Source organism: Lepidothrix coronata, unplaced genomic scaffold (assembly GCF_001604755.1).
Source record: "Lepidothrix coronata isolate B3197 unplaced genomic scaffold, Lepidothrix_coronata-1.0 Scaffold48, whole genome shotgun sequence".
Lineage (NCBI taxonomy): Eukaryota > Metazoa > Chordata > Aves > Passeriformes > Pipridae > Lepidothrix > Lepidothrix coronata.
The window spans coordinates 2,221,609-2,293,697 of NW_016690228.1; the positions used below are offsets into that span (position 1 = coordinate 2,221,609).

The following is a 72,089-nucleotide window of genomic DNA, read 5'->3' on the forward strand; positions in this document are numbered from 1 at the left end:
GAGGCAAGTAACAGGTGCAAATCCTGCCCCCAACCCTGCCAGCAGTTGAGTTAAAAAATATTGTTTTATTGTGGGGGATTTTAATGGTGCTGTATATGGGCTGGTGCTGTAAATAGGCCTCTCGTTCTGGGTGGGGTCACATTGAAGCCAGTGGAATTTTATATATTCATGAAAGTTTCAGTAATGTGAAAAGGCACTGAGAGGCCAGGGTGGAGGGCAGATGAGGAAGTATGGAGAGAAAGCTAATCTGGGGCCAAGGTTTATTAACTGGGGCAAGCACTGCCACAGAACAACTGGGACCCCCAGACCCTGTGTCCTTCTCTGTCAGCAGGCAGCTGCAAGGCCTGCCAGTAAACAGCAATTCTCTTCTCCCCTGATTAGAGAAAGCACTAGATGAACAACAACATCCCTGAGTGTTCTGGTATTTACTCTGATTATCTTTTACCTTTCACAACAAGTATATTCCTGAGAAATGTATACTTATTAAAAAAAAAAAAGGCAAGAAACTCATTAGTCAGTGTTTCTTTGAATTGTGGTTTAAATAAGCAACTCAACATTATGAGATTTGTGATAAAGCAATAAGATTTGGCAACTCTGACAAGAAGAAAACTCTGCCAACGGGAGTTATTTAAAGTTCATTGGATATTGGTTATAGGAGGTTCCTGTAGGCTTATCTTTCCTTCTTCTTGTGCCCAGGAGCTTGTTCCCTCCAATCAGGCCAATACCACCAGTCTTTCACTGGAGCAGCCACCCTTCTCTCCCAACTTCTCAATTTTCTGCCCCTTTTCCAGGCAACATGTTCATCTGCCTGCTTTCTACTGCCCAGTCCTTCCCTTCTCCTTGTCCTGGGGATGTAGCTATGGCTGGGAAGTGCAGGGGTATAGGCAGAGACTTAATTGTGCTTGTGCCCCTGTGTGGGAGAATAGGGTGAGACCAGAGGCATCAGGGAATGCCTGCCTGTGCCAAGACATAGAAAGTCATTCAGACTATGTCAGAGGGGTCATCTGCTTTAGGGCAAAGGGAAAGGCTGAGTGAAATGGGCTCATGCCCCAAACTTGCCTGATGGGCTGATTGCTTTAAGACTGAGTAGATAATTTGCTGAATAGACTTCTGGAACACTTGCCCATATAAAACAAGAGAGCCTCTGTTTCTCCAGTGTTGGTTCCTCTGTTTCCTCAGTTCTTTAGTGCTTTTGGCCTTCTTTCCCCTGAGTAAACTTTTTTTCATTGTTGTGTTGTTTTTGAGCCAAATCTGCTTCTTTAAAGATCATGCCCCTCCTGAATAACTAAGCATTGTTCCTAATTTTTTTCAGTAGTCTGAGAACATTTTAGATTATGTGGTCAGAAATGTATCTTTCCATCCACAGTGAGATTATTAGACATTTCAGAGCTCTTTCATTTCACATCGTCTTTTCAGTGGTATACTAAATGTATTGTTAAGAACCTGCTAGCACAAGCAAAAATAGCTTATTTTATCCTGTTCAGTTAAGTCTTGTCTCTTCCGGAATGGGCCTTGAAGTGATGATCTCCTCTAGACAGATCCACGAGCAGCTGAGCTGATCTAATAGTTCACCAATGCCGAGAAGCTGAGATGTTGCTGACTCCTCATCTCCCAACCACAGATTTTCACTGTCTCTTAGCCCCTTGGCGTTTGCCATATGCTTCCATGAGCCACGTCAACTCAATAACAAGACTGAGGAATATTTAATTTGGGAGAGGGTGTTCATTTCCTTCTGGGTTAGTGAGTGAACTCGAACCTCATCATATAGAACCATGCCTTCAGGGTGCAGTTTTAGTTACAACTAATTTAGTATGACTGTGGGCTAGTGCTGAAAAGTGCAGTCTTCCCCATCTCTCTTCAGCCATGCTCCCCCCTTTCATGAGGTCCAATGACTGTGAGACTGCAGAATGAATCAAGTGAGCAAATGTGTTCAGTGGAAATCCATCGTTTTTCTGGTGGATTTGTTTTCTGTCAGATGAGCATGTTGAAGTCACTGAGTTCAGGGCTGGCCATTGCTAGGTCACTAGATATAAGGGAGTATGTGGCCAGGGGAGCAATGAGCGATGCTACTCTTACTAAAAATGAAGTGCAATTCAGACCTAGGTTTCCTCTGGTGCAAAGCCTTTTCTTCCAACATACTGTTGTGATTTCTTAACTCCTGGTGTTCCTACCTTACTTTTCATGAACTAGAGGATCACTTTGGAACTTGGAAGTTGAGCTGTAGAGAGTCATCTAAGAAGCCCAAAGCAGATACGTGTTTCAGTTAGTCTGTATCTTTTCCATGCTATGGTGCTTTTCAGCTATCTTCTTATTTATACATTCCAGACACCAGACATCAAGTGTTCAGTTGGCAAGTGTTGGGTATAACATACCTTAAAATAATAAGGAAAAATACTGACTACAGAAGATACATAAGTCCCGAAAGCTCTCAGGACCGCGTGTAATAAAATAGTGCAATCACTACAAATAAAAAGGCAGGAGAATAAGCAAAGAGAGCAAGAAGGAAAAGGACATAACAAAGTCTCATTTCCACTTCCACTAAAAAATGTAAAAATAAAATCCTTTCTGTCAAATATTAACTAAAATAGAAATCAGACATCTTGAGCACTGCTTGGAAGGATTCCACAGCTGTACTTTGGTCTGTGGAGATGAGAATAATCATCCCTTATTTGTCAAGCTGTCTTTACACAATTAATAGTTTGAAATGCCTCTGATAAATCATCCATTTCTTATTGCTATTTAAAAAGAAATTTTTATTTCCTTGCTCACTTATGTTAGATAGTGATTTTAGAATGAGATGAGAAAGGAAAATAAAAAAATAAAAAAGTAGCTTTGCTTAGCCAGTGTAATTCTAGAACACACTAAAGATGAGGTAAAAATATATAATACTGTGAGCCAAAGCTTATTTTCTGGGGGGGAAGGAGTATGAAACACTAGTACATATGGCCAAAACTAGCGTGTGGTGCACCATTCCAGACTGTTCCAGAACAGAATTAACTCTGCTTTGAGCTATATTAAAACTGAGTTACACTGATTTCTGCTGGTGTAAATTTGGGCACAGAGCCCTCAAGACAGGAAGTCACCCAGGCAGAAAGCAGTCCAGGCCTTCAGTCTGCTGGAGGGCTTGTGGGGACCAGTACTGCCTATGAAGCAGGAGGCGTTGAGTGGGAAAGAGAATCAAAACTGGCCCTGCATAGTGAGGGGAGGGAAAAAGGGAAAAAAAAATAATGTCCTTTGAAAAGGGAAAGCTTTTTTGACAATTTGGCCACTAGAGATATTCACAGTCCTGCCAAGTGTTCCCAGGAATAAAGGAAAATTTGGGGGCAATTAAATATGAGATCTTTTCCCTCATCAAGCTAAAAGTTAATGCTGACTACTTCATGAAATAAAACATCCAATTAGGGATAATGAGACTCCTGGGGTAACCCCCCAACACATATTAATTTTGAGTCTTCATTAAGTTAAATGTGTTTATTTGGAAAAAAAATCTCATTTTCCTTGCGGCTCCTGCTGCAACCTGTTTACCAAAAACTACTGGGACACCCACACAAGCTTCTGTAGAAGCCAGGCTGAAATTTAGAGTTGTTTACTTCCCCTCACAAAAAAATCCAAGGGCAGTGATGACAGCAGCAGTCCCTGCTCTCCCACATGCTGAATTCCAGCTAGGCTGATAGGAGTGGTAATCTACTTAGAATTAATCTCTTCCCACATCTCACTCACCCTTTTATTGTGCCCCGTTTCCTGCTAAAGATAAAGCTGTCATCTGTCTTTTATCTGGGTGAGTTCATCTTCTGATCTCCAAGATGCTACTCCGACTTTCACCTGCTTCACAGTAATGCAAGTTCCAGACAGGTTTTCAAATACCTGCAACTGACATCAGCTTCTGCCTTGAGATCCAGAAAGAGCAGAACACCAGCCAGAAAGGGAGGTAGCTGGCTTAAATGAGTTTTAAGGACTGAGTTCTAGGGTGAAGATAAAATGTAGGATTTATTTTGAAACCTCCAAGAGCAAAAATGGAGAAAAAAAGTGGTTTTTTTTTTCCTAACAGTTGGAGATGGGCAGAGGTAAAACTCCTTATGAAAGATGAGTCTTGGGAGAACTGAGGCAAGTTTTTGTTGGCAGCTGAGAAAACAGTATGATACACTATTCCAAAAGCAATTACAGAATTGTACTCAGCAGCCAAGCTGGATCCCATGGGAGATTCTGCAATCTAACAAACTACTAACAGTGTTGATTCCATGTGAATTGAGGGGAGAGTTCATAGCTATTAAGCCTGGGAAAGACTATTACAATCAGTAGTAGCCTGTCCTGTGTGAAGCAGGCCTTTCATGGTTCTCTGCTTCAGGACTGTGCTGTTTATCTGGATACTAGCATATAATGTAGAAAGAAACTCCACTCTCATTTAAATACTGGCAGATTTATTATGCCTGTAAATGAGTTGTTCAAGGGTTAGTGGTTGGGCCAAGTGAAGAGTTGTTTCCATAGTTTTGATCATCCACAAGCATAGATACTGAAAGCACATTGGACACACATTCTTCATTAGTGACTTACCTGGATGCTTTCAGGCCAAGAGAGCTCATTAGAGAGTCACGTTATCTGCTTCCGAAAGGGATGAAGCCATTCAGCAGCACTGCCATTCCAGAATCAGAGACCATATCTCAAAGGCCAGGTTGGGTGGGACCCTGAGCCACCTGATCCAGTGGAAGATGTCATTGACCATGGCAGGGGCGTTAGAACTAGATGGTCTTTAAGGTCCATAACAGTCCAAACCATTCTGATTTCTATGATGATTTCTGTGATTACTGTGATAAATTCACACCAAACATCTCTCCAGTAGACAAATCCTAACTATAGTTCATGTTTACTCATGTAATTTCTCCTTTTTAGCCCAAACTGCAACACAGTACTGACATGAGATCACTAAAAGCCATGCAGTCTTACCATGCCACCTTGTGCTAGATAGGTGGCAGTCAATGAAAGTAATCTGCCAAGAGTTCATACATGATTAAAATAAATGTATCACTGATATCCAATGTATTTTGAAATCATCCTGGGGGTTTTGTCTGTTTAATGTAAACTTCTTGTGTCAGGACTCATCTCTTGTGCCTTGTAAGGACACAGAACCTTGCTCAGCTCCAAACTGCTTGTCAAAATTTCGTATGTTATACATATGGCAACACTAGCACTGGAAAATGCTTCGTTAAGAGCCACTTTATAGGCATGAACTTGGGCACATAAGGCATATATGCAAAATGCACTCTGGAATACAGAATATGAAAAGCAACGAGCACAATCTGTCACATCTTTACAGACCTTGAAAAGTGCCATGACAGGAGAATAATTTACATGTTGTCATTTCTCTTAACCTCACTGAATTCCTTTCATAATCCCTACCCTGTCCCCATCCCAATAAGAGGTATGTCATCACTACAGTAGGAGGGAATGTGGCCAGGCTGGCATCCTATGTAATTCTTGTCTCCAGGTGCTTCATAAATCACACTTAGATTATCTGGTAATAAAATTGGCAATTAAAAGAATGTCATAGCAGTGAGTTATAAGCATGTGCAGGTACTGTGGTGAGGAGTTCACCCCAGGGAACCCTCTTACTCAGTTGTCTGCTTCTTCCCCCACAGTATCCCTTGTGCTTTCTAATTCTCACTTGTCTCTGATTTTGTTCTGATTGCTCAGGGCCTGAGTCATACACCTTGAAATAAGTCACCCTCATTTCCAAATTCAAGCCTCAAAGACACATCAACAATTATGGTACTTCACGAAATTAAGGTTCAGTTTTGCTAAGGATTGCCCTTGTGAAGTGCTGAGGGCTTTTTCCCTCAGTTCAATAGCATGCCTCTCCCTGTGTTTAACTTTGGGCTTTGGACTCATTGCTTGCAATTAAGAACATATTTAAGCTGTTTGGCAGATTGTGGCCTGAGTATACACTACCTGGAAGATTCCAGTCTTGCAGAGCAGAGTACTCAGGGACACATTTGTGCTAGGACTGCATAAGTACATTTATTCTAAGTGCTGATAACGGCCAAGTGCTTCTATATTCCCTGCCTTCCAACCTGTGACACTTTATATTTATACACTTTTATTATATTTAAAATATAATATAGTTCTGTTGTTCCTTAAGCATTTCCATAAGGATGGAGTTGCATCCAACATGGATGCAGGCAGGATGCTTGTAGATTTGTAGGCAGTTGTATAAACTAGTTGAGTTGCTTCTGATAGGACCATTCCACTGTCACAGAAGAGTGTCCTTCCACATTCATCCACGAGCTCAAACTCCCTGCATGACCAGTATAGATTAGAAGTTAGTGCTGGAGATGGCAATATGCTGTACTCTCCCTGCCAGCACTCACTATACCTTTCTGTTGTGTGCACCTGTAAGCAAAACCAAAGAATCTTATGGGATAAACTCTAGAACCCAGGAGTGCCTCCATGGTAGTCCCAAGTCCAAACACATGTCTCTGGTATACCAGGGTGAGCCTTGGGTGTGCACCAATCTATCCTTTTGCCTCACCCACTTCTTCTCACCTTTGATTCATGGGAAATAAACTCACACCAAAAGACAACCGTGACACATTCTTCCAGACTCCCGAGCAAGACACATAAAGTTGAGTATTCCAGACCTGCATTCTGCATGTAGCCACATGTCTTGTGTTGGTTTAGGTCTTCTTTCTCTGTTAATTCACATTACCTGTGTGGGAATATAAGTGTTAACATTTCTTTTTCAGGAAACAAGTATTTAATAAACATGTCTCTGTGAAAAGACTATCCTATCCCTATGGGATTTCTACTTCTCTCAGGCTATCAGTTGCCTTGCAAAATTGTCCCTTGCTTATTAGGCGCTCACATAAAACTCCTGCCTTGTGAATTCATATGTGCCATTTGTTCTGTCATCTTCCTAGACAAACGGTTGGCTCTCTCTCACCAAAACAGATAATCCAGGTACTAGGGTGCAGTCTTACAAGAGAAGACCATGCCAGATTCTGCAGAGATAAAATCCTAAATCCATAATCCTCCTTCTTACCCAGCTCCTCTTTCTGGCCTCCACATAGGTGCCAAGAAAGAAAAGAAATAAAGAATTAATTAGTAGCCTAATACTATAGAGTTTTGAGGAGGACTCAATATAGATTTTTAAGATTATTTATGCAAGGAAATAATATAGAAATTCTGTTCAGACATAAGCAGTTAGAAAACATTTCAGGCTTTGACAAAGTCTGCCCCTGAAACATAAAAATCTTTAAACCTTAAAACTTTTGCAGAGACTTTAGTTTTGCTTTTTTTACATGATTTTGGTGTCTGTTTGTTGCAGCCCTTATACAAGTATTTGGTATTAATCTCATGTGCCCAATTACCTCAAGGCTTGTTTTTATCAAAACAAAATGCTGTGGTTTGTTTCAACATCTGAACATCAGAGGTAGGTTAGCTGGAGAAGCCAAGCAATGTCCTTAGTTTCTGAGTGACCTCTGGCAGTCCTACCTCCTGGTGGAACAACAACATGTGTTCACTTCTAAACCTGACATGCACTAATTTTCTAGAAATAACAGTATGTGGGAAGGGAATCTAACTCTCAGTCAAACCCCATTTCCTCTATCTTTTGGAGAGATGACAAACTTCTATTAAAAGAAGGAGAATTGAAATAAGTCCTTTCCAAGTCAAAGTTTCACACATTTAGAGGAATATGCTAACCCAAGTTTGCTGAAAATAAAATGGAAAGTGATGCGGAAGCTGAAGTAACTGCACGTGCTATATTCAAAGCCAGACTGTGAATGGATTTCTTGAAATATCAAATTTTAACTGTAGAAAAGCTGTCAGAATGCATCACATATGAACACAGAAAGACATTACAGACTGCAGGCAGATGAATATCTGTGATGAAAAAAACAACCCAACTGCCATGTAGAGGAATGCTTGAAGCCTCTTTTGTTATGACTACAGTAAAAATACACATCTATTTTCCTAGAATAACAAAGCATTCATTCTCCCTCCTGCTTGGAGCTGTTGGGCAGTTACATCATGTTATTAGCAACTGTACAAATGTCTTGTGTTTTGAAAAATCAAAGAATTTAGTGAGTAAGGAGAATTAATACCTTCCCTATAGCCCTGCCCCTGGATTTGCTTATATGTTTTGCTTTAAGGAGTCATTGGATGAAAAAAATGTAATCTTTGCTGAAATCAAGGACTGGCACCCAAGACCTCCACCTCTCAGGGGAACACCTCTACAATTAAGGTACAGAGATGGGCTTCCTAGTATTGCTTGTGCTTTTCCTGGCTTTGTGATTCTTCATTGCTTTTTTTGTCCAGTGGTCTCTACTGTAGGAGGGAAGGGTCATGCAGCTTAGCCTCCTGGCTCTGGCATAAGAAGATCCCCTTTAAGATGGGAACTGCAAGTTTGAACACCATCCCTCTGAGAAAAACCCTGATCTCTTTTTTCTTTGGGTGGATATTAAAACCACTGCAGATTCTCCTTGGAGGCCACTTTTCAACAAGACACATCTGTTTCCCAGGGCAGAGCTAGTTACCTAAATCTAGAAATGAATGAAAGGAAGGAGGGATCAAAATACATTCCAGCCTGACACACGCAGAAGCCTAAATCTGAGAACAGGAAGAATCTCAGCTCTCCTCTGCCTTGTCTTTGCCTTTGGCTGATTTCAACAGATGCTGCTCTCCCTCATTCAGAGGTTTCATTGGTAGGAAAAGGATGCACCACTGTCTAACTCCCTCTGTTCCTGGAAGGGGAGAGAAATGCCTAAATCAAGGTCATGAGTTACAGCCCTTGAGTACCTGCCTTGACATAAAATACCTTGAGTCCCTTGTGAATCTTCCTCTTTTGTTCTTAGTGTCTAAGTGTGAAAACATGCCTATCACACATATTAAAAAAATAACAGGCTGTTTAAAAGGCAAAAGTATCCTTCTGTCCTTTGTTTATGCCATCAGATAAATATTTGTACCCTTTCCCTTGCATGAGATGGACTTATGTAGTGGTCTGATTCAGAAAATAGATTCCTGAGGGAAAAAACTCACTCAGGACAGGCTAGATTCTAGTTAGATCAGCTTCCTGAGCTTAGTTCATCTTCTGGTTCCCCTGGTGCCAATGCTATGCAAGACACAAGGCAAAACGTGTGAGAAAGAAAGAAATGTGTGAGGAAGAAGGGGAATCAGACAGCAGTAGCCCAAACTTAGAGCAGCTTATGCTGTGTTGGAATCATACTCCAAGGTATAGTTCGGGCTGTTATCTTCCCAGTGGGTTGCCATCATCCATACTTCCTGTAAAATAAATTTGTTTGAACTGCACACTGAGTTCCAAAATACATTACATATCACCCGTTGTAGGGTTTTGCAATTATAAAAAAAAAAAAAGAAGACTCAGCAATGAGCAAGGCCCATGGGTGGGGTTTCATGGGATGCTGAATGCAATTTAAAAGCTTGCTGCTGCTGGAAGGGGGGCTGCTCATCTTTTTTTCTCCTGCATTTCCTCCCACACAGGCACATGCCATTAATGCTTGCCTTGCACCAACTCCAGCATTCATCTTGCACTTAGAGTGGGTCAGTTTGTCTCACAAACCACATAAGAAAACATAGCCAGCAAAAAAGTGAATGGTCTACTGGGCTTAGAAGCTGAGCTCCTCTGATCATGCCAGGTGACCAAGAAAGCTGGTCACCTGGCATGATCGGAGGAGCACCACACCAAGCAATTCCAAGGAAGGAGCAGAAGATTCCTGTAGGAGTAGGATCACAGACTGTTGGGAACACCAAGCTGCTAGGTTGGCTCAGTTTCCTGCCAAATTGCAGCCCAGCTCTTCTTGGACTTTGCTATCCAAAGCACATTATTAAATACATGCAACTCCTCTGTCAGAGCCCTGCCAAACTTTTACTGCTATGCACTATGGGCCAAATGAGTTTGCAGATCCTTGTAGATCCAAGAACCAGCTTTCTCCTTGGCTCTTGCTGGCAGCTTGGGCAGGTTGTGGAACAGTGGTGCAATGTGCTTCCCCTTCAGGAAATTCTGCTTACTAAGGCAGCAATCTAATTATGGGCTTGAAGCTTTTGGAGAATCTGTATCACCAGCCCCTGGAGAGGAGCAGCAGGAATCCAGATGCTAGGCAAAAATAGTAGGAAATGCTGTGATGAAGCCTGCATTCAGTAGAGAAGAATGTCACTTAAATGACAAAATACCTACTTGACAACTTCCTCTCTTTGAGCATCAGTCTAGCAATTCCTTTGTTAAGAAGACTTGACATTTTGTTTGGTGTCAGGTCACAGGTTTTACAGGCAGCTGTCGTAATGGGCCCAGCCTCTCTCTGCTGGAATTTATAAGCCAAGAGATTCACAAATCTGTTTCATAGGTCATAGCTCTGACCCTTTTCTGTTCCCCAAAACAAAGTGATTTCAGTTGGCCAATAGTCAAGCAGAAGGGAGAGCTCATTCACCCCTGAGGAGCAGCAGGATACAGTTTGAGTGATTACAATCTACAAAGTCACCCACACTCTTTGGACAGCAAAACAAGTAACTCTGTCCCTGAACCCCAGACACCCAGGCATTAGGATCCACTCAGAGCAGTTTAGATGCACTGTGATTTTGTAGAAGCTGTGGCAGAGACCTGGGAACCTTTTTTTCCCTCCCACACAATGAACAACATGAGCTTTCCAACCTCCTTCAAAGTGAAGTCGACTCGCTTCAGTGAAAATTCCTCTGTGCGGTACATACACCGAGTTCCTATCAACAGCATCTGCTGCTGAGCTATTGTTGAGTATGTAATGGAGCCATAGGAACCCTAGACTCCAGATTATTCCTCACAGAATCATTTGATTTATGCTGCCAAGACCTGGAAATAGGATGCGTGCACTTTCTGACAGAATTTGGGAAGTGCAGGTATTGCAGTAACGTGGTCAGGGATTTCTGAAGAGGAGGCATCCTGAATTTCTTGGTGGGGCTGAAAGAAGCAGATCTGAATCACAGGAGGTGCAGCAGAGCTTCCATATCTTCATTTGTGATGGTGGCTGCATTTTCTTCTTTCCAAACTAATGCCACAGTGTGCATGGTCTTTGCACCCTGTTTCAAGATCTAGTTGTGCAAAGGATGATTTGTTGTGGCTGCGTTCAATGCCTGGTGTGGAGCCTACTTTCTGAGGACACACTTGCCTTAGGCTTGTAGCATGAGTGGTCAGATATGCTTAGCATTAAAATGTGGTTAACTCAGTTTCTAGCCCAGCTGAACTTTTACAATTAAGGAAGACATTGTGCAGCAAAATCAGACTTCTGTGTTTATTTATTTTTAGCTTCTGTGGAAATTGCAATGATGCAGTCTTGCTCTGAGCATATGTGTGCTCTTGTGTGTCTGTCTGTCCTCCACTTGCAAACAACCCCTGGCCATTCTGAGCCCAGTTTTACTCAAAGACAGCAGTTTCAAACATACTGGGTCCCTACATGTATCATGAAAACAGACAGTTGAATATACCAGAGGGAAAGCCTACAGCCTTATACAGAAGAAAATGTATACCATCAACCCAAGCCATGTTAGGTAAGAGTAATCTACACAGGAGTGCAACCTTATATGTCCCAACCTCATAAAGAGTTTTAATCAGAAGTGGCACCACTATCAGATGGTGGAAGCTCCACCATCAGATGAAAATGAGTTAGAAACCAGGTTTCATTTGCTGTGTGGCATATGGAAATACTTGATTACTTAGGTGAGTAAAAAATAAATACTAATTTTGTCTCCCACTCTTTCCTGCTCTGTTGCTTTGCTTCTTTTGCTGCAGGCCTGTACTATAGAACCAGATCCTGTGTGGCAAGGAAGTGAGGGTTGATAACTATGCATAGAAGGCTTAATTTTAAGAGAATGTTCATGAAACTTATCCATTGAATTTGCATAAGGAAGATTTTACTCCTCATGGTCTTGTTCATCTTACCCTTAACCCACTATTGGTTAGGTCTTAGCAGGTCACTGCATGTTTGATATGTCCTTTGCAGAAACTATAAAATATATTATGCACATATTATTCCCCTTAGGTGAATTCAAAGGCTCTATTGGAGAAAAACACAATGAAACTGTTCTAGCTTTAAAATTCTGGTAGGGCTCCAGCTACTTTCAACAATTTATACATCTCCTACCTTGTGGTGAGAGCCTTACCTCCTCCAAAAACCAAATCATTCATATTACCAATTTTCTGAATCAGGACATAGTGAAGTACTAACAGAAATATAATATAAATTGCTGTTGCCAGAAGAAATAAACAACATGTTGTAATGTGCTTCCCCAAGGGTTTTACTGTCTGTCTTTGTCTCGACCACAGTATGTCAAACTCTTAAGTATGCAAGTAACTCTATGCATATAAATAGCCACCAGACCTTCTCAAGTATTCAGAGGTCTGTGGCTTCACAGAGCAAATACATATGAGTATGCAGAGACTGATGATGTAATAATTACTAATCATATTGTAGTTTTACATAAATCGTACAATGTACTAGATCTATGCCTTCATTATTATAAGTTATTCGATTGACTTCAGCTCATTTATTCATGTTAGACAAATGCACTGTTCTCCCTGCACCGGTGAAGGAAATAGTAAATGCCCCTCAGAACCAGAATTTGAGCATTCAGACTATTAAAGTGGAAGAAGGATCCCGGCAAGGGATCCTGTCAGAAGGATCTCCCAACACTTGAGCTAGGATGTGCACCCCCTCCCCACACAGTCCTGAATGCTCTGTGGTAATCAGTTATGGACCATTAGCAATATGCAGTTTGGATGCAGCCACCCTCTTCAGGGAGACAAGAGAGTTTAACAAAATGGGTAGTCTCAGTGGGATCATAAGTATATTTCATTTGCTAGCACAGGCATTGCCTTAACATCTTGCAGTTGCTGACATGGATACAGCTTATGTGAATTTGTGCATATAGAAAGAATCTCCTTTAAAGCCTGATTATTTGCTACTCTTGCCTATCCATTTTGTTCTTTTAAAGATGGTTTTAATGTCAGTTCCTTCTTCACCTTTGAGGCCTGACTGTCAGCATTTCCCGTTTCTACAGCTCACCCTTAAATTAAGGTAGACTCCTCATGCTCCCCTAAGCAGCAGTGGTGCCAGTAAGTATTGCAGAAGCAATGCAGAGCCAGAAAGAAAGACCTGAACTCATCTTTGGCAGATTTAAAAGCCTGTTATCTTTCAATGCAAGAACAAGCCTGTGTAAGGGAGGATTAGCTCAGAATGCATTTTACATTAAAATTCAAACACTGTCATAGGAGAAAGACACTCTTCTGCTGCTTTTTTTTCTTTTTCTCCCCCAAAGGAAAACATTCTAGTGCATATTTTGATTACTGTTCATTCTGCATCTGATAAAAGTCTATGGAGGAAGACTCAAAATAACAAAATGCTGTTTAAACAGGGCAAAAATTCAGTAATTAAGAAGTCAATATATGTGTTTTAATAGTCATAGATGTATATGTTTTAACCATGTTAAAACCTGCTGTTTAGTCCTCAATTACTTTTCATTCCTTTTCCTTATAGCTGCTTTTTAATATTGTCAAAGGATCTAGAGGCCCAGTCCTGGCTGAGGACTAAGGTCATCACTGTGCTCACACATTGAACTTATGCTTGATGGGTTTATCTTTCTTTCAAAATGTTTGCTCAACTATGGTTATCACTCAAATGATGCAATACTATGACTTTATACATAGGATTACCATAGACAGATGGTCTTGAATCAGTTCACTGTGTTTTGTTGTTTTAATAAATTACATGCTTTAATTAACTAAGATCTCAGCCAGGCGTTTCCCTATCAATTTTCCATAGGCTTCCTTTGCCTTTTTAATTGTAACAGCAGCCATTTCACATTCAGATATTCAGAATATATATATTAACACCGACTTTCATGGATAATTTTGAAGCCACCTGCAAATCAAGTTCTTATAGACAAATAACTATTCTCCCAGTTCACTTGTCTGATCATGAAAAAAAAACCTGACTTTGTCAGCATTCCTTGCTTTGCTATAAAGTATTATTCCTGTTTTACAGAGGAGGGCAGTAAGAAACACGGTTTAATCCCTAATTTCTGATATCTGATATTAGGAAATTTGAACGCTCTGGGTGCATCTAAAATTGTGGGACAAGAGACCTCAGTGCCCAAAATGTACCCTGGTCACGCTGTAACTACATATGAGGATAAGGTTCTAATGTACAATTTTCCCTCCTTCCTGTATTCTGTTTTTCACTGGAAGAAACTTCAGGTGTATAGGAAAAGACGGCTCTACAGTGTGTTCCAATTGCACTCCATCTGAACAGGCATAGGATCACAACAGCAGCAATGACAGGGAAAGGGAAGGACAGAGGAGGGACAAGCACTGAAACCCATACTACCCCACACATTGCCTGTTACCAATGAGGGTAGATACGTAGAGTGAAAAAATTCCATTAGCACTGGAGTCTAGATAAAGGAACTTGTTGGCAAATATGGAACTAGGCTACTTTTTTATTTATTTATTCAGGGTTATGGTCTTATTCCAGGATCATTCTTTCCCTCATTTATGTTTGAATGCTGCTACAGAATCACTCTGGATATTATGATATTACATATTCATATTACAGTTGCAAAATAATACTCTGTGCAATTTAAACTCTCATTTTTAGAAAGCACCTTGTGATAGTAAATCTGAGAAACTAACAATTTTTCTTCCTATGATCAGTTTATCTATAACCTCTCTCTAAAGCCACATTTTTCCGGTTCCTGAAACTCACCTATAGATCACTTTTTTTTCCCAGATCATATTTCATTATTACTCTTCATCTATGAGAAGTATTTCAGTTTCCCTGCAGCAGACTGGCATTTATTCTGGGATGTTTCAAGGGGAGCTAATTTGCATCAGGAAATTGCTTCAAGGTGATCTATCTGGGACAATCAAAAAGTCTGCATACTCTGTATGTGCTATGGAGACATATTTTGTTATTTCTTTTGTACTTCAAAACATGACCTCTGGCTCACAAGGATCTCACCACCATGACCAATCTTTGCCTTTTTCATAGTAGGTGGGCAATAAATGTGTAGTTGCCAATTGTGGCATCCAAGAAAACTAGGAGGGAAGAATCTGTCGAAACTTAATCAACAGCTGGAGAATAAAGGGGTCTTCCATGGGTCATGGCTGGCTTTCAGCCCTGAGGGAAAAAGTGCTAAGGGGCAAAACCGGGTCCCTTCTTTGCCTGGAGATATTGTGAAAGAACTGCTCAGAACATCCTTCCTTTCTGCACAAGATTAATTTTTTTTTTTTCTAAGTAGAAAACTTGTTTACTTTCTACCATGTCCCAAGTTGGAAATGCAAAATGCTTCATTTACCACAGAGCCACTCAGCATCAAGTCAAGGGGCTCCATACAAGAACTTGAAGTGGATTAAATAAAAGCAGTTCCAGTGGGGAACTTACTGACACATCCTATTTTGTTGACTGACACTATTCAGTTCCTCAGGTTCCCTCACGCCATGTGTATGTGCCTGGTCACAAGACAGGCAAGACATTTCATTTCTGCAAAAGTCTATTTCTCTCTCCCCATCCAGCCTTGATCTCAGCCAGAGAGGAATAAAACAGGATTGCATCTAAGTGGGGAGTAGTGTGTGCTTGCAATACGCTGCCACATTGCTACCCAGGCTATGGCATGGCTCTCATTACACAGCAGATGTGGCTTTTCTTCTTTCTCTTTCCTCTCTCTTCTCTCTATCCAATGACTTTTTTCATCATTTGAACTGATGAGGCCAACAAAAAGCCAGTTTAAGAGTTCTATGCAGCCATATTAAATGTACACACTGCATCTGCTAATGCTGTGGCTCAGTTAGACAGTGATCTTCAAGCTTTCTGCCTCCCACATCTCTCTCGCAGGAAGGCTTTCTCCAGAAACATCAGTAAGCTGGTTATCTTACACTGTCCCTCAAGTATTTAATTACACTTCTCAAAACTATCCTTTATGAGAAGAGTTGGTAACAGTGCAGAAACTGCCATGCAGGTCTGTCATGATTCCTGAGTTGTTTTCCTGGTTTGTCTGTTCTGCTCTGTTGTCTTCAGTTTTAAGCTTAACTCCTTGGTCCTGAGAGGTAGAGACCTTCTGTCCTGTGTATGTACAGCACACAGCACTATGGTGTCCTGTGTCCTTTGCCTCAGGTTTCTAAAAATGGATGCACTCTGATTGATCCTAATTGCTCTTCTCCATTTCTAATGGTTAATCATATTTTGTGTAAGCCTACTCTCCCTGCCTGAGTATGAAATTATACTCAGAGAAGTAAAATCTGCAGGGACAGAGAACAAAAAACTATTTCCTTGACTTCTCATTAACTTTTGGGTTGACAGTGTGTCTCCTCAAGGGCTCCTACACAGGACTTTTGTGCCCTAGGTCAATGGAAGTGCCATAGCCACACTGTAACAGGCCACTCAAACCTACTACCCTAAAGGTTTCTACTGCTTCACCCCAAAATGAGCAGCCTCTGTCTGTAGAACACCCTGGCAGTAAAAGTTCCCAGCCAGATCTGCCTTTCCTGTATCCAGACAGCCAGCTTGGGGTGGTACTGAGAGCATAGTCTTGCTCCGGTGCTGGTGCTTCTTGAGGCAGATATGAACCTGTCAGATAAAGTCAGTGGTTATATCCACAGTGTCAAAAAAGATCCTGTGTCGCCAGGTATTGGTAGTAGCTTTGTGGTGGAGAGGAAGCTGCTTGAAGCTGTGCAGTTCAGGATGCGTTTTAGTAAGAATGAAAGTATATACCCAAACTGAAAGTGCTAGATAAGAAAAATATACAAACCTTATGTGACAATAATGTAAAAGAATCTTGGAAAGATACTAATGCTTCTCCATTGGCAGACAGAGAAAAATGGGGCATACTGGACTATGGGTGGACAGGTCATATGTGCAGGGTTAGAGGTTTGGTGGGGAACTGAGAAATTGCTCCCTGTAAACTGTCTCTTCATCATCTGTTCATTCTGTTGCTGCATGAAGGCACTCCCAAAGTGCTGGACAGATTGAACACAACTTGCCATCACTCATTAAAAAATTGCTGTTCAGGCCATGAGGATGTGCTGCCCTAGCAGTGTGTGTGTCCTTGCTCACCCTTCTCCAAAGTGGCACATGGCTCCCTGGAGGAGATGGACAGCCAGGAGGCAAGTCTATGTTTGTGGTGGCTGTGGAAGTGGCTAGGATTAACTTTCCCACATGAGAGCCTGCCTGGCAACTGTTTCCACACCAGTGACTGAAGAGCCCTTTGAGGACACCAGGTTCCTATCTCCAGTCACCTTAAGGCAATGTGGGGGAACTTATCCAAAGGGACTCCAGAGGAGCTCATTCCTGGAAACACACAGCTTAACTGGAATCCTCATTCGTTTTGCCTCACTCTATGAATCTGTAGGATTTTTTCTTTTTAAAGTCACCTTTCATACTGTATACAAAACACCTCCCTGTGTTACACCTCTCATTTCACACATTGACCCTGCTGGTCAATCAGTGTACCCTCTTCACCCGCTCCTGCTGAAAAGGCACTGCAATCACTCCCACCTTGAGATACACACATCAGTGTAGCCCAGTTTTTCTGCTGGGATCTCAATTCTCTTCCCATGCCAAAGAGTCTCTGTCCATATCATTTTCCCTTGCCACCAACCTCCAACCCAGTGCAAGCATTTGTCTTCCTCTCATTTTTCCTGCTCTTAGCTAAACCTGATTTCTATGCTAAGGACCTGATGCTCTTTTTTTTTACAATTCACGCTCCCCCCCTTCCCTCCTTAACTCCAGAGCTGGGTTCATATCCACTTCTCCACTACTATTATGGGGTTTTATTTCTGTCTGGGAGAGGAATTATTCAGAGTGTGAATGTGTCCCAACCGTATTGACAGAACAAGCAGAGAGGATGAATGGGCCCTGCTATCTAGGATTTTTGGTTTGCTATACACTTAGAAAAGTGCCTGAGACTGTAGTTCTAAAAAACGTAAGAAAAAGGTCTCCTACCCTCTTTATTTTTTGTTCCTTCTTCATTATTAAATATTTACTAAAATCAAGAGAGTTCTGCCCACTTGTGCCAAGAACACATCCTGAAACTCAAGAAATAAATGGAAACTGTGTTCAGAAGTTACTGCTTTAGAAAACTCAGAGGTACCATGAGGATGAGTGTAGGGCTCATAAACTTCGTCTGTGACTTGTACAAGACAGAGGAGAAAACACAGTCTAGCAAATATGATAATGGGATTTATTAAAAGATGTTTTCACACTGAAAGACATCTCTTTAGGTCTCCTAAACCGAAACAAGGTGATAACCCCTGTACATACTGAGAAAAGAATGATATACCAAAACATGCCTATGCTTTTTTTTTATATATAAAATATTTATCACTTTCTTCTTAATGTGGGTTTAAAACTATCACAGAAATTGTCTTAATCTCCACACTCCCAGTCTCATCAAACTGTCTACTTCTCTTGCTCTTTTTTCTCTGGATATTTATTTTTGGCTCCTCTGTCATTCCTGTGTATTTGTTTGTGTTTGTTCTTGTTTTTAAAATATAGAACCTGCTTCTATTGTCTTTACTCAGGCAATTCTTTATTGAAAGCAAATGGCAGTCTTACCGGAAAAAAGGCAGTGGAAATAACCCACGGTTTTCATATTAGGATTATTGTGGCTTCTGCGACAAGCTGCATGATGGTAGGGATATTCCCCAATATGTAAAGAATGAATTGTTCATAAAATTCACTATTTTTAACATATTTTTAAATGCTTTCCATTCAGAAGGGGCAGTATTATTTAGGAATCTAATTCTTCTGCTATGAGTTATTGAAGACTGAAGGAAAACTAACTGGTTTGCTGCCAAGGTACATATGTAAAACATTGACCCATGCCTTTGATTGATGATGGTTTCTTGTCAATCATTTCAGTGATGCAATTTGTGCAAAAAACTCTGTATTCTTCATTGTTGCTACCAGAAATGGTCAGGTGTTTCTTGGTACTTTTGTACATTGGTACATTTCATTAATCTTAAAGGGGGATTGTAAGCTCCTTTTTTAGCACAGTGAAGATGGCTGATTTACCTCTAAGGCAGTCAAGACTCATAATTGCACATCTTCATTCAATGGGAATATTGCTCTTGACTTCAGTAACTACAGATGAAGTCATAGGCAGGAACAGATCCTTCTTTCCTTTTTTTTCTTTTTTTTTTTTTTTTGTGTTGAAGCCTTCCCAAAGGAGATAGCTGACAATTTTTCTTAGATTGAGACTACAGTTTTCTCTTTGAGTCTTGATATTTCTTTACAAATTACTCTTATCTTTATCTTTCCTGCATAATTTATCTCCCTAGTGCAGAGTCTGAGCCACCCTGAACAGGGAGGTAGTCACATTGCCACAGCTTGTTTTAGCCTGTGCTGGTGCGATCAATGCTGTATTACAGTGGATAGAGAAGATTATAACCACCAACCACGGGGATTTCCTGAGAAACTAAGAAATATCTCTTTCATTTCTTTCAGCTTCTTCAGTGTTTCATCCTTGTAATCATATCACTACCCCACCAATCAGCCTCAAAAATATAAAGAAAACTCGATTTGTTTGCTCTGTAGCTTTAAATAATCCTGAAGAGAAAAATGTTGGAGAGAGACTGCATGTCATTTAATATTTTGTCTCTATAATCAAGCAAAAGTTGAGGTTTTCTGGAAAGTAAACATATTTTCACAAATCCATTCAGGATTTGAGAAGGTGGTCCTTTAGGAAATTTTCCTGAAGTAAATTTTAAAACAGGTTTAAATTACTGACAGATATCTAACTTTCTTTGGCCCAGCGACAGTACTTAACAAGGAGTATGATGCAGCCCACTCCAAATTCTGCTGTCATTATAATCCGTGGTTTTAACTCACCTCGCCTCACCCCACCCTGCCTCGCCTCGCCTGAGCAATAGTGGAAAGTCTGGGCTGTGTGATGTGAACAAGTCATAGGCTGGGGATGCATGCTTATTGCTCTGCTTTACTAGAACTACAGTATCATAAAGGAAACCTCCCTCATTTTGAGCATTCCTGGAGAAATCTTTCCTTGTTCTTATTAAGCCAAGTGACCTTATTGAACTTATAGTTGTTTTTAAAATAGATATAAAATGGGGTGGGGTGTTTTACAAGTTTGTAAATTGAGTAGAAAAGTAATGTCCAAGCAGCTTAAAAACTTATCTCAAATGCAAAAGTAAGGATACCTCTGATTACTGCCATGGGACAACTGGCAGATCCCATTTTCTGATACCAGTATTCTCCTGCAGGCCCTCTCAAGTTATGTTGCTGCTCCCTCCATCTTTCCAGAATGCCCTTCCTCTCACCAAAAAAAAAAAAAGAAAAAAACAAAACAAAACAAAACAAAAAAAAACCACCAAAAAAACCCCCTGATAAACAAGAGCTCTCAGCCATTTTTGCACGCACATCCACAACCCCCAACATCTTCATTGCCAGGCTGACAATGTCAGTTTTCTGACATTAAGAATGAGGTTTCATATTACATCCAAAGCAAAGTGACTGTGGCTGCTGCCTGCCCAGAGCCCTTTAACTGCTCCTTCCCTTTCCTCCCCCACCAGCCACCTCTGGCTGCTTCCCTGGAGGCAGCTCCAGGGATGGTGCAGCTGAGCAGAGAGTGGCTCAGAGCTTATCCAGCGAGAGCTCATCCACCAAGCAAGCACAGTAATAAAAAAAGAAGCATTTTAGTCTTCGATCCGGCTGATCTCAGACCACACCAAGGCCTGACTCATAGGAAGCAACAGGGCTGTCACTGTAGCAGATACGTGCAGTTGTCCAAAATTCAGTGTAACCTGAAACTTCTCCTGAAGATACCAGGTGATGTTTTAAGCAGGCACATCTGGGTTCAGCTCCTGCTGTTGGGGAAGGTTTGTCTTAGGTGTGGCAGAACAGCTAGCAGAGAAATTAACCCTCCAACACAATACATGGTTTACTGTTCTTTGAGCAGCATTAAGAGCCAACCACATTGAAACCTGTTTAAACAGGACAGAGCCTTTTGTGCTTTATATTGTGCAACTCATGCAGCTTTGCAGAAGTTTATCCTAAAACCCACCAGTTGCGAGGTAGAATTAATCTTACAGCATCAGGCTGGAAAGGTCAGTTCCTCCCTTCTTTGTGAAATGCTGGTAAACACAAAAGAGATTTAATATCGACAAGGCCAACAAAAGCTTTAGGAAGAAAAAAACCCCAAACACAAACAAATGAAAGACCTTGGCTAATAGAAATTCTGACAAATTTGGTAAATGAGAATTTTGTTCCAGTCACATACCACTGATATTCCACCATCCTGTTGCTTCAAATATGCAGTAAGAATGCTATTGGAATGGTTTGTACCACAGGATTGCCTAGGGGCTAGTTAGATGGTGTCAAAAAGCACTGTGTGCATGGTCATACTTCCACCGCATCTATAAAAAGACAATCATAGGTCCAGAAAAGCCATGGAAACGTAGCGATATACAGCAAATGGGGGGAAAGGGGTGAAAACAAGGGTGCAGAGCAATGACAGGATGATTTGTACTAGTGAGACGAGCAGTCTATCACTTCCGCTCAGCAGGGCTGTCATTTTACCTGTACATCAGTGCACAGGAGGCTGTATCCTGAGTCCTGGAATTGCAGAGGACCTGTAGTAGTAGGGTCTCACAGCATGTGGGTCCATCCAACTGACTCAGTGCTTCAGGTGTGGCTTCTTTTTCTCCTCTGTAAAGACACCATTTGCCCCAAGGGAGAACAATGCTTCAAATGCATTAAATGCAAATATGTGAGATCCTGGTGGTCTGGCTGGGAAGTTTGAGATAAGGGCAACTTTACAAATCTGTGGTGTCCCAGCTGCCATAGATGTGGCTCTTGTGTTGGGCTAAACACATAGTTTTAGCAGTATATGGGTTCTGATGGACAGGACAGCTCCTTCCACATATGGGTGAGCCAAGGTCCAAGAAAAGAAAGTTTGCACCAGATCTGTAGGACCTGCCACAAGATCCAATGGACAAGGCCGTGTGCTGGCCAGGGAAGGCCTAGAAGGCCAAGTAAGAAAGTTTGCATTTGAGGTAGCAGAAAAGGAGACAAAAAGACAAGTACAAAAAACTCCTGAGGCCTAAATAGAAAATTGAGACTGTGACACTCTGTGCTAGGATATATTGTAATGGAGCAAGCCGAATTTCTCTTTAATTTCTCAAAGCAGGTGTCTTGGGGTAAATTAATCACATGCATCCAACAGTTCTGGCAGTCGAGTGCTAAAGGACAAAGTGAAAAGGAGCGATAGTGTCAGTTCAATAAATCCTAAAAGACAAAAGATACTTGCAACATTTAATGTATAAAAAAAGGGTAAATGGCATGTGTTGGGCTGGTAGGGAGAAGGAAGCAGCTGCTAGGATATTAGAGGACAAGGGCTTGCACACATTTTTTATTTCTGTGAACGGAAATGAAAGAAGGAAAACAGCTTAAGGGAAAAGAGAGTGAGCTTTCAAAGTTATTCTGTGTCCTTAGCTTCCCTGAGAAGTTTTTCTTTCTGTATCTGATTTAGATTATAAAGTCCCTAGGGCAGCAATAGTCTTTAATTTGAGTCTTCTTCAGTACTGGCTAAATCATGATGCTTAATGAGCAAATAAAGTGTTGATAAATTCATACAAAGGTTGCCTTCCTGGAGTCTGGCACTTAATACAAGACACCCAGTTAGGACTGAAGTAGAAACATTTGTACTGAACCCTCATACAGGATCAGCTTTAAGGGAAGAGGATGAGAGTCCTTTCACTGCCTCCAGATGAGGGAGGTTCTGGTTCGTGTTGCAAATGATTCTTTGAAATTAAGAGCATGCAACCAGGTACTGTGCATATAGGTACATTTCTGCATATTGTATATGGTAATTTCCCACCAGACAAACTACAGACCCAGTCAGGCAATCTGCTGTGTCTTGAAGGACCTCAGGGTTCCATGTAGGTGCAGAAGCCAGCCATGTAAAGCAGCTTGCTGGATTATGGCATAATTCATTGCTGTGGTACAGCTTACTCACTCTAAAGGGCTTTATTTACAGCAGGGATGACTGAGGTGCCAGGAGGCACAAGCCAACTTGTCAGGCTTATTTCGTGCTTTGTTGTAGTGGCTATATTTCAGACAGATTGTGAAAATTATGTTATTCTTAAGATTTAGATTACAGTACTGCCTAGAAATGAATAAAAAATGGAGATTCTGCTGCAAAGGTTGGATCCCAAATTTTGTGAAAACACCAATGGTCTGCAATCCCATCCATCTGCAAGCTAAAGAATGGCAAAGATTTATGCACCATTTGGTTTGCCAACTTCAGCAAGCTCTGGGATATTTAGAAGAATATGGACGCTGATAAACAGACTCAAATGGCTTTTGATATGTTTCCTTTCTTATCCTGTTCTGTTTACAATAGTAAGTGCCATCTTTTGTTTTCTGCTTTAGCCCTCCGGAATTTAGGCTACTCTTTTTGTTTTGAGTTGTTAAAGGAAAGGTAGACTTGGAGGTGATAGCAGATTTAGCTGAGGATGAAGTTAAAAAATGCTGCTATAGCCATATTCCCCCATCTAACCAAAACAAACAATCCGGAAAAAAATTCCCAGATCAACACATTAAGCAATGGAAAAAAAATTCATTTTGCTGATAAAAATGACATTCCCAACAGAGGCTTTTGTCACTGGAATTATACAAATAAAACTACTAATCTTACCTGTGTTCTAATGTATCTAAAGTCTACGCTTAGTAAAGTCCTTGTGAATTAATTCAGGGATTGCATAAAAGGGACGGTGTGACAGCAAGTTTTTTGTGGGCCATTTGGCTAAGAATCTGGCAGATGAGACTTCTTTCAGGTGAAGCTGAGGGGCCAAGTGGAGAAGAAGCAGGGGGTGGAAGGCAGAATAAGGCAGAGAGGAAGAGCTAGCCATGGTGCGAAAAGCTTTGAAACAGTGTAAATGGATTTCAACTTCTAGCTAAGAAAGCAGGCTGAAAAAATGCCTGTCACAGAAACACCTTCCACTTGTCTCCTCCCTCCCCCTGCTCCAAGAAATGAGAATGATATACATAGTTAGACAGAGACAGATAAATATATATAGGGAGAGACATAAAACTGGGAAGAGTGGTTGAGGGAAACCTTAAGACACACCATATCACAATGTTATTCAGTTAATAAGAAACAAGGAGTAGCAGAAACAATTAAAAAACACCATGATGCCATATGGAATTTTCCACATTCAATTGCATTTAAAAGCTTTATAAAAGAAACTTTAAAAATAACTACATTCTCCTCATGTCAAAATAGTGTCCTTTGTTAGCAGACAAAATCGATATTTAACAGCCCCCCCCAGTTTTACAACTTTGAATCCAAAGATGTCTAGCACAGGCATTAGAATCTTACAATCCCAGTGTAAGAGATAGCACCAAGTGATTTTGAACTGTAAATGGGCAAGCAGAGGTACTGCTTGAAGCACTGTGGCATTTTAAGAATGACATCAGAAAGAGAAAGCAGCTCCCAGTCCTATGGATGTAATAGCTATTTTCCACTCAGAGTAAACAAGGAATCAATGAGTTGCCCACTTTTTAGTGTCTGCTGAAACAACGGAAAACATCTGCCCAAGGACATAAACAGACAGATCTAAACAGCATAGGTCATCTCTTCCTAGAGGGGGTCCTGATATCCAATATATGATGTGGCAGGGAACTAAAGGAAATGAAGCCTTGTACGTGAGACAAAAAGGCAGAAACCTGAGATGGAATGAGAAAGTCATGTCGATATAAAATGAGATTCACCTACTTGCCTGAGAAAAAAATGACACTATGGCTTTGAGAGAGGTGATGGGCTGGTTTAATACAGTTATCTATGCAGAAGTGGGGAGATCTTCTTCCTCACTTCCTCCCTCCTCCCCGTCTTGGCCTCACAGGCCCACTTGATACTGGTGCTGGTCCTTATATCTCTCTGAATTGACTTAACTTACCAACCAAGCAGAAAACTAACCCAGAAAAACTTAGATATGCAGGGGTCAGACATGTAGCACAGGCAATCAGTGGAATTGCTGCTGGGAGGAGGAAAGTATGAAGAGTGAGGAGGAAGATTAAGGACAAGAGGACGAAGAAGGTGAGACAAGATTTCCTTTTGGAGGAATGGAGCCATCCAATCGGCTCAGCTGCCTGTGAAGCCACAGCCTGAAAGCAAGCACATAGAAGCAAAGCACAGTCTGGAAGTAAGCACAGAGATTCACCTCGTGCTTTATCCTTACTCTGGACTCTAATAGAAACAGTCCAAATATCCTAAATTCTCACTAAGAGAAAGGTCAGAAGTGGCAACACATAAGGGTGCTGCTGTAATCCAGCTTCAGTAAGCTGCCATGGTTTGTAAACATGATTCAAGAAGCAGACAGAGCATATTTGATCTGGAAAGATAAGTGTATGCTGCCCGGGGAAAGAGTCAGATGTACTTTGACACAGATAATAAGATGCCATGCCTTAGCCTTGACCGTCTTTTGCATACCCATCTCTCTGTGAAGAATATCTGAAGATGTCATTAAGGAGAACAAAGGAAAGCAAAACTCTGAACTGCAGCTTTTGCATACTAAATATTGTCCTGAATACACAGTGCACCTGCACGGATTCCCTTTGAAATGGGAACAGAGGTGTCACCTGGTGCTTTTCTCAATCTGGGAGTGAGACAATAAAGTCCCACTTATAAAAAAAAATTTAAAATCCATAGTAGTAGTCTGGGAAAGTGTAGCTTATGATAGCTTTATTAAAGTACTTTATCGTTTTCATGTAGGATGCTCAAATACTTTCAGTGAAAGTTCCTATTAAAGTAAAACCTCCAAGGTCATACCAAATATGGTTGGAAAGTGCCTAGAGAAATCTCTGTGTTTTGTCTTCCTTGGCGCCTATAACTTTTTACACTTCAGTGAAATATCTGCAAATGATTCAGTTAACCTCTCTTGGATTTTAAGGCAGTTAGACTGAATTTTGGAATACCTGGGGCAATTTGCAGTCTTGCAATTTTGAAATGATCAGCTGTTTTATCTTGAGGTCATGTAAAATTACCATGGTTTGCTTTGTGGATTTTATTTCTTTATAAGAAAAATAATTAAATGATCCATAGTTCTTTAAATACTTTAGGATGATAGCATGATGCAGGTTAAGTTTGCTTTTCTGTCAACAATTTTAAAGGACACAGATGACAAGCACACAGCATAAGGACAATTCAGTCCTGGTGCCATCTAATGCTCTAGGGAGAAAGACCAGATTTTGCCCAAGTCAGCAGCAGAGCACCCGCTGAATTCAAGGACTGCATTTTGCTTGTCAGGTATCTCACTAAGAGCGATAGAAACATTACTCTGCCAAGCTCTTGCCAGGAAATCAACTGTACCCAGGTGAGTCACCAAAATGAAATCCTTCTCAGAGCAGCTTACAATCATCCCCACAATGTAAATTCGCATAGGTTCATCACATCATTTTACTGTAGAGCACCCTATTAGGATGGTGTGCTGAGTTCACTGCACTTCCAACACCCACTGCACCGGAGAGGAAGAGGGAAGGTCACATCTCCACTTCCCCGTTGCTCCTCGTATTCTTCCCGAGGAGTTTAACAACTGCTGGACTTCACCTCGACGCTGCCTATATAGCATTTCGGGGATTTTCTTCCCGAACACGAGACCCAAACATTTTAACAAAAATCAAATTAAAATGGCAACCACAGAAATGCTGGCACTGCAGTAGGTGAACCGAACTGCCTGCGCCACCCATGCCTCGGGAAGCGCAAGGCTAGCAGCGTGTCGGCCCGGGGCGAGCCGCGGGCCGGCCCCCAGGCCTTGCAGAGGAGCCAGATGGGGGCTGGGCGGCCGGACCCCCGCGGGGCTCCCCGCCGAGGCCAGGGCGGTGCCGCCCGGGGCACGGCCACGCACCCGCTGAGCGGCGGCCCCGCTGCCCTCGGCTACCGACCAGCAGCGGCAGCACAGACCCTCCGAACCAGGACCCCTTCACCGCGCCGCGCCGCGCCGCGCCGGGCCGGGGCGGGGCGGGCAGAGGGCGAGGCCCCGCTGCCACCACCTCCCCTCTGTTCGTCCTCCCCGTCAGGCACCGCCTCCTCCTCTCCTTCTCCTCCACCTCCTCCGCCGCCTGACGAGGGGACGGGGGTGGCAGTCGCTGAGAGGCGGCAGCGGGGGGTCGGCGAGGCAGGAGACAGCCTGCGAGGCTCCGGCGGTCCGGGCTGCTTCTCGTCCTCTTTCTCCTGCGCGCAGAGCGCTGAGAACCGGCCATGGTGAAGGTGTCGTTCAACTCCGCGTTGGCGCAGAAGGAGGCTGCGAAGAAGGAGGAGGAGAACGGCCAGGTGCTGATCCTGCCGCCGGACAGCAAGGTGAGGGCGGCGGGGGGACCGAGGCGCCGGGGCCGGCCCGGCTGCTGTTGGTACCGGGCGCTCTGCTCCGCTCCGCGGGGCCGCCCGGGGAGGGGAGCGCGGCGGAGACCATGCTGCTCTTTGTACGCCCCTGGCCCGCGGCGGCGAACCGCGGGCGGGCCAGCGGGGAAAGCTGCGCTGCGGTGCGCCCCGCTCGGCTCACGCTTCTAAAATGGCTGACAAGGAACGAGCTTTGCAGCTCCGCTTCTCCTGACTCTGGGGATCTCTGTGGTAGTTCGGGTTAAATTTTTTTTGTTGTTGTTGTTGTTAGCTCCGGCAGCGCATGGACCGCGGCCAACTCGGGTTTTAGGGCCGGCTGCCCCAAGCCCGGCTGCCCGCCCGCAACCTCAGCCCCCTCGCGGTGCTCGGCTCGGCGATGAGAGCTGGTTTGCGTGGAGAAGGCGCATCGTGCCTGGTCTTACCACCGCGTGCGATCCCCCCCGGCCGCACGGCTCAGTCCGACGGGCTGCGAGCTTGCTCCCGGGCCCCAAATGCTTCGGAGCGAGGGAGCGCTTGGCCGGGGTGAAGCTGGGGGTTTGGCCGTGCTTGTGCCGCAGCGTGTTCGCAGAGCCTAGTGGTTGTGCGATACCGAGAACTTCGCCTCGGAACTTGCGCTGGCTTAAAAAAAGGAACAAAGAGCTGCCTCCCCCCGCCCCAAAACAGCACCTAAACTCCAGGCGCTGCTTTCGCCTCCCCTCTGCTAACAGCAACAAAGCACAAAACAGCAGCGGCTTTTAAAGTTTTTGAAGTGCAAAAATGCCTAGAATATAAAGGGGTTTGATTGCAGTTTTTATGCTCTGGTAATCAAAACTACTCCTTAATTAGGAGTAGTGTACTTTGCTTTAAGCTCTTTGAAAAGTGAATGAAAACTTAAAAAATGGCCAGTTGCACATAAACAGCATGTCTTGATGTTTTCATTTGCTTTCACGATTTCTTGTGCATCAGGCCGTAAATTACCAGATTTGCTCTGCAAAAGCAACAGTGTTTATTAATTTCCTAAATCTTCATGATGAACTTCTACCTAGGAAGACAATTTATAGTATGAAGTTGTGCCCTCGTGCAGGTTTTTCTGTGATTTTTATGGGACCAGGTTCTTCACCTGCAGAGTCCGTTGTCATTTCAAGGCCAAGGGGAACCACCAAGGTGTTTCTAGTGACATCTTCCTGGTACAGCAAGTGGTTAAATTTCACACTTCTACTGAACATACTGCACTTCCAAATAAAACTCTGACCAAAGTATTTAAGTGAGACTTAATAAAACAGTGTGCCACAACAGATCGGACAGTATTGTTACTCAAATTGCCTGCAATTATGGGAAATCTGTTAAGTGCTCCCTGTTCCTAGCAGGAGTGCCATTCTCTAGAAAGTCATGGCTTCCCTGAGCCCAGATTGAGCTGTAGAGTTCCTGACCCCAGGTTTGGTGGTCTGTTTAACACCAAGCACGTAAGGGAGAAAGAAGCTACATTTTTCAGAATGTGGGGTTTTCATACTGTCTGGGAATCCAGACCTGCCCTGGATGATATTTGTTTCCAGACAGCCTACCAAATTGGGCTTGTTTTTCCTACTGCTAAACAAACAAAATACATCTGGCTAATTGTACGCTAGGGAACAAATCCTCCTGACCCTGTCCAGATACTGATGGAAGCATGTCATTTGAATATGATTTCCTTAACGCAGAGCTGTAAATTTTTGCAGCTGAGGATGAGGTACAGGATCTGCCTTAACTTTGCCCAGGTCTCAGTACTGCTTTCCTTGCCTAGAAATGAGACTTGTAAACATTTATTAACCAGGTCAAGAGGTGGTCTGGTCTCACAGTAGCTACTTAAAAGTTCTTGTACTGTTGTCAGGGGATGAACATACCTTAACAAAGCTTAAACCAGTCCTAAAATAGAATGCTAGGAGTGGACGCTCAGCACAGATGAAAATTTGAAAAGCAGATGAATGCTCTAAGGGACATCGAGTCTTTGACATTCTCCTTGACACATTTCTGTCTTTTCTCTGCAGAACTGTAGACCCACACCTACCAGTTTGCAAAATTCTCTTGACTAAGGTTTTTTTTAGATTATGTGCTTTGGAGCATAAATAAAAGTGTATCTGAGTACAGTAGTGTCATCTGTAGTTCAGTAGAAAAGGCTGTGCAATCCATGCAGGATTAACAATAGTGAAACAAATTATGTCATGTAGCTCTAGAGGTATATGGTTCTTCAAGTCTGGTAGTTTATTCTCAGATCTTGGGGGGAAAAAAAAGGAACTGAGTGCCCTTGTAAAACTTGATACCTTTGAGGTAAGTGCAAGATACGCTCTTTGGACTTTGCCTTCTCTAATATAATTGCATTAGAAACAGATCTTGCCTCTGCCGCTCCACAACTTCAGCTGCCTATGCAGTTCTTTGGAGGAAAGGGGAAAAATAAACTACATCTGACAGATGTATTATTCATATCACTTCATTGCTGGAAAAGTGAGGTTTGAAGGCAGTGTGGAAATGTATATTGGAAGAGTGAATTCTAGTGGATTGAAAAAGTCACATCTCCAAAACAGCATATATGGGACGTTTGTTTTTCCCTCTCCTACATTGTTTCTGTAGGAAAATAAATAGATTTGGATTGCAACTGTAAACATGAAAAATAAAACAACACTTTATGAAGCTTTCTTTTATGAAGACAGTCCTGTGAGGCATTCTGGACTGAAGGAAAGGGAAAACCGTAAGAGTGGAAGAGGATCAGCAGAATTGTACATTCAGAGTTTTATTATCAAAAACTTACCAAAGATTTGAGCAAGAGATCTTAGTAAACCAGTTGATATTAGTGAAAACAGAAAAATACTCTGAAATATCCAGAAAATAAAAATTAATGGAACGAGCTTTTGAGCTAGGTTTTTGACAGTCTCTTTCTGCTGCTTTTCCCAGCACCATGTCTTGAAGACTGCAACTCTGCCATCGCAGAACTACTCTCAAATACATAATCTTCCAAGGACTTATTAAAGAGTGCTTGCAGCCAAAATATGCTGATGAACGTAGCATAGAAATACTCTGATCTTGCCAAAATTTGCCCAGTAACCTCTGATGCAGATACTAATAGGAAATAAATTAGGGAAGGTAAGAGAAGAAGATGCAAGAAGAGTAAAGGATGTGTCATGGGAAAACAGCTTAAAAAAAGCTTTTGCAGAAGGCAATGGTCTTATGCACTGGAGTATGTTATTTAAGAGGTTTAAAAATCAGGAGTGCTAATCCTGTCTCTGCATAAATCATCAGTATTACATGGTGTGTTGTGAAAGCATCTCCATACTTACTGTAGGCAGCCATTAAAACTCACTCACTGACGGGATGGTAGTTCTATGCCACAGTTCTTGGCCAAAATACAGAATACTCTTAGTGAAGGTTCTCAGGCCACATTTAATTTTCCACTTTGCTCATTGTCTTTACAGTAGGGTATTTTATGACCCAGTTTCCCAACAAACAAACAATGTGTGGTATTTTAACATTTCTTCCTACAATAGATCTTTGGAGAGCCAAAGATGGTTCTGAGCATAGTTGAAATCATCAGACATTTTGCAGAGTCCATTCAATAGATTAAGCCCTCCTTGAAGATCTTTGTGCCCTCAATAGCTCTCAGGCTGTTGCTCCCTTCTGTGTTTGGAGTAGGTGGCAACGTTTTGAAACTATATTTTTTCCTTGGGGCCTCAATGCAGCACATCTTTACCGCATACAGCTTTGGGCAGGGAAGCTTTGGATTCACCCGTATGTGCTGTAGCTGACCTTTGGATAACTCTATCTGCAGAGAGTTCAATGTGAAAGTGTAAATATTAAGAATTTTAAAAGCAGCAGCTTTTTGCATTTATTCCTTATGAGGACATTATTACTCCAACCTTTAAAATGAATCTTTTTTTTTTCATTTTAGCTTAGTCTTTCCTGAAGCGTACTAAAATAGGCATTTTTAACACAGAGTGAGGGGATCCACCTGGGAAATATGTTGAGCAACTGATAAGCGCTATTTTGCTATGCAGAAAACTCCTTAGATTTTATGTAATTGGTATTAGATGTTTCTGAAATAAGGATGTTAACTTTACAGTTTATATATAAGTACTATATAACATATTTATATGTTACAGATGTTAGTACACACACATAAATAAATAGCCATTTCCTTATTAGTTTGCTGTCAGAAAAGCAGTGGGATGTGTCTGTAGTTAAATGGTTAAGGGTTGGGGTTTTTTTGGTTTTTTTTGTTTCTTTTTTTCTTGGAGGAGCTTCCTTATTCCCTTTATAGGCTTCCTGTAGCCAAATTTTCTATAGGCCTTTCACCAGTCGCCATTGGGGAAAGAGCAGTCTTTGTATTTTCATGTATTTTCTGTGATGCAACTAGGTCATTAAACTAACCAGCTTCTGCTATATGTCAGAGCATTGTGGATTATTTAAAGGAGGACCAGAAGTAAAAAATCCTAACAAACTGAATTCTCTCCTCCTTCTCCTTCCAGACGTTGCTAAGATTTTAATGGAAACCCATCAAACCAGAGATGAAAAAACCTTCCAGTTTCAGGCACAAGGATACCCAGGGTTCTGTTCCTTCATTTGACTTTTTACATACCTGCAAACATAAATTAGGGTAAATTGAGTTTATTGAACAAAATTTGTGTTGTTAATGAGGAACTCTTCATAAGAAAAGAAGCCCTGTGGTTGATTTCATTGCCTGCATCCTTTTACATGGTGAATCTGTGCTACTGGTTAAGTAGTACAGCTTCCTGATAATAAAGGTAACTGTGATCTTGAGATATTTGGCTCTTAGAACTATTCCTTAGAGGTTCCCAGCCATTGAGAGATACTAAAAAACAAGATCTTTAAAGGTTTGTGGTGCTCCTCTGACAATCTCTTGCTATTTTTGAGTTTCGGAATTTGGGATTAGAAGCTAAGAAGTTCAAAAAGTGATCTGGAAGAGCTTGTGCCATTCCCCCATCCCCCCAGCAATGGAAATGAACCTGTAGGACAGAGGAGTTCTGTCAGTGCTCTGTATCTCACTTCCTTTTCTGTTTCTCATAACTTCCTGACCTGAATAACAAATACAAAGCCTTGGTTGGGAAATACAACCATTTCCCAGAAGAATGATATTTAATACTAGACCTTTGTGATAACTGCTGTGTCAGTTATTTGTATCATTTGCGTTTTTGGCTGACTGAGCAGGAGCTGATGGCTGTACCTTACAGCTCCTGTGAATTCAGTGCAGGGATGACTATAGAGACAACACAAATACTTTATGCAGTTCTAAATAGTTTCTGTTTCCAGATTAACGAAGTTTTACTTGGCTGAGGCCCATAACCCTAAAAATGCATTTGGAGAACTTTTTTTCCCCCTTAACATTGTCATGTGGAAAAGTCTGTAATTAGATGAAGCTTTATATAGTGTGATATTTAGAAAAACTACCCTGTGCTGTAATGTTATAGTAAATGCCATAATTACTCCTCTTACGTTCACTCCTGTCTTTCTGTGTTGCAATACTCTTCTCTTTCTGATAAGCTCCAAGAAACTAGTTTGGATATTAACATTGTGTAGTAGTGTGAAGAATACCCCTTAAGTGGCTGTTGGAACCAAAGTTCTATTCAGTGGGAAAGCTCAAATTAAATTAGTTAATTTCTGAAGATGTGGGTCAAAATGAAATGCTGAACTTTTCTGTGAAAAACATTTGAAAGAAAGTTTTCTTGGAATCAACAGTATTTTCAAGGGAAATGATTTAGACTCCTTCCATTATAATGAATATTTAATCCAAAATATGAACATCTATTTCAAGAAAAGTTTAATTTCAAAATATAATGTGTATATGTTGTTTTCCTGTTAAGTGTTTTAGTGAAACATTTGCAGTTGCCAGTGTAATCTAACAGTTTTGGTTTTACATACTCAAATTATATTTTTTGTTATTTGCATGGTTTTTTCCCCTTTTTTTTCTTATCACCATTTTAATAAATGTTGATGCTAAAGGTCTTTTGGGGACAGTATGACAATGGTAAGCATACTTACCTCCAGTAATGTTTTCAGTTAATTCTTCTGCAGTTGCAGTTTTGGAATATTTGTTGGCATTATACATATTTTCTATCCAGTAGCCACTAGCTACAGGCACCAAATAGCTTACATACAAAGAAAATAGTCTTCTCTATGACTCTCAGGAAATATCTTCAAAAGCAAATACTGCATTTTTAAGTCGTAGTAATTTTAAATGTTCTCTATTCTGTGCTTCCAAAAACATTATGACATATTTAAAACATAACCACAGCTGGGATAAGTAATTATATGTTTTGTTAGCTGTTGCACAGATTCCTTTTTTTTCCCCTGTTTTTTCTCCCCATCCCCCCTTATGCTGACAAAGGTTAGTATTATCTGCTTTTACTCTCCTGATCTGTATGTATAATGCAACATTCATTTTCTTACTATTTATGTACTGCTTTTTATCCTCAGTGGAAATTACTTTGAATCTACAGATGAAAAGCATGCTAATTTGTAAAACTCGGATATCTGTCCTAATTTTACAGATGTGGTAAACCAAAGGAATGAGATAATTAACGAGATTAAGCTCTGCAGTGAAGTCAGAAATGGTTTTGTGGCAGACATGACATAGCCTAAGTAGGGTTTGGACAACAGTGGACATACAGAGAAACGTAGGTCCTTTCTGAGTGATCCAAATGTCATCTACAAGCAAAATTCACCATCAAAAAATGGCAAAGTAATATTTGCCCAACAGTTATTTTAGAGATTGTGGAAAAAATAAATTGATATCTGGTTTGTCCTTTCCATATAATAGTGTCAGTATGTGTATACAAATATTTTTATAAGATTTATATATTATTAAGTATGTGATATATATATACACACACATAAAAATAAAACCTACAGGCATTTTAAGAGTAGAGTTCCTTGAATGCAAATCCTGGGTTAATTTGTGGTTATCTTCTTTCTAGGGTTCAGCAAACAGCTGCTTTTGATGGCAGCTTTCTGCTCCTTTGAGGGTAGAATGAAACAGTGGAATGACTATGGAAAAAGAATATGCTGGGGAGATCATAACTGAGAGGAGTCTGTGATCTCTGGGGTGGATCTCATATAGTTGCTGAATCACCAAGGCCTATTTATCTATTTATTTATTTATTTATTTATTTTAAAGATAAAGTCTACATAGAAATAGAAAACCCTTGCACTTATGCATTTGAAAATGCAGTACCCTGTGCAGGGTGGGAGGCCAAACACAACCTTTTGAGATTGCTGCAGAGGGTGATGAGTTATCTTGCCTAGAGTTTGAGTTTTGTGAAGTTCTCTCGGTGAGGTGTTTGAACAATGGCCAGGATCTGTGATTCTGCAGGATGTGATGCAGCCAGGTGCTCGGCACTGGAGTGTATGCTCCACCTCAGGCTTTGAATAGTCTAATTGCAGTGAAGCCCTTTAGTTGGTTACAACAGTTTTTCCTAGAAAGAGGGCATAATTAAATATAAGCCTTTCAAGGTCAGCTCTTCTGTGCTGATACTCGTAAGTGCTACAATTAAATGCTATTCTGTATTTGCATGTAGAATGGTTTCCACTCAGAGAACTCTGCTTGCCGTACGGGTACTATGCATCTTAATTCACTAATATATGTATTAGCAGGGTATATTTATTTGAAGATGGGGCTCCCATTCAGAAGAACACCAACAGGCTACAGTAATGGGCTGAACAAAATCTCTGAGTTTCAGAAATAAGAAATGCAAATGCAGAGTCCTCTACCTGGAGCAGACTCATTCTCTCCATCGGGACAGGCAGGGGACCACCTGGCTGGGAAGCTTGAGAAAGACCCAGGGCTTCTGGTGGACCATCAACTGGGCACAAGTCATTGGCATCCTTGAAGGCTGAGAGCTTTCTGATCCAAAAAAGACAGTCACAAACTGGTGCGAGTCCAGAAGGGGCCACCACGATGGTCAGAGGGTCGAGTGTATGCCCTGTGAGGAGGGTGTATGCCCTGTGAGCCAAGGGAATGAGGCTTGTTCAACCTGGAGATGAAACTGCTGCAGGGGGGATGTCACAGCAGCCTCCCAACACCTGGAGAGGTGACTGAAAAAGCAGTGGTCATATAATTGAAAAAGGAGAGCCTCTAACTGGTATAAGCAAAATATTTTTCAGTCTGAGGAGAAGTGAATGCTTGTGAGGAGGTTACCCACAAAAACTTTGAAGTGTCAGCCTGGGAGGTTTTCAGATCTTGGCTCGACAAGAGCTGTGAGCAACCTGCACAGGCTTCAGAGTCCAACCTCCTTCAGAGGAAGAGGCTGGACTACGAACCTCACAAGTGGTTTCTGTGATGCTGGATTCTGCTTTGAAGAGAAACTGAGACACAGCATTTGTAACTTGCTTGAGATGACATACCATCTGTGGCTGAACTGGGAATAGAGTTATTAAATTCTGAGGCTCAGTGGCGCATATGTGCATGCTAATGAGATCTCTTGGGTGAAAGAGCCAATGCCGCTTGGGAAAATAGCCTTGAGAGAAATCTAGGTTAAATCCACATGGTGTTCTATCATACTGATGTCTGAGATTCAGGCAGTTGTAGGAAAAAAGCAGAGAAATTTCAGATAAAAGAAGTGAGCAGGATAAGGAAGAGACAGGAACTAGAACAATCAAGGTCAAAGAGATAATTTAGTATTGATCCATTTTAAGTGCAATAGGAGCCTTCTAAGTTCCTGTTTTCAAACATTGATTAATTCAGGATAAAGATGAGAGCAATACTGCATTAAAGTTATAGATTGATTTAGTGTAGTTTTTATAAGAACAGGAGAATGTAAGTCAGTTGTAAGTCAAAGAATGCAAGTGGGGAAAGGGTTGGTTTTTGCGATGTTTAAAAATGAAGTGTTTTTCAGAATTGGACAGTTTAATGAAATGCCGTGTTTGACATGCTGTAACCGTAAAGAGTGTAGTGATTTTGTTTTCTGAAAGCAAAATGCATTCTGAAAAATGTCCCATATGACCTCTTTGGTTTGAGGGGTTTTGTTTAAAATAAATAAACATCCCTCAGGCACCTCTTGCCAGATATGTGTGCAAGCTTTCACCTGCATTGCTTTGGTCTATGACTTGCAAACTTGCACCAGAACTCTTCTCTTTTTTAAAAATACTTGAGAAAAATAGGTATTGAATGCAGAACAAATTTCCAGCATCCTAGTTAATGAAAATATATAGATAAATTCAGCAACATTATTATATCGTATAAATAAACGTGACTTCCACCACCTCTTCATTAGCCAAGCTTATGAAAACTCTTTATATTCAGTATGGGGCAGTGGCAATTGTGGATTTCTCTGACTGTCAGTGGCACAAGAACTTTTGTGTTCGACATCCAAACACTTAAAGACAAGACATTTTCCAAATGTAGGTTTTGTTGAAGTTTCATATGGGGGGTGGGGAAATGGCAGAAGAATGATAAAACCCCAAAGCAAAGAAAATTAAGTATATGAGGAGCTTTATTGCTTGTCTAGCACAGACACAGCAGTCCTGGAGGGTATTTTTTCTTTAATGAAACCAATGGTTAAGGTTGTTTATTAATCCTTACCCTGAATGGTGTGAGTGTTACTTAAAAACTGTCATTGGAAGTGGCCTCTGGAGGTCACCTGCCCACACCCCCCCTCTAGCAGGGCCACTTGGAGCTGGTTGCTTGGGACCATCTTTGGTCCCATCAGCTTCTGAATATCTCCAAGGATAAAGACTCCACAAACTCCCTGGGTGAGTGTGGTAACATTTGAGCATTTGTGTAACACTCAATGTTGTGTGTGAGCATTTGGTAACACTCACAGTAAAAAAAGTGTTTCCTCATGTTCAGAAGGAGTGTAAGGGGGTATTAAAATCCTGTTGTACTAATCTCTGTACAGAAAAAAAAAGAGGGCAGTCCTGGCCCTGAGCATTTATAGTAAAGAGGCACAGGAGTGCTGGCTGGTGCGGCAGGTCAAAGTACAGAGCACTTCTGTGGCCACAGCCCAGCTCCTCTTCACCAGAGCATAGCACACTGATGTGGTGAATGGTTTATCTTGTGGCAGTGATGAAGGGAGGAAAGGGAAACAAGGTGTGCCCAGTTACTCAGCACATGGCAGAGACTGAAGAACTCTGCTTTGGGGTGGGGAAAGATACAGGGGGCATAGACACAGGACAAGGAGGAAGTTATAGGAAGACTTGAAACCACTAGGTTTGGTGGCAAGAGAAGGAAGTTGGTGGATCTTGGAACTGGACAGAGAAGAGGAACAATCTAGGGGAACACAGTTTGAAGAAAACAGTAAAATACAGTGTGTGTGGTTGATTGTACGGTCATTGTAGACAGCCTGGTTCAAGGATGTAGCCAAAAGTTGTGCATGTGCATGAAGAAAGTCCTTGCCTGGTCTACAGGGGCAGAACTTTCAGGCCATTTAAGTGTGTCTGGGCATGTCACACACACTCTGCCTTCCTTCCCCTCCCCCTGCCACTTTCTAGTTTGTGTAAGACCAAAGCTAACAATGACTACTCTTAGCGCTACTCCAAAGTTTAACCAAAGCAGCAGTATAAATAGTTACAGGTTTCTTCCTTCTTTACCCATCCTCTTTAATTGTTGGCTGCCATCAAGTTTTGCAGTCTCTTTTCTCAGAAATGAAGGCAGTGTTTAGGTGAATCAGGATAACTCAGTTGCAGGATTACTCTTCAGGACACATTTCTTTGGTTGTCCCTCTATCACATGGCTGTGGGTGAACTGCTGATTCATGTCCTTTACATTCACTTTACAGTTGTAATTTTCCTTTACTTCCTGCAGAGAAATTGAACTCTTCATTTTCCACCATGTTTCTCTCTAAGTTTTATTTCCTGCTCCCCTTCTCTTGCCTGCATTCTGATTTTTGTTCTCCCTTCACCTCCGTCTTTCCCAATACATGCAGCTGCAGCTCCATTCCAACCCATCAGCGCTGATTCCCCTTCTAAGACAATTTTGAGCTGGCTGCTGCTTATACTAATGTTTTTATTCTGTTATAGTTATGATGTTTGAACCATGAAATGAGTCATTTGATGGACACCTCATTTTTCATAAAACTCCCCCATCATTTGATGAAAGGTAGTATTCAAGTAATATGAAAATGACCTTGGACTTTGAACTTGGTAAAGCTCTTGGAATGTACTTTCTTCTCACTTCTGGATATCCTAGTGCTATAATACAGACTTTGTATTTACAATATTATTTCAAAGACCATATACAGATACTAGAAATACAGGAAGAGGTTAATAGTATGAACTGCCTAATAGGTAATTCTAATTAATATCCTTGGGTTTTCAGGCTACGTGACTACAGCAAACAGCAGTAGAACTAAGGTCTGGTTTTCATGCTATTCTTCAGACAGAGAGCCTTTGGCCAGATGGACAAGTCCCTGTCCATTGTGACAGAAGAGGAACTGGCAGTGCTGCCACAGAAGGGTTGCAGTGTTCAGATCTCAACTGCACATAAACAAGCGTAGCTTGTTTGCCAGATAAACGAGAAATCTCTGAACCATCTATTGTATATAGAGTGGTTTTTTCCAAATGGCAAGTTAAAAGATCATTATACTTAAAATTTAAATTTTATTTTATTAGTAAGCATAAAATTACTGCTTGAGAGGCAGATCACCACTATGGCCTTCCAGATTTGCCTCATCTGCCAAGTGAGGACTCTTGCAAAAGCCCGCCTTAATTTCCCATCTGCAACAAGTAATAAATAGAATACCAGGCTTAGAGCAGTCTTCAAGCAGGAATGCCATCGAAGGAATGCAGAGCTCTTCCATAATTAAGTTCATTTTAAATGGACAGATGTCAGATTTACAAGTCAGGAGGCGAGCCTGACCAACAGCACTCAGTTTATACAGCCATTGGGCAATATTTTCTTTCAAGACTTTCATTAAAAAACACTTTTAGGGAGTCATCATTAACTTCCCTTTTCCTGTTCCACTAATTAAAGCTGCAGTTGGTCAATATTTGGCTTTAGGAAGCTCAGTCCGTTCCACTGTATTCTGTCAATCCATGTGAGCTAAGTGGCACACAAAGGACCTCAAAAGAAAACTGAACAGCTTCCAGGCAGTTTTACCCACATTAACTGTAAGCTTTTATATGTGTGTTTATATATATATATATATACACACACACATATATAGATATTAAAAAAAAGATGTTATTATCACACGCATAATTATGAACATTTTGTGTGTTATGCTGTAGCCAGCATAATCACTATGTAATAGTGATACTCTGCATCTGCTTTCTCTGTGGATTAAAGACTGTGTGTTGGTTCTCAAAGACATTTCCCCCTCACAAAATTATTTTTATTGCTATCGTATCTATTTTTAAATTTGAGACATTATCTTTTGCATAGCTGTTCAGCCATCATACAGTATTCTGGACTTCCCACAACATATTATCCATCATATCTGGTTTAGGTGAATTCTTACCTAACTGATTCATAGTTGTTTTTTTTATCATATCATTGATGTGTCCTTAATTTCTGCAAAGGAACAAGGTCTGATAATCTCACTTATTTTAATATGAACTAGACATATGCCTTGTAAGTTTTTAGACTGCTTTACTTTTATAATGTTAAAACAATTATATTCCACTATGTAGAAAAAGCCACAAGGGGAAAATCTAAGTAATTACCAAGTCTAATTATACATATTTGTGGCTCAATATTGGTGCTTCTTAGAATAAATTTGTCATACTACCCCAAACATGAATTTGGTCATTCTGAAATTCAGAATTTATTTAACGAAGAAAAAAGTAGCATTAAAATTGAACTGCAAAGAGCAAGAACATAAGATATTCTTGTGAAGAACTCTCTATAGTTGAGTAGTGCTTTGGTAAATAGTTTATGGTATCATCTGTCCATCTGCGAAGTGTTTAATGGTTTCAGCAACAAGACAGAGCAGCTTGACATTACCTACTGTAGTCATTGATGAAAGGATCTGTATTGAAAACTGCAGTAACTTCCTTGTGAGAAGACTCTAGATATGAATCTTGCTAGTCTCAAATAATACAGAATTTAATACTTCTGATTTTCTATCTGCAGGAAAATTGTTCCTGCAGAGCTTGAAGCTACTGAGTTTGGGAAGTTCTGAACCATTCAATTTTAACACTGAAGTATTTAGTGATCAAGTGGCAGAGAGATGCTTCTGTTTCATGTCTCGTCCATGGGAAATAGGCTAATCAAATGTTTTCCAATTAGAACAATCAGCTCATCAAGGGAAACAAGCCAGTTTTGGGCTTGCATCCAGTTTCTCCTAAGGCATTTTGCATCAGAAAAGATGAGTTCTGTGGCATCATCTTAAGACTGAGGATTCAGGAGGGAGCTGAAAGTACACAGGGCAGGAATGAAGCAGAAGAGGGGAAAGAAAAGGACCATAACAGTAATGATTAATTATTGCTGCTTACAGAAGTAGTGAGGCATATTTTTAGAGGTCAGTCTTCACCTCAAGTACATGAGGCTTTCTTTTGTCAGATTCCTCTGTCAGTGGAAAGCTGGCCTAGAGAAAAATTAGCCAGTGAGGCTGCAATGTCACGTTGTGCTCTATGACAGTTGTAACCATGTGGGGAGAAGTGCTAATTCAGCACTGTCCCTCTTACTGGGAATCTGCTTTCACTTAATGTGTTTTCTTTCAGAACATGAGTTACCTGGAAGGAGGGTGAGCATCCATTGCACTTCGTTCTCTTGCAGTGCAGAGCATCAGATTTATATAGCAAGGGACAGATTATTCTTTTGGGTCAATACAGCCCAAACTAAGCTGTCATGGCAACAATACAAAAGCTTAGAGAGCTTAGCCATGGTGCAGCTACTAATATGAGTATAATTTAGCTTCAGTAGGTTATTTATAATATTTTAATTTAAGCTGGTCTTAAACTGCTTGATAATATACTTAGTTTTCAGATTAGGAAATCAATGCTATGTTCTCTTTCAGTAGCATAAAATGTTTTCAGTGTTGTCAGTTTCAGTTTTTCTCTGTAATGAGGTGCTGTGCTCTTATGCATTCTCCTAAGCAAGAGCCTAAACTGGGCTTGAACTCTTGTTCTAAATTCCATGGACTGTTTTTAGTAGGCTGGAGACAAATCAGTGCAATAGGCGACTACAAATACGAAATAGACTGACGTGCCACCGCTAGGGATTGTTTCAGAAATAATAATGATAACATTTAGCTGCTGGTAAAGGATAAGAGAGTTGTATTAAACCTGTTGTTTACACCTGTCATCTTATATATCAAAGCAAAATTATTTACATTGGAATACTGATAAACTTGTCCTTCAGGTTTCTTCTGGTGTGGTGAAATGTAAAAGTTACCTTGTTTTTCCGATTATTTTTGGCCTCTGTAAAATTAATCTATCATTAATCCCAATTTCCAGGTAGGTGCTCACACTGTGTATGCCTTCTGCACCATTTCCCAAATGCATGTTTGTTAGTGTTTCTGAACTTACAAAATAATGTAAAAATGGAAAAGGCAGTTATTCCGCTAGTGGATAATTCTGCTTGGAGATAAAAAAGGGGTGTGGGATAAAAGCAGTACTGAGAAAGAATAAAGATAATCTTTATACTCAGTTTTAGGGAATATTTTGACGTTGTATCCCACAGTCAGTTTGCTATCCTTTTTTCTGACATTAACTTACAATGGTTTAAATGACAGCTATTTTAAAATGTTTCAATGGAGTGTCCTTTAAACTTTGAAGTATCTAGGGAAATAGTTACCTAATGATACAGGGCAACATAAAAATCCTTGATTTACCTGGTTTAGATTTATAATTGAGATGATTTATAGAAGAATCCACAGTGACTCTCAACCTGACCTGAGAGTTAATTAGATTAGCATGGGTATTATGTCCTGTTCTCAGTCTTTGCAAACAACCAGGTTAAAAAATCAGGCAGCTAGAAATCCTGTAATTTTTACACTGAATTCCTTAAATAATTAGTAATGTAAAACCTATAAAGAGTTGTTACTTGTCTTTACATTCTCCCTTTTCAGTCAACAGCAAATGTTTTCTTGCCAATCTCACTTTGTCTTGTAATGTATCCCAGAAATGTTGGTTGGAAGTGGCCTCTGGAAGTCATCTGCTCCAGCCTCCCTTTAGAAACAGGATGGTTGCCAAAGCAAGATTAGCCATGGGTTTCTCTGGTTGAGTCTTGAAAACCTCCAGAGATGGAGATTTCACAATCTGATTTACTGCAGTAGTTAGCAAGGTAACGTAAAACAAAATCTGTGAAATATCTTCAGTTTGACTCTAAATATTTCTTAATCAGATTTTGGCAGCCATTGCTTGGCAAAGAAGCTACATTGCCACTTCGGTATAAAAGATAATTGCAGTGTACTGTAAAGGTGGGTTTCAAATCACTTAGTTTTAGCTGCATATGAATTAGGTATCTAATTTGTTAACCAAGGAATTTCCCTCTATAATCAGTGAAAAGAAGTAAGTACCTCCCACTTCTTCCTCTCTAGGATAGCTGGGATGAGTCATTCTTAGGAAGTGCCACCTTCTCCCACCATTTACAGGAGGGGTCCTCTCTCCATTTGGTGTCCTCAGATAAGGGGAATTACTTCCTAACTGGACCAAGACAGCATGAGGACTACATTCACAACTTTGTTCAAGTGGGAAATCATCCAAATTAGCAAATACTGCAAAAAACCCAAAACCATGAGACAGAACGCTGACTAACAACCATAGCTAAGCCTTCTCAAGCTCATACTCTTCCTCAGTTTTCTGGTTTGATGTTTTTTATTCATTTGGTCATAATGATTTTGCCCTGATCATCATTCTATGCTACTGTTTTTTGGTTGCAAAGATGTAATGAATTTCTTTGTATTCATTTGAATTCGGATATTTTCCCAGGATTATCATGGCTTGGAACAGGGTGAATCAAAGTTGGATTTTATTTTTTTTTCTTTTTTTCTTTGGGTTTGAGTTATGCAGACACTTGGAGGAGAAAAGAACGTTGTAATGTGGCTGATAGAGGAAAGATTTTGCAAGCAGCAGTTTATTGCTTAGGATGCCTATGGGGACTGCATGGTTATGCAAACTAGTGCCCCAAAGGGGAAACGTCCTGTCATTCCTTTAGTATTACACAGACAGAAGATAGAGGCATGGCAAAAGCTGTCTTAGAGCAGAAAGCTTCTTTAACAACAGCTTACAAAGCATGTTTTTTTCATTCCCATTTTTACCATTCTACCAGCCGAGCTGTGGTAAAGCCTCTTTCGACCTGACGGAACAACATAGGAAAGGATGTATTCTGCTGCTCTTATTACTTTTGATATTCTGTTGGTTCTTCAGGATAATTTAAATTGCATATACTGAGGTAAAAAAGAATCTGACCTTTCTGAATTCACTTCCTCACTCTGCTGTTGTTGCGTGGAGGTTGCCTGAGAATGGATATTTTTCTGTCTGCAGTCTGTGAAATAGCTGGCTCACTGTGTGTTATTAGGTATCTGGGGAGATTTTGTTTTATTTTTCTCTTTAATCTGCTGATTTAGTCACAATAGCATTAAAAGTGACTGACAGTACAAGTTTTACTAAACCTCAACTCAAATAGACCTGTTTTAAACTTTGCCAAATACAATAAATTTCCAAACAGTTTTGATAAAGTACATACAGCCTTTTCTGGTGGATGCAGTGTTTGTACTTGCTGGACCTGAAGCATCTGCTCTCATACCTGTCTTGGGAACAGTGTGTTGAAGGTCCCTCTCTGATACCTTGCAGGACCCTGAGGATGCTGTGCCTGTTGGGCAGAGGAGGGCCTGGTGCTGGTGCATGTGCTTTGGATTGGCCTTTATGCTGGCTGGTGTGATCCTAGGTGGTGCCTATCTGTACAAATATTTTGCATTCCAGGTAAGTCACATACTTGTAATGAGAGGGTTGTGTTTTCCTCTGTGGAAAGTAGAGTAACAGACTGTTCTTCTGCATTACATTTAGAAGAGGAGCAGCAGACTAACCAAAGGAACAAAATCTTTTTCTCTTTCCAAAACTTCAGCTTTTGTAAAGGCCAGGGATAAGGCTTGCTCTGAAGTTACCAATCTGCAGAGGAGGGTGGAAGTGAAGGTGACAAATAAAAGGGAGCAGCATTTTTGAAAACCTTACTTTGCAGAGAAAAGATTGTATCTAAATAGGACTTGGATTTGTGAACCCCACTGATGTCCCAGATTTTCATCTGCTCTCATTCCTCTTTTGCAGTGCCAAATGTTGGAGGTGGTTTAACCCCTTGAAAGCCTTTGTTTGATCCCAGGTTTCCTAACACATGTGGTACTGCTAATCCACAGGAAAGGGACTGCTTGTCAAAGCAATACAGTGACTCTCCTCTTTCCTAGCCTCCACAGGGAAAAGAAATATGGGCCCTGCAGGGGACTTGGGAAAATCGCAGTCAGCGTGGTTAAACATGCTCTGTCAAGTTGAATCCACGCTGACAAGATTAGATCTCTAACAAAATGTATTTTCCGTCTTCTAACAAATGGCACTGCTGCAAGAGGAGCCCTGTGAAGGCAGTGGTGCCAGGGAAATGGAGCATTTACCTAAAACATGGGAGATCTGAGTTAAAGATTGTCTCCCTTGCAGGCAGTTGCCAGTGGGCAGTGCTGGATGTGCTGGGCTGTTGCCCAAGTGGTGCGAGCACACCCTCCCTGCTTCAGAAACTGCTGGGTTTGCAAGATCATAGAGTCAGAAAGGGAGAGTGTAAGCAAAACATGAATCCCTCTAGCCCACTGGTAGTGCACATAAGATAGAAATTCTTGTTCTTGTCCCTAATACCAGAATGGTTGTTTTTTCCTCGTTTTAGTAGCCGCTGTCTGGAAGGCAAAGTGATTAAACTTCAGAAATTCTAGCTGAATTTGCAGTTTGTAGTCTCTTTGGCTATCACATTAACCCAATTTACAGAGGAGCAGTGGTGTTGCAAATGATGCCTAAACAGCATAGTGTATCTTGGCAGATTAAGAAGCTGAGTAGCTGAAGGTGTGCTGCATTTCTAATGCACTGGGCTGCTCCACCTTTCACACGCCAGTAAGATGAAATTGAAAGTGCTTTTTAATTCAAACCTGTGGTACTTGTCTGTGAGTCAGATCTGGGTTGAAGGAAGCACTCAGGAATTGAGCTAACATTGCACTGAAGACATGTTTTTAATGCAAAACTTTAAATTGATGGCATGTGCATATGCATAAGTTGCATATGCACATTTCTAAAACTATCTGGCCTATAATTTTGCTATATGACTTCCTCTGACTCAGGACTTTACGTTACACTTCTCTTAGATAACTTGCCATGTGTACTGTTTCAATTTCTTTTTATTACCATTTTGTCTTTTAAAATTGTTAAAAAATTATTTTGGAAACTTTCTTCCAAAACTTTTGAAGTCCTGTAAAACTAAGCAACTTCACAGTATAATTGAGATTGGAAGAAAAGTCTTGAAGTAATCTGGTTCAACCCTCTGCTGCAAGCAGGACTAAATTTAGCCTTAGACTTGCTTTTTAAAGGTGATTTGGATGACCAGTTTTAAATTGTACAGTTAGATCATAATTTATTAATATGGATATAGATGTAGGAACTTCATTGTCTTTCTAAAAACACATGTAAGACTAGATTTTAAGAACCTGCTTATGGGATCCTGTTTTCCTTGAATTCAAGGGAAAAACTCTGTTTGGATTGAGTACAAAGTTTTAGCCATGGTCCCGTTGTAGATAGCAACTGGCTCCTACTTTGGTGTACAAATCAAATTAAAAGGAAAAAATTTCTTTTACTCCAACAAGTTTTTTTTCTCTGCAGTGCTTTGAATATATTAATTTTAATCTTCTAGGTTACTGATGCTTTTGTTGCTGGGTTGTTAACTATTTTTAGCAGGGTGATGTGTATTTCTGCGGAATAAAGTACATTGAAGATGGCTTAAGTTTACCTGAGGCTGGGGCAGAGGCTCAGCGTGCTCACTACCACACGATTGAGCAAAATATTCAGATCCTGGAGGAAGAAGATGTTGAGTTTATCAGTGTGCCAGTCCCTGAATTTGCTGATAGTGATCCTGCTGATATAGTCCATGACTTCCACCGGGTAAGAAATATTTCTGAAGAAGTTTAAAGCATTTAAAACTTGAAAAATGTTGCCCCTCAGTCATCCTGATAAATGTACTCCATAATTATTGTGGTTGGGGAAAATGAAGGGTGGAGGAGGCAGCAGAAATATTTTGATCAGCAGTAGGCTGCAAGCAATTATTAACTGGGCATACAAAGTACAGCATTATTTAATCATCATGAGGTAGTATCTAAACCATCATTTGTTTTTAAGAATGGGAAAAGTCTTAGACGCATTTCCTTTCTTTAGTATGAGGAAGTAAAGAGAATATACTTCTTGCTTGGTGAAGTTCACTGGGCCAGAATTTGACCAACTGCTGTGGTTCCGAGGGAAGTTTGGAAAGGGCTGTCATAGCTTTGAGGTCAGCTTGCAGGGGCTGATTGCATCTCATGTCATGAGGTGTGCTCAAGCACCCCCAGAGGTGCTCTCTTAGCATGGCTCAAAACCCCAAAGCAGCAGCAGAAAGGGAAGGAAATGACAAGTTGACTGACCGTGGAAGAGGGCTCATTTTCCAGATGCCACAGGAAGCCTAGCCAAAGTTTAATTTCTTTGTGCACCACAGGCTACTATGATTCCTAGAGGCACTGAACAAGAGTATCAAAGCACTTTTAGCTGTTTCTTCCTTTTTTGAAGAAATAACTTTGACTGATAGGAATCATGGTAATAAATTTTTGTTAAGGCAGTTGACAGGCCTACAGCTCTTAGTATTAACAGCAGCTGTGAAACAATTAGAAGCCCTCCTTTTCTGTATCCACATGATTGGAGCTGATACATGGCAATGAAATATACACCTGGTTTTCAGGAAGCTAAATTTCTGTGAACATTTGAAGACTTTGCTGAACAGCTTTTTTAGCAAGGCTGAAAAAGAAGAATAGGGAAGTGTCCTATTTTTTTTTAATGCAAACTTCGAGTTTAAGTTTTTCAGGCAAAACAAGCACTATCTATCAAATATTCATAACCAGATTTAGAGGAAAACATTGCTTGCTCGAGCTTTGTAATTAAAAGTATTTCTGAATATATTTAGGGAGCATCTGTTAAGAGTTAGCACAAAGACTCTAAAGAGGGAAAACTAAAATAATAAAAAAAAAAGCAGCATCCAAGAAGTGAATAAGAACAATATAATACTAGAAATTTACTTTTTGATTCCATAAGATAAAGGCCTTGCTGTTATGGTCATTTGCCATAGGTACAACACTTCCTTCCATGTAATGAGATTAGTTGCACCAATGATTGCTGTCCTGTACTATTTTGACTATTGGGCTCTTGGTGCTTAGTATTTTATATACATCCCCAGCCTCAGAGCTTTCAGCAGCTAGAGATAATGTCTTTTTTAGCGAGAACAGGTGCAGTGAAACACAGCTCAGTGAACAGAGCTACAGGATTCATCAGGATAATTCCCTCAGCTTTTTATCAAATAATGGTAAAAATTGCAGTTCAGGTACTATACAAAGTTAATAATTCATTAACCCATCAAGTCAGTAGTATTTTTGAAAGTAAAAGGACTTTCGATACATTATCTGTAATGGTATTTTTTTCTTTCTGTGTTTTGTTCACACCGGCACCTTTAGACTATAACAAAATATAAAAGCAGGGAGATTGGAGCAAGGCTTTTGCCCTGTTGTTTCAAAATACAGGCACTAGCAATCAATAAATACTGTACTTATTTCTGTAACAGTTCAGATACACTTTTGTAGTTTCACTGCTGTAGTGCATTTGAGCTACTCATCGCCTGCTGCCTTGCCCAAATCCCTGTTGTAGATACGAACTCTCATCAAGGCTGTCTTATAATTATGCATTTACCTACTCTCAGATTGGAGTTGTTGGACAGACTTTATAGTGAACAAAACAATAATTTGAAGAACTGCATGAGACAATAGTATTTCAACAAGATCTGTATGTCAATGTTCTTGTTATTTTGATTAAAATAAATATTTCTCAACAGAGACTCACTGCCTATCTTGACCTTAGCCTGGATAAGTGCTATGTGATTCCTCTGAACACTTCAGTTGTTATGCCACCAAAAAATTTCCTGGAGCTGCTCATCAATATCAAGGTATAGTTATAAGTTAGTAGTATAAGTAATTTGTTCTTAAGACAGGAAAAAAGTAGATGTTTTCCTTTTTATTTTTTCCTTCTGCAGAACTCTGACATTTGCACAAGGCGCATATGTTAGAAAGTTAACTGATCATAGAGATCTTTGCAAAGAGAAAAAGAGTCTATAACCTACTTAGTTAATGATCTACAATCATGAAGGAATTATTAATTCAGAGGAAGGCAAACAAATGTGATTTTATTTTTTGATGCTGTAAATTTGGCTGACAAAATTGTGTAAATGTGGTATACCTGGATTATTTGATAGTAATCTGTGTATTTTTTAATTTACAATCTATTGTGACTAAAATTTCTACAGAGCATGAGTGCGCTGGACTAAGACTGGTTAGATGAGAGGAATGAAGCAGATGACTGGGAAATCCTTTTAACATGGGCCTTGTTTAAAGAACTGGTCCCTAGGATTGGTCCCTACTTTGATCCAGTGGCTTGAGGGTGATGTACGTGAGGCATATTGGATCTCCTGTGTATGCGCAGGGAAACTGGATGTGGCACTTAGGTGTGATGGAAATTCATGAGACTTCCAGCAGCCTTAAGATGGATCTTCCTGTTTGCAGGGAGGTTTTGTAGGAGCGATCAGGATGTGGGTTGTATGATTAGCAAAGCCAGTCTAAGCAAGAGGCCGTATTCCTGGTTCTGTGAGCACTAGACCTTCAGAACAAGATTTGTTGTCCTTAAAAACGAAGACCATGCGAAAGACTGAGATGCCACAATTGCTGAACAACCAAACATGAGTTTTCAGTATAAGGTTGTGGGAGTTCCTAAACACTTCCCGGCAGGGTTTGATAATTGAACACTACTGCTGGACTTACAGTACTGCTGCTGCCTCACTTGTCACCATCAAAGGGACACACTGTTCTGTTAGTCGTGGTAACAGGGTGAAACATAATGGCCTGTGAAATTAGGGAGGCCAAAGCAGATAATCTAATGGGGTTTCTTACTAACTTAATATGAATTTTTCTTTGTTTTTTTAACTTTTACGTATGTATGCTTTTAATGCAAATTTAAATAGTATTTACCTTGGTTTTGAGCCTTCTGGTTTCTTCACAGAACAGCAAAACAGTTCAGATGGGGAAGAGAGCTGATTAACTTGTATCTTAAGATTTGGGGAGAGTGTTTTAAATTTTATTTTACTGGGCTTTTTAAATTTAGAAATTTAAATTACGTCATCTTTGGGTTTGCATCTTTCAAAAAAGGCTTTGGAATTAGGACTCCAGGAACCATTTTAGCCATTTCTGAGTAGTTTGTATATATAAATAAATTCCATGTGAAAAATTACTTCACAAGTAAGTCCTCTGCTGCTTTTTTGCTGCCTATTTTGAGATTGGCTATTTAACCACACTTTCATTTCCTGTATGTAAGGACAATGTGGTGTCTGTAAAACTCAATGACCCTGTATTCTTTTTTACTTTCTCTTAGTTTCCTAGTTTGTCTTTAGTACCAAATCAAATATGCTTGGTTTACAAGGCATCATGCATTTAACTGAAAATCTGTGCAAAAGCAAACTGTTTTGATCAGTGTCCCAACAATGAGTGCCCTAATTTTATGAGACATCTGTTTAATTCTCATTGTATTAACAAAAAGCTGTGGGCATTAGATGTCGCAGAAAATCAGGCTAAGTGTTTTGTAACTGAAATTTGGGAAACTACGCTGCCGATGCACAAAGTGAGCAAAAACTGTCCTGGTTGCACCAGGAAAAAAATGTATGAAATTGATGTGCTAGTTTCATTAAAATAAGCTGTGACTACATGCAGAGGGCATTTTATGAAAATGGAGGTTCTCTGGGCTGGTTTGTTTTTTAAGAAAAGCTGTAATTTTAGCTTTGAGAGCCACATTTCTATATATTGATACAGTTTGCTTGAATGTGCAGACATGAAAGGCCTGCTTTCTTTGGGAAACGAGGCTGAAACCCAGGTATATTTGCTCATCCACCTTGTTCCCGTTGTTGAGCCAACTGGCTAATTTTAACTGTACACGGCGCACAGGATGTCTCAAAGATGACGAAATTTGCGGCTGTGCTGGATCCCAGTGCTGGATAATTGCTTCTGCGGTAGCTCGGCAGAGGAGATTCCTGCACTGAGCTTCCTCTCCTCCTGGTTTGGGACATGGCTGGGGGAGTCCTGTGATTTGGAGGGCATGAGCCCAGGAGTGTCCCTCCAGGCTGTCCCCCAAGTCTTCAGCACTGCTGCCCACTCTGCCAGTGCCCTGTGCTGCTGCTTTGCTCTGGAGCTCCCTTAGGGCTCTCTCCTGAAAGTCGAGAGACCAGGAGTTAAGATACAGGAATTTACAGTGATTTAATTATTAAAAAATAATGAGTGGGATAATTTGGGGGAATGACATTTTCTAAGCTCTTAATTAAAAAAAAAAATTGCTGTTGTTTTCCTCAATGTGTGCTGAAGAAAATATTTGTAATTTAAAGTGAATTTTATGCAGTCCTTTATTTACTGAGGAGAATAGCATTTAATCATGTTCTCAACATGTCACTGGGGCTGACAAGATATTCTTGTTTTGCAATGGAAATTTCAAGTTGTTTATTGTCAATAAAACATAGAACCATCTTTTGCCACAGAAGCTGAATATGTTTTCACAATAAGCAATCACTATTTTTAGAAAGCAAGGAACACCTTCTCTAGTGCTATAAATTAGAACCACTCTAACAGGATTTCTTAAATGAAATAATATTTTTAAAATTTGATGATTAGTTACCAGTGGTAGTATTAAGAAATTGGCTGGTAGCTAAGTCTGTGCATCTTCAGCTGTGTACAGTGAGCTGTGCACAGAGCAGGATTCCTCCATCATTTCATCTGATGCAAAATAACACTGAAGGGATTAGAAAAGGCTTGAGAAGCCTTTTGTGTGTCATCATGGCTCTTCCCTTTTTTAGTGTATTGCCATGAAACACCTGATGTATCACCATGGCTTTCTAATACCTTTCCAAATAAACGATTCTGGGAGTCACCATAATAACTTACGTGGGTAGATAGTCTCATCCAGGGTTTGGCTTGAGAATTGTGACCCATGCTATGAATAAGTTCAAGGCTTCCCAACCCCATGGACTGCAGCTGGAGTACACCATAGCTGGGCTGCTTCGTCAGCAAGAGTCTTTCCGTGTAGATCATGCTTCTGCCAGCTCCTACCTAGGAGTCATTCCCACTGAGGTCTGTTGGGCTGTTACATATTAACTGAAAACTGTGGATGATAAGTGCAGGACTGATCTGTGACAATAGGCACACCTGGAAAAAAACCTGCCGAAGGCTGATGTCACTGTGGCAGGAGGGCGATGGATGTATGCATCGATGGAAGTTTTGTGACTTTTTGAATATAATCATTATGTATTTCTGTAGTGTAGTGAAGCTTGCACATTTAGAATAAAATTGCATGGGTAATAGATCTTTTGAAAGAATTCAAAGATATGTCCCAGCCATCTTAAAGAAAAACATTACAAAGTGTTTCTTGTGTACTTAAACCATGAAGAGATGGATTTTGACAGAGCTGTTATATTTTTGTTCAACAGGCTGGAACATACTTGCCTCAGTCCTATTTGATTCATGAACAGATGATCGTTACTGATCGCATTGAAAATGTGGATCAGCTGGGATTCTTTATTTACCGCCTCTGCCGTGGCAAGGAAACCTATAAACTACAGCGCAAAGAAGCCATGAAAGGTAAGTGTTCCTCCTGCAATCTTGTGTGTTGGCAAAATGTTCAGTGATGTTTGAGTTCAGTAAGGAGGCTTGATTTTGTTGAAAGGAGTGACTCTAATTAAAGCAAGGGTTGCTTATTGCAGTAGTTGCTATGTGGGACTAAGTACAGCTGATATTTTCTTGTGTAGGCATGGAAATAAGTCACTTCATTGCACAAAAGTGCTCAAGGCTCCAGTGAGCCAGGGGTGCCAAAATGTATGTGTGCGCACAGGCTTGTTTTCTGGAGTTCAGCCTTTCATTCATACTCTTCTTTAATCTTGTTTCTTGACCCACCCCCACCCAAAATCAAAGAAAGACCCTCTAGTATGTGAGAAGCTATAGCCTTGTAGTCCAAGTACAGAATTGCAGGTTTTTCCTGTCATTAAAAATTGTTCCACGGTTTCCTGTTTGCACCAGTGAAATGTGAATTAGAGTTATCTTCACAGGAAAATTGTAGTGGTTGGTACTTCTTCATGGAAAATGTTTGAAAAACATTATTTGGAAGAGTCTTAACAAGCTATTAAATATTGCCTTAAAATTTGCATTTAAATGTTACTCAGATTTGCTTTTTGGTTGTTTTTTCTGCTATTTGATTGTTTGGGGTTTTTTTTGTTGCTTGTTGTTGTTAGTGAGTGTGTGGTGGGCAGGTGTACACCAAAGCAGTTTGATTGCTTTGGTCATATTGTTGGACCTGACTGCTTGGGAAAACAAGGAGAAGAAATATATTTTATGAAAACAATTTAGAAAAACATTTGAAAATGAAAAGGTCTTCATAGCAAAAGCTCAGTATGTTTATTCTGTAGTAATAAATGATGAGCATAGGTTGACAGTGAGCATTGTTTTGGCTAAAATTTAGTTAAATTCTTTGTACAATTCCAAGATAATGTTTAAATACTACAAGTCCACTCTTTTTTGCCTATAGCTGTTTATTCCTTTGCTGTTCCCTCTCTCACATTCCCACAAGCATTTTTACAGATGCAGAGAGAGGGAGATTGGGAACTGATCTGAATTAAAAACTAACCAGGGTAGGATTTGGGCAGGTTGGGTACTGCAGTTTGGTTCACCACACCTTCAGGATTGTTGCTTGCTTATTGATTCTCAACGTCTGAATGTGTGCCGGTGTGTGTTTCTCTGAGGGGTGGGTTGAAAGAGGATAGTTCGGTTTCTGGTGACATCTTATCACAGCAAATGTTTAACCATTATATCTCTGATGTACCTCACCCCCTCTTCTGTTTCCCCTCTGTTGTTCTTTACTAATACAACAGGAATTCAGAAGCGCGAAGCCGCCAATTGCCGAAAGATTCGACACTTTGAGAACAGGTTTGCTATGGAAACGCTCATCTGTGAACAGTAATGAGGAATATTACTGTTACAGGAGACTTAAAAATTACAGTATGACCCCACCCTTTGTATTGTGTGCAGTGATTATTTTTTAAAATCTTCTTTTATGTAAGTAGTGGACAGAGCTTTCTTGCTGAACACCTTCCATACTTTTCATCTCATGATACATGTAAAATCAATATGTTTTAGTTTTTTCCTTATTTTCAGGTGTGGTGTTCTTATATTTGAATAGCAATTGTATAAAGACTTAGTTGCTAGTACATTTCACGTGATGAATCTTGAATACTAGGAAGAGGAGGAAGTCTTTGAAATATCCACCAGTTTTTAAATAAGTAAAATTGAAAAGAATTATTAATGTACAAATGGACTGCAAGAGCTACTTCTAACTGTAATATTACCTGCTATATAGTTTGTTACAGCATATAGACAAACCTGTATTTGACTCTCCCTAACCAAGTGCAATTTGTTTTTGTTTTAAAATATTGTCATATTTACCTTTTTAGATTGATTTCTGACTTGATGTTTTGAAATGGCAAGTGTTTGCTGTAACAATCTTTTAGAAAATTAAGAAGTAACTTATGTTACTAACTTGTATATAATCCATGTATGTGCAATGGAAAATAAACCTTATAAACCTGTTTGTCTAAAAGCCTTGTGTTTTTTTCTGCTATTACTGGGGTGGTTTTTTAGAGGAGGGAACTGCAATTAAAATTAATGCTTTTTATTTGAAGTGCTGTTTGTAAAGATAGAATAGGTGATGGCTAAGAAATTAAATACGAAAAGAGAAGCATGTTTTTCTGTTCCTTTTTCATTTAAAGGTAATATTGTGCTGCTTGCCTAAATTCTGGGTTGATATTTTCACAATACATATGATCAGAATGGAGACCCAAAGCTGACTTAGCATTTTGTTCATGTCTGAAATCGCTGTCGTATTTGTCAAACGACAGGCATCATCCAGAGTGTGCCGTGAGTCAGGCTGACCCGGCTGAGAGCCAGGAACGTTCACTACATGAAGGACTTTGCCATTCCCTTGGTTCACCTTCATGGCATTTCTGCCAGCCTGTGCCCCTGAGCTTTGCCCGTTAATCTGGAGCTCACTCAAATACCACTAGTGCCATTCTGCATTGTGCCATTTACACTTAAAAACTACCATTCTTAAAGCAGGACTGGTTTTGTTGTTTTTTTTTAAAATATGATTGGGATCTTTGTAACAGCAACCTTTGTAGGGGAGAGTGCAGAATAAGATATAGCATAGTACCTCCTGTTTTGAAGGTGGTTGTGAAAATACAGGACATGAAAAAAGGGAGTAACACTCAAAAACAAGGCTGGAAAATCTCCCCCAAATCCACTTATGAGCTTCCATGATATGGGAACTGATTTGTCTTCTGACCAAATTCATCAGGAAAGTAGGACTGTTGAATAGAGGATTTGCAAAAAAAAAAAAATAGTTGAAACCTATTTTTAAATAATATGCACCATAGGTGACCAAATCATTTGTCTTAGGTTAATTCAGTTAAGAGGCTTTGTACTAATCTTATTTTTCATCTTTTAAAGGATCTTTTCTTAATATAGTGGGAGGATGCTTTACTGTCTTCGGAGCTATTATACAATTATAAACATGCTATCATCCAGCTTCCTGCTATTGTGAATGTTTGGTTTGAGATAAAATAATTTGTTTTAAAGGAAGCTTCCTAAATACACAATACTTTTTTTTTCTTCATCTGCGTGTGGCTTGATTTACAGTGTAAGTGCATTATATTTAAAATGAAAAGTATAACTGCTGTTTTCCAAAAGCCAGACTTTTTTAATCCATTCTTGATGGTGCATGGAAGTCATGAGCATCAAATAAAGCCTCGCGTACGTATAGGTTATATGTTCACATATAGATTATATTTATATAGCTGCACTTAAGTATAGATGCAAGCAAGCTGGAAAACATGCTGGGAAAACTTTTAAGTGCAGACATTCAGGATGTTGCAGTTGTGTGCTTGCAACAGAGGTCAAGTCTATGTCAGGACAAGGTTATTGGTGCATTCTTTGGAGCCCTGTATGACGCAAGATTCACACTGAAGTACTTTTAAGGACGTTTACTACCTTTTCATGAGTGTACTGTTCCTATTTTCCATAAGTTAAGCATGAAACTTGTTAATTTTTAAGCAAACTTCGCATTGTCTTTAGCTTGTTTTCAAAATAAAACTCAGCAGCCAAACTTGGTGATCTGTGGTGTGTCCTTTAATGGAGACACCAGCAAATGACGCTAATGAAAGGGTGGTGGAGCAGGGGGAGAAGTAGATTTGTTCTTACAGACAGGCAGTTTCTAAGATCATGCCACATGCCTGTGTCCCTTATAGCTTTTGAGCCTGTTGGATGGTGGAAGGAAATTTACTTTGGTCAGTGGTGTGAAAATAAGCATGGGGAAGGAGGGAGAAACTTGTGTGTACTGAGGGAAAGCTCCCAGCATGTACTAATGCCATATTAAATGCCAGGCAGTTTGTATGGGAAGATGACCTAAAACACCCAGAGTGCAGTGAAAGCTCGTGCTGGAACTTCTGCCCTCATAGACAAAGTCCATGAAGCATGGGACATGAATCCATGGAAAGAACTAGGAGATGCTTGGGTTTTTTTTTATTTTTTAATAAATAAATAAATATAATAAATACAAGTATAATAGTTAAGAGTCTAATAAACAAACATAGCTGTGCTGTTCTGAAGAAAACCGTGTTTCTAGCCCAATGAATTCCAGGAAAGGGTTAGTATAAAAATTACTTCATTGGACAATTATCTTTGCAAATATTTTTAAAACTCCTTATAAGAAAGAAAATTAATCCTAATGCTGAGACACACTTTGTCACTGATGTAGCAAAATCACTAACCTATGCATCCGTGTTTATTTGTTGGAGGGGGGTGTGTTGGTCTCTCCCGGGTCCCAAACACCCTCATGAAATTCAGCTGGTCTTTGCCTGTGTAGGGCTGTTGTGACCAGTCGATGTGTATGATCTGGGCTTGCAGACCATGATAAAAGCTCTGAGTCCTCCCTCCTCTAGCTGAAGCCTTGCAGCTTTAGTAAAGATGCATGGGGCAAGTTTTGGCATGAAAAAAATACTTAAGGCCTGCAAGACAGAAAATGCAAGAATTCAGCTACGCCAGCTGACGTCTGGCAAGGTGTGCACATACTTTTGTTCGTACTGGTTGGGTGGAAGGATGGAAGTCTGACATGTCAGTATTAGCAGAAGCTTGTGGTTTAGAGAGATTGGAGCTGCATTCTCAGTGACATTGCATGTTCTAGTTGTAGGAAGATATTTTACTGCTACGGAGGAAGCAACATAGAGCCTATAGTATTGTTGTCATACTATGAGTTTTTCTGGAATGCTATACACAAATGTTTTCACCTAATTAGGGTGTTTCACTGCCATGGCTTAGTAAAGAATGTTATTGGCTTGGGCACACTTAAAAAGGAAAAACCAAGATCATGGGTTGGTTTAGTTCAGAGAAATGCCTGTGTCTGTTCACTACAGGCTACGGTTGCTAATTTTCAGCTGGGTTTCAGGTTGTTGCTTAAGATTAATTTGATTCCTGAAACCTACTTCCAGTAGAGTGCATTCTGTTTCTTGTGGGCTTAGGAAATCTTGGAAGTGGTGGCATGGGAAACATCCTCACTGGGGAGACCACCAGCAGCAGGACAGGGTGTTCCCTTGCTGGAGCATCTTGAGAGGAAGCAGAACCTGGAACTGAGCAGGACGGAAGGGGAGGGATCATAATGGGGTCATTGTGACAGTATAATTGCAAGCAATAAGAAGGTTGTGGTTTGTTTGCTGACCTTTATTTCATTACCAGTTGGCAGTACCAACCAGAATGAACTGCCCTGCAGAGAGGACGCAGGATGCCCTGCATCCTCCAGGGGCAGAATGTGTCTGGGCTTACACCAGTAAACCATTTCCAGCTTCCAGGGCAGAGCTGATGCCACTGTAATCTCAAGGCAGCATTACCAAGAAAGGTGATGCTGGGGAGTGGAAAAGGCTTGTTCAAACCATGGCCTGAGAGTGTCCCTGAGGCACTCCTGAAGCAAGACCAGCACATAGGTCTGTCTGTTGCATCAGGTGCTGCCCCAGGGAAGTTCTTCTTAAGGCCTGGGGCCTATAGGGCAGCAGGTGGAGCAAAGTTGGCCTGCAGGGAGCCGGAGCACGTCTGTCGCTCCTGTTAGCACTTGTGCTGGGGCTTTGAGAGGGACAGCTGGTCTCCAGGTGACACTGATGGCAGGGGGCTAGAGGCTGCTGCTCTGAAAAGACTGACCTGGAGAGGCTATGTCCCCTCCCTGGTTCATTCTGCCTGTTACAGACAGGGAAATGGTGTGATTCTGGCAGACATCTATAATCCATGAATTTTGCAGCCTATGAGCTTTATTCAAGAAAAAATTCTGCAAATATTTAGTACTTGCACTAATATCCAGAGGCTCCCAACTTGGTGGTTTTAGTGCATACATTTTTGTCGTGCAACTCCAGAAGAACTGATTTTACTGTAATTGTAACAACTTAAGTGATGGAGGTCTGTGATAATGTAGGAGTAAGCAGCTAGTCTTGGTCGACCATGAGGTGTACTTAAATCAAGTTTTCTTCTCACAAATATTTCATTTTTATGAAAACTAAAGGAGTAGCAAGCTTCTAGGCTTGGTTTCATTTGCAGTGAAATCATGGCTTCTATTCCCACCGGCAATTACCATGAAACTAATAGCAACAGTTTTAAGTGAAAAAACTAAGATAATAAAATTACCTAAGGTTTTGTAGCAGCTGGAAACAATGTGTCAGAACTGCCTGACAGGGCGATGTTTCACAGACTTCCAACTGCCTATGACCTATACTTTAAAGGCAGTTGTAGCGAGATGTTTGGAATAAACATTTAGATATTGTCAAGTCAAATGAGAAAATGATCATTAATACTTTATTTGACCTTGCAGTGTTTCCTTTGTTTTTTTCTTTTTCCCACTCAGAGCTGATTTTCTTCTTTCCTTTGTCATTTTATTGAAAAGTCTAAAGGTTCCATTTAAAAGAAGAAGTTTTAAAATACAGGATTAAAACATTCAAATCAGTGCCTCTGACAAGGCGGGGGAAAAGTGCAGAACTTTACATATGTTTTTACACAAGCACATGCCTTTCTTTGGAAGTATATATATACATTTTGTTTCTTCTTACTGCAGTTCAGATGTAGTTTCTACATCTGAGACTCCAGGATGGACAGTTTAAGGTTATTGTTGCTTGATTCATCTGCTGCCTCCCTTCTTCTCCCTCTAGTTGTAACTTTAAGTATTCTGAAATTATATTTTGGTTATACCTGCTCATGGAGGGGAGCCCTAAGAGCCTTGCTTGATGAAAAAGTGCATAAAATTTGACTTGAGAAGATGCTTGGCATACTAACAATTTTAGAAAATTAGTATTCACACTGAGGCTGGTTTGTGAACTCCTTGAAAAGAGCAAGACACAAAGGCCCAAGAGACAAATTTTTTGCTTATCATTTGGATGATCCAGGGCCTGGCTCTAACAGCATGTTAAAGCAGCTGTGAGGGAAGTGACCCAGGAGGGTGTGTTTCCTTCTTGCTGACAGCTGGGATGGTCTCCACTGGCTATGACCAAGTTTCTGAGATGCTTTGCTCTCCCTTAAAATTCTTTCATCCTCTTAAAGCCAGTTGTGAGGAGAAGGCAATGGACTCACCTGTGGTTTAGCTTACTTTTCCAAGCTGGTAAATCTGTCTAATTGTCTGTGATTCAATTGTAGATGACAGGCAGTCCTAGACTCCGAACCTTCCAAAGCATCTGATATCATCTGATTACAAGAAGTATTTAAATATGCTTAGAAGCAGGAAAAATGTATTGCCACAGTTGTACTAGGATCATAATACAGAATGTCTAAATCCCAAGGCAGTCTACAACTCAAAAATTTAGTTTGGAATTTATGTACATTGATTTGCTCCAGAAATCCCATTTTTTCTGTAATTGGTTTAATTCTAATTATATAGCAGACAACCAGTCTGTTCTCCTGTTTTAAGTTAATGAATATAAAGGAAAAACCTGAAAAAATTAACAAAATGTATGAATCTTAAAAATTCTAGTGAATTTCAACTGTATACCATAGTAATACTCATCTTGGGTTTTGTTCAATTTTGGTTTTTTTAAATCCAGAGTTTTGACAGCAATCTCACTAAAACTAGTTGCTTTACAGGCAACAGATAAATATGTGCATGTAGTAAGAATCCCTATGTACAAATATTTTTCCTTTTTCTAAGAAGTTGTCATCATACAAATCTGAAAATAAACGTGCTTGTTTACAACAGTGATCTGCCATCTAAACATGGGTATGCAACTGCAGACAACAAAGTCGATTTTTAAGATCTGTGAATCAGGGCACTGGGGATTTGAATCTCACTGGCTTAAAATCCAGGGGATGCCCACAGACTGAATGTCTTATGTTAAGCGCAATTTTAATGCACAGTGCTATAGTAACATTTCAGTGAGGACTTGGATGAATGTTAGATTGAGAGATCAGAGAATGATTTAGGTTGGAAAAGACCTCTAAGACCACAGAGTGCAACCTCTTACTAATCACCACCTTGTCTACGAGACCATGGCACTAAGTGCCACGTCCAGTTTTTCCTTAAACGCCTCCAGGGATGGTGACTCCACTACCTCCCTGGGCAGCCCATCCCAATGTTTAACAACCCTTTCTATGAAGAAATTCTTCCTGATGTCCAACCTGAATCTCTCCTGGCACAACTTGAGGACCTCTTGTTCTGTTGCTAGTTGCTTGGGAGAAGAGGCTGACCCACACCTGGCTACGACCTCCTTTCAGGTAGTTGTAGTGAGCGATACAGTCACCCCTGAGCCTCCTCTTCTCCAGGCTAAACAATCCCAGCTCCCTTAGACACTCTTCATAGGACTTGTGCTCCAGATCCTTCACCAAATCCGTTGCCCTTCTCTGGACTTCCTTGTAGTGAGGGCCCCAGAACTGGACACAGCACTCAAAGTGTAACCCCACCAGTGCCGAGTACAGGGGGACAATCACTTCCCTGCTCCTGATGGCCACACTATTGCTGATACAGGTCAGGATGCCACTGGACTCCTCGGCCACCTGGGCACACTGCTGGCTCATATTCAGCAGCTGTCGATCAGCACCCACAGGTCCTTTTCCTGGGCAGCTCTCCAGCCACTCTGCCCCCAGCCTGTAGCGCTGCATGGGGCTGTCGTGGCCAAAGTGCAGAACAGGGCACTTGGCCTTATTGAACCAACGCTCATAATGAATCTGCAATTCCTGCCCTGCTCTGCACCTGTATAGTTAGTTATTTTTATACATAGGTCTGTGGTTCTTCCCATGTCACGGAAAAGATGTATCGACTGCCCCGTCAGCTTGTTGAGTACCTGACGTATCAGGCACAGCTGGGCTGCCGTGACTGAGGGGCACGAACGAATCTCCAGCGCCGGCAGCCCCGGTGGTCGCTGTGTGAGGGACTGTCACTGGCGGCCCGGCCAAGCCTCCCTTATCCCTCACGCATTTCCCGCTGTCCCGGGGGCGGGGCGGGGGCGCGGCCCGGAAGTGACGGCGCAGAAGTTCGGGCGGCGGCGGGGGCCGGGAGCGGGAGACGCGGCGCCTTCAGTGGCGGTGCCCGGAGCCGCGATGCCGCCCAAGCCCTCGCGCAGGGCAGGCGCCGCCAGGAGCCAGCGCGCCAGCCCCGACGGCGGCTCCGCGCCGCCCGCCGCTCCCCGGTAAGCGCCGCCCGGGCCGGGAGCCGCTGCGGCGGGACGGCTGGGGGGGCGGGAGGGCCGCCCCGGGGCTCTCGGCGCCCGGGGGTCCGGGCTGTGCCCTCTCCCGGGCTGTGCCGCCGGGTGGGGCGGTGTCACCCCGGGGCGGCTCCGGCAGCGGGTGGTGTGAGTTCCCTCGTCGCTCCGGTGTGCGGCCGGTCCGCCGCACCGAGTCCCCGCTGGCGATGTCTGATGCTTTTCCTAGGCTCGAGATCGGAGAGGCTGACTTCGTCGTGCTCTGTGATGCCCTGAAAGTGTCGGAGAGCGTGAGGGAGAAAGCGTGGAAGACGTATGAGAGCCTATCCGCAGTGGATGGAGCTCTGGTAAGTACCTGCTGCTCATGGCATTGCTCTGTGGTAGTGTCTGTCCTGTGCCCCGGTTCAGATGATATTGAGCCATTACTTTGCTGCACCGGGGCCCAAGTGTCTCACAGCCAAAGCTGTTAGACTTCAGTCTAACTTCACTTGGAAAAAAACGAAGTTGGATATTGCCATATTCGTGTCTATATAAACTGGCTTCCACAGATTCCCCTTTCTTGTTAATGTTTTACAATAAAGGTATGGGCTAAAGAATTCTTTTAGATGACTAATAAATCACAGTAGGAAAAAACACCACGTGATCAGCTAAATATTCAAAGTGTAAGTTATTTCAAATATGTCTTGGTCAGCTTTATACAGCTCATCTTGTTGTTTCTCTGTGTCTTTCCTGCTGCCTCCTTTATGAGGCTGCAGAAAGGATCTGGAGAAGACTAGTGTGAAGAAAGGAATGTTAAACTCTTTTTTTTCCTACTGCATAATGATAACCTGTATGTACCTACCATTGAGGTATTTCCATTCGAAATTAGTCACTGGGCACGTGTAAACAAATTAATAAAATGTTAGGCCTTTTTGTGATTTTTGCTTTTCCTTCTCAGTATCACTGCTGTGTCAAGAAGCTGACTCAGAGAACAACTGTAATACAATTAAATCATGTCAGAAGCTTGTTATACACACATGTCTTAGGTTTGTAATACCTAGCTGCGGTATAACTTGCTGTGTGGACTTGCATTTATATATATGTTGCACTTCTGCTTGTTCTTCTGCAACTTGAGCTGACCTGCCAGGGCTACCACACTATAGTTATGGTTGGAAGGGACCTCTGGAGATCATCTAATTCAATGCCCCTGCAGGGTCACCCAGTGCAGGTTACACAGGAACATGTCCAGGTATGTTTTCAACATTGCCGGATAGGGAGACTCCACAATCTCCCTGGGCAGCCTGTTCCAGTGCTCTGCCATCCTGAATGTAAAGTAGTTTGTCACTACTACTACCTGGTTGTCTGTAGCTTTTAAACTGCAGTGTGGATTTACCAACTCTTATTGCTTTTGAGTTTTGCAACCAAGTTTAGTAACAGCATGGGAGAGAGATTGTACAGCTCTTTCAGTAACAGACACTTTTCTGGCCATAGGTGTTCACAGGAAGCATTTCCCAAAATGCATAGTCTAGCTCCCGTATATGAATGAAAACAGGAGTAGTCAGTTCTCTTGAGGGGAAAAAAGCAAGACAGATTTCAGCATAATCCTACAAATTTCACTTACAGGCCAAGTTTTGTTCACACCGATTTTCACTAATTTGTTTTACCTAGAGCTAGCCGGATAAGATACAGGATACTCAAAACCCTTCAGCACCTGAAGATGACTTCCTTTACCTATTCATAACAGGACAAGGACCAGACCTTCATTGTGATTTACAGCTAATATTTGTTGTCATAAGACCAATTGCTAAGAGCCTTTCAATGTATAGGAAAAAAAAAAATCTACATTATATTGTGTTTCAATCCAAGTCCTTTTCCTCAAACTTTCAGATGTATCAGCAAAGTGGTGAAATGAGTAAGCTCACAAGTGTGTGCCTCTGTGGGGACCTGGAAGGCACTGGAGCTGCTACTTCTAGCTGAGAACAGACTTCACTTGACAGTGAAGTCAAACAAAGTAACAGCCTGGCTAATTGCTGCTGCACTTTTCAGGTCAAGCTGTTATTGTGGTGAGCCTGGCTTCTCAGGGTGACACTAGTTCAAGTTGCAGGGATTCGGGAGGAGGCTGTATTTAAATGCCTACTCCTTTCCCTCCTCTGGTAGAGGTGATATGTTGGAGGGGCTGTCGCAGGGCTTGTCCTGCAAGCACCAGCTGCGTGTTTTAATCAACAGGGGTCAGTACTAACCAGTTCTGCACTGGAACAGAAGCTGCTTGTGTAGCAACTTTCTGTTCTTAAGCAAAAGGGGAAATGGCAGGCCACTAGTTGAGACAAATACCTACCAGAACACTTCTGTTTAACGTTGTAGTTGGTTTTACTTGAAGAAGCTTAAATCATCAGGCCACTGATGGAAACAGAGGTAGCACCTAATAATCCTGCTCTCAAGCCATTTACAATGCACAAAGACCTGAAACATTACCTTCCCTGGCCTTGTTCTTTATGGTTGATCTCAGAATTGTGCCTGCCAAACCTCTGAGGATGTGGAGGGGACTTGCAGTGCTAACTGGGAAGCAGCACGGCCCAGACCTTAGGTACTGTGGTAACTGTCAGAGATTCGGTGTGCAAATGTGGGTGTGGACATAGTCTGAACATCTGCTGTGTCCTTGCTCAGTGAATATTTAGTGACTTAAAGTGAAAACATCCTTTAGTGCTGTCCTTTTGGAGTCACTTAGGGTACATGTAACCATGTGCAGAGACTCTTCAACCAGGTACATGCATCTTAAAAGTATAAAACCATTATTTTTGGCAGGTGCACAAAAGATTGCTATACTGTAGTGATGTATCAGCCTAAATGTGCCTGCACTTTGGTGAGACACTTTGCTGGCCAGGAGGCATCAGTCAGGAAGGAGAAAGTTTGGTATCTGCTGCTCCCTGGAATGAATGCCGATGCCCACTGGAGCCACTGGCACCACCAAAACTGGCTGATGCACTGCTTTTTTTCCCTTCAGGATGTCACACCTTTCCACACTGATATTTTTTCTTTTGAATATTTGAGCTACTAGTGATGCTACTTCTCTTTGAAATTTCAGCTTTCTTATCTTGCACAGCTGTGCACTGTAGCTTTCCTTACACTCCTGTCAACTTATCTGTTTCCGCAGTGTGTGAGTCAAGGATACACAGCTGCACTCTCTTGCAACTGGGCCTTGGGTCCTTGAAACAGACTGAACTCCTGTGAGAGGTGTGAAGGAGGAGAAGGGTGATGAGAGAGATGGTAACAATCTTTCTGGAAAATGTGGCTGACTTGTAATTGTAAAAACTAGATCTGCAGAGGGGGATTGTTCAAATCACTACAGCTGCCTGTTAAATATGATGGTGTTTTCCTTTGTAGCGGGAGAGCATTTCCTCTGTGACAGCCCAAGTTTAATGACACTCTTACAATAAAATTGTAACTCAAAATCTCTTAGACAAAATCCCAAATGCTGATTCCAGAGATGTTGTACTGAATCAGCACTCTTGGTGTGTGGAGTGAAGGTATCTGACGTGTGATCAGAAAGGTGTTTTCTTTTTAAATTCTTTTTATATCTGGTGAACTCCCACACAAGTTTATTGTACACATGGAAGTGTTTATCTAAGTAAGAGCTTTTACATTAGTGTAATACAAATACTTCTGTTGTCTCTATCATTTCTCTTCTTTACCAAACCAAGCTACCTAAGTAGCTTGGTTTTAAACTGCAGTGTGGATTTACCTAAGTAGCTTGATTGTAGTTTTTACTGTCTTAATTTCAAAACTCTTGCGCACTGGCCGTTGTTGGCTTAACAGTTGGCTCTGATACTTGCTTCTCTTGTATTTTAATTTTTTGTAACTCTCCTGAAATTCGTATTATGAACCAATAATGCCCGTAAATTCTAGATGGAGTGGATAGATTTAGTGGAATTACTAATGTACTTTGGTGAGCAGCATGTGATTGTTGGTGTAAGAAATACTAGAAGAGGTCCAGGAAGCCACACTAATACTGCTATGAAAAAGCTCAAGGCGTTTGTTATGTTCTGATACTGTATATTTTGGTAGAGAACAATAAAATGAGAATCTAAAGTAGAATACTGGGTGATATAAGCAGAAAAAAAGCCTTGAGTGAATTGTTGCTGAATATATTGCAAAGAACCAGTGTGAGGAACAGATGACATGCTGACTAAATTGGAACCAAACTTCTGCAAAGAAAATTGAAGTGGTTTAGGAAATTGATAGAAATTGGAGTCTGCCAAGGACATTGAGACATAGGGTCTGGTGTGCTTCAACCTCATCAGCCCAGTTTGTTCTAATATATAGTGCATGGGTAGGAGCTCCATTTTTTTGTTTGCTGTTCGTAGCTCTGTTTTGGAAATGTGGCTCACTGTTCTGCTGCTGCTCAGCTGTTCAGACTCATGAATTCCTGAGCCATTTTTATCAAGTGTTTGTCTGACCTGCTGTTAAAAAATTCTCATGGTGAAAGATCTGCAGTCTGCATAGTTAGTCCTTCCTAGTTTAACTTTCTTTGTCCATGAATTTTTTTCCCCAAGTACTGTACTAGTTTGCTTCTGTGTTATAATTCAAGCCAGGGGTCATTAATGTATTTTTGCTGCCTTTTTTTTTCCCCAGAAAGTCTCTAGCATCTAAAGATGTTTCAGTCATCTTTCCTTGTTTCTAATTACTAATCTTACATTCTGAAATTCTGTCCAACTGGTGATTTACACTGGTATGCAGATACTGCAGAGCACTTGATTCAACAAGAGTTGAACTGCTTTTAGTGAAGAAAACTTAAAAGGTGAACTGTAGCTTAAGCCAAGGAATGAAATAATGAATTCTTAAATATAACAAGATTGCTCTATATAGACCAAAGAGTTATTGATCAGCAGATCAGATGTCCCCAATTCATAAAATTTTGCATTTAAATTAAATCAGTTCCTTTTGGTTGTGGTTTCTTATTAAAAAGAGAACATTGTAATTAGCAAGCCATCTCATCCTCATGTTAAAAGATGCAGAGGCTTCTTGGTTTTGGCAAAAGCATGAAACATGTGAGATAATAAAGTATTTTCTGTTTAGACCTTTTGTCTCTTATTTATAGAACTGCAGCTAAACTGAACCTGAATCCACTGAAGTGTTGGATGGATGAGCAAAATTGCAGATATTTTAGGATCCTCTGTTGTTAAACAAAAAACGAAGAGCTACTGAAAGTTCCAAAGCAAACATAAATCATCACCATGGCCTCTTGTTGATGATATTCAGTATCTTAGCAACAGATGCATTGCTTGTATGTGTTGTGCCCTTGCACTTTAAAAGCTCAGGTGATTGGCACACTGTTTCTTTTTTTACTCATCTTCTGCCCATCCTGGGTAAAGATGGATGTTCCCTCCAGTCTTGCTACATGCAAAAGTGTAATGGGAACTTACCATATCAGATGAACTAATTTCCTCAGTTCAATACTTTCCATTGACCTCCATTACTTTTAGATAGTATTACATTTTAATTTACTCGGTTTTCAACAGTTTAGATTAATCTTACATCCCAGACAATATTCAATAAAAATTTAAAAGTGGTATGGCTGAAAAACCATCTTTACACAGAACTTCTTATCTGTAGACAATGGGTATAATATTCACTTTCAGAAGTTTTTTTCCTGGAATATTTTTCCTGCAGATTTTAATTCTGATCAGTTTTCTATTGTAAGTACTTCTTGAGTCTTTTCCCCAGTCATCTTCCACCCACTGTAATCATAAATATACAGAATCATAAAATGGTTTGGGATTGAAGGGACCTTTAAAGGTCATCTTGTTTCAACCCCCATGCCATGGGCAGGGGCAGGGACATGGACACCTTCCACTAGACCAGATTGCTCAAAGCCCCACCCAACCTGGCCTGGAACACTTCCAGGATTGGGCATCTACAGCTTCCCTGGGCAAACTGTGCCAGTGTCTCATCACCCTCGCAGTAAAAAACTTCTTCCTAATATCTAATCTAAACCTTCCCTTTTTCAGTTTGAAGCCATTCCCCCTTGTACTATCACTACATGTCCTTGTAAAAAGACCCTCTCCAGCTCTCTTGTAGCCCCTGGAAGCTTCTGTAAGGTCTCCCCAGAGCCTTCCCTTCTCCAGGCTGAACAGCCCCAACTCTCTAAGCCTGCGTTCATAGGAGAGGTGCTCCAGCCCTCTGATCATCTTCGTGACCTCCTCTGGACTCTATCGAACAACTACCTGTGAATGTTTCTTGTACTGTCAAGCTAGGTCTCTACATTGATTGGGACGTATTAGCTGAGATTTTAGTAAGCCAAGTTCCACATTGTTCTCTTCAAAAATCAAGTGCTTGACAGGTAGACATTCTATATCCCATTTGATTCAAATACCCTTCTTTGTTTGCATATTTCTTACATACGTTTCTCTTGACTTTCTTTTACACTCAGCATCATTTGAAGTTTCTATTCCTGGATCACTTTTGTCGGCTATCATCAAAATTGTTACCAGTGTTGGCAGAACAGTAAAACATCTCTAACTGTGTACCACAACTGAGACTTCCTGTGACCAACTCCTCCTTGTTACTAGTTTAACGCTGGAGAACAGAAGTTATTTCTGTTAGTGCCTTTAACATCTTGCAACTACATCTGAAAAGAAGAGAGGCAAGAATCCCATTTCACAGGAGTTCAGTTGCATGAACATTTTAAACCTGTGACTCATCTAGTTTGTTTTCACTAGATTTAAACTAAAACAAGATCAAATAATAGTAAGTCCAGAATGAGAAATGAATATTTTGAAAGAGTTTGTAAGAGTTGTACATTGATTCAGCTGAACTGACCTACATTTTCTGAAGTTACAGTGTTGGGTCCTTAGAGTCCTAAATAAAAGATAATAAAAGAAAAAAAAAGAAAAATCTGTGTAGACTAGTAGGTGTTAAATAAGCTTTGGGCTAGCAATTGGTAGGTAGGCTTTGCTTTGTGATGAATTGAATTAAGGTCACTGCAAGTCATCTTACTGAAACTGCATGACAGCCAAAGGCAGATGTTGAGTGGGGCCGTGCCCGTTTTCTGTAGTGATGCTGCAGCAAAGATCTTGAGTCAGATTGGTCAAGAAGAAAACGCTCAGAAATTAATGTGGCTGTGAATTTGTCTTGAGTTCATTCCCATACATTCAAGTCCATCTGGGATGAATCATCTGGCTTTAACTGTAAACAAGCTGTGAATTTGTGCCATACGATTGGATCCCCTGGAGTTTTGACACTGGCAAAATAGTGAGTGGCTTGTTGAACCATCAAGAGTTCTCCTCCGTGTGGGTGGCATGTCTGTCATTGTGTATTGGCTTCTTTTGAAGAAAGATGATTGGTTATAACTTGCACCTTCTAAGTAGCAGAAGACCTTAAATGTGGATGTATGGTAGGAAAATGCCTGTAACTGCTTGTTGCTATCGTGCTTTACTAAACAGAGAGATGGATTTGCGGCTCAGCAGGAATAAGTGGTTGAGACACAGCTGTACCCAGTTATGAGTGTTTCTTGCCTGTCATTGTAAAGATTTTATTTACTATTCTATGACTTGGCTTCTGGTTCCTTAACCTTCAGTGTCTTATTAAGGTCAAATATGGTAACTTTAAAAAAAGATGATCATGGCTTCTGCTTTGTGTAAATGTTCCATGGAACCAAAGCTTGTATTTCGGAGCTTTGGTGAATTGTATGAGTTAAATTGATCTTGTGCTGCAGGAATAAGTGTTGAAGTGTTTGGTCTTTCATGTATATTGTAAAACTTGTAATCATTTTCCATTATCAGATAACTGGCTATCATAGTCAAATGTTTGAGGATGTTTTGTTTAACCATTTCTGATAATGTTTGGACAAATTAATGCTTTCCATATATTACCCATTTTTATTGAATAATGAAAATGGTTTCCTCTCTTTTCTAAAAGGCTTGTAACAAAAAGAAAAAGGAAACATGGGGAGTGTGTATCTTTATTGTAGCAATTGATCTGGATGAAGTGACATTCACTTTCACTGAGCTTCTGAAAAGTATAAGCATAAGGTAAGTGAATTTAAGTATGTAAATTTAGATTTCAAAATTAACTCATCAACATTTTTGTAAAGAAAATATTTTTAAAGCATTGCGAATCTTTGTGCATATCAGGCTAGTTGATTTTACAGTGAAGGTTATTTATAAGAATTCTGAATATTTTGGTAAACTGGAAGTCTTGCTATCATATTTTAGTTTGAGGGAGCAGTGATACTTGTTTGATTCAGCTGTGGTTAGCTTTGATTGTATGACTCGTATGACTAATTCTTGTTCTTGCTCAACCTAAGGTATTCAGCAGTTTTAATTGGTGTAAATTGCACTTAAGACATGTCCTTTCTTCCCCTGTATCAAGATTTTCTATAAAACCTTTTTCCCAACGTTAGGCTTAGGCTAAATCAAACAGTGGAAAAAAAAGTTACTCTTCAGATTGTTTCCAAGTATGCTGCTCTTTTTAAAACATTTTAATGCCAGTCTAAATTTTGTACTTTTGTACACACCTTTTAAAGGGGAAGGTTACTGTTATATTTTATATTGACTAAGTTCATGAGTGAGAAACTAAAACTGTAGGACAATATCTGCTTTTAAAGTAAATTTAGGTGGCAACAGCAATAGGCATACCTTGTGTTAGATTCATCAGTCTTGTTAGCCCTGGGCTTTTTGTCAGCTATAGGGTCAACTGGCAGAGATTTCTACCAGTCATCTTATCCTTTAGAGCCACACAGATATATTGGAAAGATTTTTTTATTCCATGGTAAAAGAGTTCTTAAATGAGCTTCTGTTTGGTTTTATATTGTTTCTTTAATCTGACAAAGATCAAAAAGTCTCTCAGAATACTATATTCTGATAAAGGATCAAAATGTATTTGATACAGTTGAAATAGTTGAATATATTTGATAGCTTCCTCCTCTTTGATTTTTAGCAATCTGCTTATTTTGCTTATGAACATAGCAACAAAGTGCTCCCTTGATGACCCATCATATTACATGGATGAGTAGGGAGAACTTTGGTCCCCTGTGTAATAGCATTTCCAAGGGGTGGGAATGTTCTTGCCCCAATACCTGTTGCAAGACTTGAAATTCCATATAATTCAATGCATTCATATCAGTTTTCACTCCAAGGTCTTTATTTAGAATGGATGGAACCAAGGTTCATGTTCTTGGAGCAGTAAGAGCATTTTTAAAGTAGAACAGAAGAGTTGAAATATGTTTGTTGGATACTTGTGGTTTTACTGGCAGAATAAGAAGAAAGATGTGTCTAGTTAGCAAATTCTGACCTCCAAAGATGGTATCTGTGCTAGCCAAGAAAATTTTCCTTCTGTAGTGGTGCCCATACTGTGACATACTTCTGTTACCTGGTTGAACAGTATTCCTATATCTGGAAAATGTAAAGGTGGGGCTTGAAGTAAATGAGTAGTGTTTCCCAAGGCAAAGTTCTCTGTCACTGAGAATAAGAATAGTAGTAGTAGTAGTGAAAGTATGCTGGAGTCTAGTGAAGTGAGGCAATGAGTTTTGGTGGGCTTGTGTTTTTATTTTTTTTTTTAAGAGCTATTTCAGGATACTCATTCTCAGAGTTGTGATAAGCTGTCATCTTTTTCCTTTTTTTCAGTGTATGCACGTTTTTTCAGTTTCTGAAAGAGGTGGATGTTAACATGGATACTGTAAGCACTAAAGTTGATAGCACTGTATCAAGGCTGAAAAAGAAATATGATGTATTAGTTGCACTATACCACAAGTTTGAAAGGTAGAGTACATTTTTTCATTTTGAAATTATGATTTCTTTATGCCTGTCAACAATTAAGTATTTGAATTTTTCAAACTGTGTATTACAGGAGTCCACTTAGACTCTGTGTGCTAATATTTACAGAACAGTGAAATGAAACTGTTAACATGCATTGAATAAACACATCTTATGTTTTACTCCATAACTATTACAATGCTTTATTAAACAATCCACTTGTTGCAGCACAAACAGTAGTAAGAGTAGCATGACAAGTGATTGCTACTCACTTTGAGTTTTTTACAGATGTATAAGAGGATTGGTTTACTATCTAATATTTTTTTTATTTGACATTTTTCCTCCAAAATCACAAAATATCCCTTAAATGACCCTTGAAAGGGGTAGTAGGTGACCCCTTGGTAGTTTATAGAATGAAGGCATAAATGTGATATAAGCTTTATTTGTCTTTTCGAAGTCCAACCAATCATACTTACTGTTATTCTGGGAAATATGTATTTGGCAATACTTCTGTACAGTTTATAGTTGCCTTAAAGCTGTGGAATTCTGTGAAAGTTGTAAATAATTTGTTTTTATTAATTGCAAGTCTTTTCTGGGCTATAAGTGTCATTGCAGATATACACAGGCATGTTCTGGTTTTTTGTCCCTCCTCTAACTTCGCTTACTTTTTTGAACCTTGGATTGCAATAACAATCTTTCCAAGAAGGATTTGTCTTAATTTTTGTTTTCCTAATTTTTGAATAAACTGAATTTATTTCTTGAGATCATGTACCTAGAATAATTGGGAAGCAGCCTTATACCACAAGACTTGCAGTGACACTGCAGAAACACTAAAGATTTTAAAATGCCCTTTTATAGTGTTCTGTGCAGCTGTAGCACACTTTGCTGTGTTGTATGAAACACTGAGTAACAATGTATGTACAAATCTTGTCTTTCTGGAAGAAAAGAACAGATTTTATTATAGCAAGGTAAAATTGTTCTGCTGTTTAAGCTTTGACCTAAGTATGCAAGCGACAACATAATTTCATCTATGGCAGACCTGT

General features: G+C 40.6%; 2 protein-coding genes across 2 annotated transcripts in view; both read left to right on the forward strand.

The window, feature by feature from the left end:
* Positions 1-27,066: 27,066 nt before the first annotated feature.
* Positions 27,067-54,207, forward strand: ITM2B (integral membrane protein 2B). Its single transcript, XM_017815089.1, has 6 exons — positions 27,067-27,342; positions 44,077-44,205; positions 46,198-46,404; positions 48,368-48,478; positions 52,049-52,199; positions 53,483-54,207. The coding sequence occupies exons 1-6, from the start codon at positions 27,244-27,246 to the stop codon at positions 53,569-53,571; spliced, it is 786 nt and encodes a 261-aa protein (XP_017670578.1). The 5' UTR covers positions 27,067-27,243; the 3' UTR covers positions 53,572-54,207.
* Positions 54,208-61,179: 6,972 nt separating this feature from the next.
* RB1 (RB transcriptional corepressor 1) overlaps positions 61,180-72,089 on the forward strand; it is a 73,112-nt gene continuing 62,202 nt past the window's right edge. The window contains exons 1-4 of the mRNA XM_017815086.1: positions 61,180-61,306; positions 61,548-61,665; positions 69,212-69,324; positions 70,918-71,052. Coding sequence (XP_017670575.1) covers positions 61,218-61,306; positions 61,548-61,665; positions 69,212-69,324; positions 70,918-71,052 — 455 coding nt within the window. The 5' untranslated portion in view covers positions 61,180-61,217. The remainder of the gene's footprint in view (positions 61,307-61,547; positions 61,666-69,211; positions 69,325-70,917; positions 71,053-72,089) is intronic.

Coding starts and splice junctions, on each gene's coding strand:
- ITM2B (XM_017815089.1), top strand. CDS start 27,244: ATGGTGAAGGTGTCGTTCAACTCCGCGTTGGCGCAGAAGGAGGCTGCG. Junction 44,206..46,197: donor ACAAATATTTTGCATTCCAG/GTAAGTCACATA, acceptor AACTATTTTTAG/CAGGGTGATGTGTATTTCTG. Junction 46,405..48,367: donor TAGTCCATGACTTCCACCGG/GTAAGAAATATT, acceptor ATTTCTCAACAG/AGACTCACTGCCTATCTTGA.